Genomic DNA, 72,089 nt, shown 5'->3' on the forward strand with positions numbered 1-72,089 from the left:
AGGTTGTCAAACGTTGTTTCTCGTTGTATATCCTTTAATTCTAGAGTTAAATTGATAAATAACGTGTACGAATTTGTTTAACGCATTTGTTTTGGTTACTCGACGTCTCCGTTCTCGTGTAGCCTACATATTGCGTTTTTTTTTTTTAATTTGCTTACCGGGCTAAAGGTTAGCATGTTTAAAATACGTAAGTCGTTTTGTTCATCAAATTAAGTCAGTTGTTTGCATCAGAGCGATAATTTTTGAGATAGTTTTTAAAACTATTTAAAGGTTGTCAAACGTTGTTTCTCGTTGTATATCCTTTAATTCTAGAGTTAAGTTGATAAATAACGTGTACGAATTTGTTTAACGCATTTGTTTTGGTTACTCGACGTCTCCGTTCTCGTGTAGCCTACATATTGCGTTTTTTTTTTAATTTGCTTACCGGGCTAAAGGTTAGCTTGTTTAAAATACGTAAGTCGTTTTGTTCAACAAATTTGAGTAGATAACTCATTAGTTGTTTGTATCAGAGCGACAATTTTTGAGATAGTTATTAAAACTGTTTAAAGGTTGTCAAACGTTGTTTCTCGTTGTATATCCTTTAATTCTAGAGTTAAATTGATAAATAACGTGTACGAATTTGTTTAACGCATTTGTTTTGGTTACTCGACGTCTCCGTTCTCGTGTAGCCTACATATTGCGTTTTTTTTTAATTTGCTTACCGGGCTAAAGGTTAGCATGTTTAAAATACGTAAGTCGTTTTGTTCAACAAATTTGAGTAGATAACTCAGCAGTTGTTTCCATCAGAGCGACAATTTTTGAGATAGTTATTAAAACTGTTTAAAGGTTGTCAAACGTTGTTTCTCGTTGTATATCCTTTAATTCTAGAGTTAAATTGATAAATAACGTGTACGAGTTTGTTTAACGCATTTGTTTTGGTTACTCGACGTCTCCTTTCTCGTGTAGCCTACATATTGCGTTTTTTTTTTTAATTTGCTTACCGGGCTAAAGGTTAGCATGTTTAAAATACGTAAGTCGTGTTGTTCAACAAATTTGAGTAGATAACTCAGCAGTTGTTTCCATCAGAGCGACAATTTTTGAGATAGTTATTAAAACTGTTTAAAGGTTATCAAACGTTGTTTCTCGTTGTATATCCTTTAATTCTAGAGTTAAATTGATAAATAACGTGTACGAATTTGTTTAACGCATTTGTTTTGGTTACTCGACGTCTCCGTTCTCGCGTAGCCTACATATTGCGTTTTTTTTTAATTTGCTTACCGGGCTAAAGGTTAGCATGTTTAAATACGTAAGTCGTTTTGTTCAACAAATTTGAGTATATAACTCAGCAGTTGTTTCAATCAGAGCGACAATTTTTGAGATAGTTATTAAAACTGTTTAAAGGTTGTCAAACGTTGTTTCTCGTTGTATATCCTTTAATTCTAGAGTTAAATTGATAAATAACGTGTACGAATTTGTTTAACGCATTTGTTTTGGTTACTCGACGTCTCCGTTCTCGTGTAGCCTACATATTGCGTTTTTTTTAATTTGCTTACCGGGCTAAAGGTTAGCATGTTTAAAATACGTAAGTCGTTTTGTTCAACAAATTTGAGTAGATAACTCAGCAGTTGTTTCCATCAGAGCGACAATTTTTGAGATAGTTATTAAAACTGTTTAAAGGTTGTCAAACGTTGTTTCTCGTTGTATATCCTTTAATTCTAGAGTTAAATTGATAAATAACGTGTACGAATTTGTTTAACGCATTTGTTTTGGTTACTCGACGTCTCCGTTCTCGCGTAGCCTACATATTGCGTTTTTTTTAAATTTGCTTACCGGGCTAAAGGTTAGCATGTTTAAAATACGTAAGTCGTTTTGTTCAACAAATTTGAGTAGATAACTCAGCAGTTGTTTCCATCAGAGCGACAATTTTTGAGATAGTTATTAAAACTGTTTAAAGGTTGTCAAACGTTGTTTCTCGTTGTATATCCTTTAATTCTAGAGTTAAATTGATAAATAACGTGTACGAATTTGTTTAACGCATTTGTTTTGGTTACTCGACGTCTCCGTTCTCGTGTAGCCTACATATTGCGTTTTTTTTAAATTTGCTTACCGGGCTAAAGGTTAGCATGTTTAAAATACGTAAGTCGTTTTGTTCAACAAATTTGAGTAGATAACTAAGCAGTTGTTTCCATCAGAGCGACAATTTTTGAGATAGTTATTAAAACTGTTTAAAGGTTGTCAAACGTTGTTTCTCGTTGTATATCCGTTAATTCTAGAGTTAAAATGATAAATAACGTGTACGAATTTGTTTAACGCATTTGTTTTGGTTACTCGACGTCTCCGTTCTCGTGTAGCCTACATATTGCGTTTTTTTTTTAATTTGCTTACCGGGCTAAAGGTTAGCATGTTTCAAATACGTAAGTCGTTTTGTTCAACAAATCTGAGTAGATAACTCATCAGTTGTTTGCATCAGAGCGACAATTTTTGAGATAGTTATTAAAACTGTTTAAAGGTTGTCAAACGTTGTTTCTCGTTGTATATCCTTTAATTCTAGAGTTAAATTGATAAATAACGTGTACGAATTTGTTTAACGCATTTGTTTTGGTTACTCGACGTCTCCGTTCTCGTGTAGCCTACATATTGCCTTTTTTTTTTAATTTGCTTACCGGGCTAAAGGTTAGCATGTTTCAAATACGTAAGTCGTTTTGTTCAACAAATTTGAGTAGATAACTCAGCAGTTGTTTCAATCAGAGCGACAATTTTTGAGATAGTTATTAAAACTGTTTAAAGGTTGTCAAACGTTGTTTCTCGTTGTATATCCTTTAATTCTAGAGTTAAATTGATAAATAACGTGTACGAATTTGTTTAACGCATTTGTTTTGGTTACTCGACGTCTCCGTTCTCGTGTAGCCTACATATTGCGTTTTTTTTTAATTTGCTTACCGGGCTAAAGGTTAGCATGTTTAAAATACGTAAGTCGTTTTGTTCAACAAATTTGAGTAGATAACTCAGCAGTTGTTTCCATCAGAGCGACAATTTTTGAGATAGTTATTAAAACTGTTTAAAGGTTGTCAAACGTTGTTTCTCGTTGTATATCCTTTAATTCTAGAGTTAAATTGATAAATAACGTGTACGAATTTGTTTAACGCATTTGTTTTGGTTACTCGACGTCTCCGTTCTCGCGTAGCCTACATATTGCGTTTTTTTTTAATTTGCTTACCGGGCTAAAGGTTAGCATGTTTAAAATACGTAAGTCGTTTTGTTCAACAAATTTGAGTAGATAACTCAGCAGTTGTTTCCATCAGAGCGACAATTTTTGAGATAGTTATTAAAACTGTTTAAAGGTTGTCAAACGTTGTTTCTCGTTGTATATCCTTTAATTCTAGAGTTAAATTGATAAATAACGTGTACGAATTTGTTTAACGCATTTGTTTTGGTTACTCGACGTCTCCGTTCTCGTGTAGCCTACATATTGCGTTTTTTTTAATTTGCTTACCGGGCTAAAGGTTAGCATGTTTAAAATACGTAAGTCGTTTTGTTCAACAAATTTGAGTAGATAACTCAGCAGTTGTTTCCATCAGAGCGACAATTTTTGAGATAGTTATTAAAACTGTTTAAAGGTTGTCAAACGTTGTTTCTCGTTGTATATCCGTTAATTCTAGAGTTAAATTGATAAATAACGTGTACGAATTTGTTTAACGCATTTGTTTTGGTTACTCGACGTCTCCGTTCTCGTGTAGCCTACATATTGCGTTTTTTTTTTTAATTTGCTTACCGGGCTAAAGGTTAGCATGTTTCAAATACGTAAGTCGTTTTGTTCAACAAATCTGAGTAGATAACTCATCAGTTGTTTGCATCAGAGCGACAATTTTTGAGATAGTTATTAAAACTGTTTAAAGGTTGTCAAACGATGTTTCTCGTTGTATATCCTTTAATTCTAGAGTTAAATTGATAAATAACGTGTACGAATTTGTTTAACGCATTTGTTTTGGTTACTCGACGTCTCCGTTCTCGTGTAGCCTACATATTGCGTTTTTTTTTTAATTTGCTTACCGGGCTAAAGGTTAGCATGTTTCAAATACGTAAGTCGTTTTGTTCAACAAATTTGAGTAGATAACTCAGCAGTTGTTTCAATCAGAGCGACAATTTTTGAGATAGTTATTAAAACTGTTTAAAGGTTGTCAAACGTTGTTTCTCGTTGTATATCCTTTAATTCTAGAGTTAAATTGATAAATAACGTGTACGAATTTGTTTAACGCATTTGTTTTGGTTACTCGACGTCTCCGTTCTCGTGTAGCCTACATATTGCGTTTTTTTTAATTTGCTTACCGGGCTAAAGGTTAGCATGTTTAAAATACGTAAGTCGTTTTGTTCAACAAATTTGAGTAGATAACTCAGCAGTTGTTTCCATCAGAGCGACAATTTTTGAGATAGTTATTAAAACTGTTTAAAGGTTGTCAAACGTTGTTTCTCGTTGTATATCCTTTAATTCTAGAGTTAAATTGATAAATAACGTGTACGAATTTGTTTAACGCATTTGTTTTGGTTACTCGACGTCTCCGTTCTCGCGTAGCCTACATATTGCGTTTTTTTTTAATTTGCTTACCGGGCTAAAGGTTAGCATGTTTAAAATACGTAAGTCGTTTTGTTCAACAAATTTGAGTAGATAACTCAGCAGTTGTTTCCATCAGAGCGACAATTTTTGAGATAGTTATTAAAACTGTTTAAAGGTTGTCAAACGTTGTTTCTCGTTGTATATCCTTTAATTCTAGAGTTAAATTGATAAATAACGTGTACGAATTTGTTTAACGCATTTGTTTTGGTTACTCGACGTCTCCGTTCTCGTGTAGCCTACATATTGCGTTTTTTTTTAATTTGCTTACCGGGCTAAAGGTTAGCATGTTTAAAATACGTAAGTCGTTTTGTTCAACAAATTTGAGTAGATAACTCAGCAGTTGTTTCCATCAGAGCGACAATTTTTGAGATAATTATTAAAACTGTTTAAAGGTTGTCAAACGTTGTTTCTCGTTGTATATCCTTTAATTCTAGAGTTAAATTGATAAATAACGTGTACGAATTTGTTTAACGCATTTGTTTTGGTTACTCGACGTCTCCGTTCTCGTGTAGCCTACATATTGCGTTTTTTTTTTAATTTGCTCACCGGGCTAAAGGTTAGCATGTTTAAAATACGTAAGTCGTTTTGTTCATCAAATTTAAGTAGATAACTCATCAGTTGTTTGCATCAGGGCGACAATTTTTGAGATAGTTATTAAAACTGTTTAAAGGTTGTCAAACGTTGTTTCTCGTTGTATATCCTTTAATTCTAGAGTTAAATTTATAAATAACGTGTACGAATTTGTTTAACGCATTTGTTTTGGTTACTCGACGTCTCCGTTCTCGCGTAGCCTACATATTGCGTTTTTTTTTAATTTGCTTACCGGGCTAAAGGTTAGCATGTTTAAAATACGTAAGTCGTTTTGTTCAACAAATCTGAGTAGATAACTCATCAGTTGTTTGCATCAGAGCGACAATTTTTGAGATAGTTATTAAAACTGTTTAAAGGTTGTCAAACGTTGTTTCTCGTTGTATATCCTTTAATTCTAGAGTTAAATTGATAAATAACGTGTACGAATTTGTTTAACGCATTTGTTTTGGTTACTCGACGTCTCCGTTCTCGCGTAGCCTACATATTGCGTTTTTTTTTAATTTGCTTACCGGGCTAAAGGTTAGCATGTTTAAAATACGTAAGTCGTTTTGTTCAACAAATCTGAGTAGATAACTCATCAGTTGTTTGCATCAGAGCGACAATTTTTGAGATAGTTATTAAAACTGTTTAAAGGTTGTCAAACGTTGTTTCTCGTTGTATATCCTTTAATTCTAGAGTTAAATTGATAAATAACGTGTACGAATTTGTTTAACGCATTTGTTTTGGTTACTCGACGTCTCCGTTCTCGCGTAGCCTACATATTGCGTTTTTTTTTAATTTGCTTACCGGGCTAAAGGTTAGCATGTTTAAAATACGTAAGTCGTTTTGTTCAACAAATCTGAGTAGATAACTCATCAGTTGTTTGCATCAGAGCGACAATTTTTGAGATAGTTATTAAAACTGTTTAAAGGTTGTCAAACGTTGTTTCTCGTTGTATATCCTTTAATTCTAGAGTTAAATTGATAAATAACGTGTACGAATTTGTTTAACGCATTTGTTTTGGTTACTCGACGTCTCCGTTCTCGTGTAGCCTACATATTGCGTTTTTTTTTTAATTTGCTTACCGGGCTAAAGGTTAGCATGTTTAAAATACGTAAGTCGTTTTGTTCAACAAATCTGAGTAGATAACTCATCAGTTGTTTGCATCAGAGCGACAATTTTTGAGATAGTTATTAAAACTGTTTAAAGGTTGTCAAACGTTGTTTCTCGTTGTATATCCTTTAATTCTAGAGTTAAATTGATAAATAACGTGTACGAATTTGTTTAACGCATTTGTTTTGGTTACTCGACGTCTCTGTTCTCGTGTAGCCTACATATTGCGTTTTTTTTTTAAATTTGCTTACCGGACTAAAGGTTAGCATGTTTAAAATACGTAAGTCGTTTTGTTCATCAAATTTAAGTAGATAACTCATCAGTTGTTTGCATCAGGGCGACAATTTTTGAGATAGTTATTAAAACTGTTTAAAGGTTGTCAAACGTTGTTTCTCGTTGTATATCCTTTAATTCTAGAGTTAAATTTATAAATAACGTGTACGAATTTGTTTAACGCATTTGTTTTGGTTACTCGACGTCTCCGTTCTCGTGTAGCCTACATATTGCGTTTTTTTTTAATTTGCTTACCGGGCTAAAGGTTAGCATGTTTAAAATACGTAAGTCGTTTTGTTCATCAAATTTAAGTAGATAACTCATCAGTTGTTTGCATCAGAGCGACAATTTTTGAGATAGTTATTAAAACTATTTAAAGGTTGTCAAGCGTTGTTTCTCGTTGTATATCCTTTAATTCTAGAGTTAAATTGATAAATAACGTGTACGAATTTGTTTAACGCATTTGTTTTGGTTACTCGACGTCTCCTTTCTCGTGTAGCCTACATATTGCGTTTTTTTTTTTTTAATTTGCTTACCGGGCTAAAGGTTAGCATGTTTAAAATACGTAAGTCGTTTTGTTCATCAAATTTAAGTAGATAACTCATCAGTTGTTTGCATCAGAGCGATAATTTTTGAGATAGTTATTAAAACTGTTTAAAGGTTGTCAAACGTTGTTTCTCGTTGTATATCCTTTAATTCTAGAGTTAAATTGATAAATAACGTGTACGAATTTGTTTAACGCATTTGTTTTGGTTACTCGACGTCTCCGTTCTCGTGTAGCCTACATATTGCGTTTTTTTTTAATTTGCTTACCGGGCTAAAGGTTAGCATGTTTAAAATACGTAAGTCGTTTTGTTCAACAAATTTGAGTAGATAACTCATCAGTTGTTTGCATCAGAGCGAAAATTTTTGAGATAGTTATTAAAACTGTTTAAAGGTTGTCAAACGTTGTTTCTCGTTGTATATCCTTTAATTCTAGAGTTAAATTGATAAATAACGTGTACGAATTTGTTTAACGCATTTGTTTTGGTTACTCGACGTCTCCGTTCTCGTGTAGCCTACATATTGCGTTTTTTTTTAATTTGCTTACCGGGCTAAAGGTTAGCATGTTTAAAATACGTAAGTCGTTTTGTTCATCAAATTTAAGTAGATAACTCATCAGTTGTTTGCATCAGAGCGACAATTTTTGAGATAGTTATTAAAACTGTTTAAAGGTTGTCAAACGTTGTTTCTCGTTGTATATCCTTTAATTCTAGAGTTAAATTGATAAATAACGTGTACGAATTTGTTTAACGCATTTGTTTTGGTTACTCGACGTCTCCGTTCTCGTGTAGCCTACATATTGCGTTTTTTTTTAATTTGCTTACCGGGCTAAAGGTTAGCATGTTTAAAATACGTAAGTCGTTTTGTTCAACAAATTTGAGTAGATAACTCATCAGTTGTTTGCATCAGAGCGACAATTTTTGAGATAGTTATTAAAACTGTTTAAAGGTTGTCAAACGTTGTTTCTCGTTGTATATCCTTTAATTCTAGAGTTAAATTGATAAGTAACGTGTACGAATTTGTTTAACGCATTTGTTTTGGTTACTCGACGTCTCCGTTCTCGTGTAGCCTACATATTGCGTTTTTTTTTAATTTGCTTACCGGGCTAAAGGTTAGCATGTTTAAAATACGTAAGTCGTTTTGTTCAACAAATTTAAGTAGATAACTCATCAGTTGTTTGCATCAGAGCGACAATTTTTGAGATAGTTATTAAAACTGTTTAAGGGTTGTCAAACGTTGTTTCTCGTTGTATATCCTTTAATTCTAGAGTTAAATTGATAAATAACGTGTACGAATTTGTTTAACGCATTTGTTTTGGTTACTCGACGTCTCCGTTCTCGTGTAGCCTACATATTGCGTTTTTTTTTAATTTGCTTACCGGGCTAAAGGTTAGCATGTTTAAAATACGTAAGTCGTTTTGTTCAACAAATTTGAGTAGATAACTCAGCAGTTGTTTCCATCAGAGCGACAATTTTTGAGATATTTATTAAAACTGTTTAAAGGTTGTCAAACGTTGTTTCTCGTTGTATATCCTTTAATTCTAGAGTTAAATTGATAAATAACGTGTACGAATTTGTTTAACGCATTTGTTTTGGTTACTCGACGTCTCCTTGCTCGTGTAGCCTACATATTGCGTTTTTTTTTTTAATTTGCTTACCGGGCTAAAGGTTAGCATGTTTAAAATACGCAAGTCGTTTTGTTCAACAAATTTGAGTAGATAACTCAGCAGTTGTTTCCATCAGAGCGACAATTTTTGAGATAGTTATTAAAACTGTTTAAAGGTTGTCAAACGTTGTTTCTCGTTGTATATCCTTTAATTCTAGAGTTAAATTGATAAATAACGTGTACGAATTTGTTTAACGCATTTGTTTTGGTTACTCGACGTCTCCGTTCTCGTGTAGCCTACATATTGCGTTTTTTTTTTAATTTGCTTACCGGGCTAAAGGTTAGCATGTTTAAAATACGTAAGTCGTTTTGTTCAACAAATTTGAGTAGATAACTCATCAGTTGTTTGCATCAGAGCGACAATTTTTGAGATAGTTATTAAAACTGTTTAAAGGTTGTCAAACGTTGTTTCACGTTGTATATCCTTTAATTCTAGAGTTAAATTGATAAATAACGTGTACGAATTTGTTTAACGCATTTGTTTTGGTTACTCGACGTCTCTGTTCTCGTGTAGCCTACATGTTGCGTTTTTTTTTTTAATTTGCTTACCGGGCTAAAGGTTAGCATGTTTAAAATACGTAAGTCGTTTTGTTCATCAAATTTAAGTAGATAACTCATCAGTTGTTTGCATCAGAGCGACAATTTTTGAGATAGTTATTAAAACTGTTTAAAGGTTGTCAAACGTTGTTTCTCGTTGTATATCCTTTAATTCTAGAGTTAAATTGATAAATAACGTGTACGAATTTGTTTAACGCATTTGTTTTGGTTACTCGACGTCTCCGTTCTCGTGTAGCCTACATATTGCGTTTTTTTTTAATTTGCTTACCGGGCTAAAGGTTAGCATGTTTAAAATACGAAAGTCGTTTTGTTCATCAAATTTAAGTAGATAACTCATCAGTTGTTTGCATCAGAGCGACAATTTTTGAGATAGTTATTAAAACTGTTTAAAGGTTGTCAAACGTTGTTTCTCGTTGTATATCCTTTAATTCTAGAGTTAAATTGATAAATAACGTGTACGAATTTGTTTAACGCATTTGTTTTGGTTACTCGACGTCTCCGTTCTCGTGTAGCCTACATATTGCGTTTTTTTTTTTAATTTGCTTACCGGGCTAAAGGTTAGCATGTTTAAAATACGTAAGTCGTTTTGTTCATCAAATTTAAGTAGATAACTCATCAGTTGTTTGCATCAGAGCGATAATTTTTGAGATAGTTTTTAAAACTGTTTAAAGGTTGTCAAACGTTGTTTCTCGTTGTATATCCTTTAATTCTAGAGTTAAATTGATAAATAACGTGTACGAATTTGTTTAACGCATTTGTTTTGGTTACTCGACGTCTCCGTTCTCGTGTAGCCTACATATTGCGTTTTTTTTTTAATTTGCTTACCGGGCTAAAGGTTAGCATGTTTAAAATACGTAAGTCGTTTTGTTCAACAAATTTGAGTAGATAACTCATCAGTTGTTTGCATCAGAGCGACAATTTTTGAGATAGTTATTAAAACTGTTTAAAGGTTGTCAAACGTTGTTTCTCGTTGTATATCCTTTAATTCTAGAGTTAAATTGATAAATAACGTGTACGAATTTGTTTAACGCATTTGTTTTGGTTACTCGACGTCTCCGTTCTCGCGTACCCTACATATTGCGTTTTTTTTTAATTTGCTTACCGGGCTAAAGGTTAGCATGTTTAAAATACGTAAGTCGTTTTGTTCAACAAATTTGAGTAGATAACTCATCAGTTGTCTGCATCAGAGCGACAATTTTTGAGATAGTTATTAAAACTGTTTAAAGGTTGTCAAACGTTGTTTCTCGTTGTATATCCTTTAATTCTAGAGTTAAATTGATAAATAACGTGTACGAATTTGTTTAACGCATTTGTTTTGGTTACTCGACGTCTCCGTTCTCGTGTAGCCTACATATTGCGTTTTTTTTTTTAATTTGCTTACCGGGCTAAAGGTTAGCATGTTTAAAATACGTAAGTCGTTTTGTTCAACAAATTTGAGTAGATAACTCATCAGTTGTTTGCATCAGAGCGACAATTTTTGAGATAGTTATTAAAACTGTTTAAAGGTTGTCAAACGTTGTTTCTCGTTGTATATCCTTTAATTCTAGAGTTAAATTGATAAATAACGTGTACGAATTTGTTTAACGCATTTGTTTTGGTTACTCGACGTCTCCGTTCTCGTGTAGCCAACATATTGCGTTTTTTTTTTAATTTGCTTACCGGGCTAAAGGTTAGCATGTTTAAAATACGTAAGTCGTTTTGTTCAACAAATTTGAGTAGATAACTCATCAGTTGTTTGTATCAGAGCGACAATTTTTGGGATAGTTATTAAAACTGTTTAAAGGTTGTCAAACGTTGTTTCTCGTTGTATATCCTTTAATTCTAGAGTTAAATTGATAAATAACGTGTACGAATTTGTTTAACGCATTTGTTTTGGTTACTCGACGTCTCCGTTCTCGTGTAGCCTACATATTGCGTTTTTTTTTTAATTTGCTTACCGGGCTAAAGGTTAGCATGCTTAAAATACGTAAGTCGTTTTGTTCAACAAATTTAAGTAGATAACTCATCAGTTGTTTGCATCAGAGCGACAATTTTTGAGATAGTTATTAAAACTGTTTAAAGGTTGTCAAACGTTGTTTCTCGTTGTATATCCTTTAATTCTAGAGTGAAATTGATAAATAACGTGTACGAATTTGTTTAACGCATTTGTTTTGGTTACTCGACGTCTCCGTTCTCGTGTAGCCTACATATTGCGTTTTTTTTTTTAATTTGCTTACCGGGCTAAAGGTTAGCATGTTTAAAATACGTAAGTCGTTTTGTTCAACAAATTTGAGTAGATAACTCAGCAGTTGTTTGCATCAGAGCGACAATTTTTGAGATAGTTATTAAAACTGTTTAAATGTTGTCAAACGTTGTTTCTCGTTGTATATCCTTTAATTCTAGAGTTAAATTGATAAATAACGTGTACGAATTTGTTCAACGCATTTGTTTTGGTTACTCGACGTCTCCGTTCTCGTGTAGCCAACATATTGCGTTTTTTTTTTAATTTGCTTACCGGGCTAAAGGTTAGCATGTTTAAAATACGTAAGTCGTTTTGTTCAACAAATTTGAGTAGATAACTCATCAGTTGTTTGTATCAGAGCGACAATTTTTGGGATAGATATTAAAACTGTTTAAAGGTTGTCAAACGTTGTTTCTCGTTGTATATCCTTTAATTCTAGAGTTAAATTGATAAATAACGTGTACGAATTTGTTTAACGCATTTGTTTTGGTTACTCGACGTCTCCGTTCTCGTGTAGGCTACATATTGCGTTTTTTTTTTTAATTTGCTTACCGGGCTAAAGGTTAGCATGTTTAAAATACGTAAGTCGTTTTGTTCATCAAATTTAAGTAGATAACTCATCAGTTGTTTGCATCAGAGCGATAATTTTTGAGATAGTTATTAAAACTATTTAAAGGTTGTCAAACGTTGTTTCTCGTTGTATATCCTTTAATTCTAGAGTTAAATTGATAAATAACGAGTACGAATTTGTTTAACGCATTTGTTTTGGTTACTCGACGTCTCCGTTCTCGTGTAGCCTACATATTGCTTTTTTTTTTTAATTTGCTTACCGGGCTAAAGGTTAGCATGTTTAAAATACGTAAGTCGTTTTGTTCAACAAATTTGAGTAGATAACTCAGCAGTTGTTTGCATCAGAGCGACAATTTTTGAGATAGTTATTAAAACTGTTTAAAGGTTGTCAAAATTTGTTTCTCGTTGTATATCCTTTAATTCTAGAGTTAAATTGATAAATAACGTGTACGAATTTGTTTAACGCATTTGTTTTGGTTACTCGACGTCTCCGTTCTCGTGTAGCCTACATATTGCGTTTTTTTTTTAATTTGCTTACCGGGCTAAAGGTTAGCATGTTTAAAATACGTAAGTCGTTTTGTTCAACAAATTTGAGTAGATAACTCATCAGTTGTTTGCATCAGAGCGACAATTTTTGAGATAGTTATTAAAACTGTTTAAAGGTTGTCAAACGTTGTTTCTCGTTGTATATCCTTTAATTCTAGAGTTAAATTGATAAATAACGTGTACGAATTTGTTTAACGCATTTGTTTTGGTTACTCGACGTCTCCGTTCTCGTGTAGCCAACATATTGCGTTTTTTTTTTTAATTTGCTTACCGGGCTAAAGGTTAGCATGCTTAAAATACGTAAGTCGTTTTGTTCGACAAATTTAAGTAGATAACTCATCAGTTGTTTGCATCAGAGCGACAATTTTTGAGATAGTTATTAAAACTGTTTAAAGGTTGTCAAACGTTGTTTCTCGTTGTATATCCTTTAATTCTAGAGTGAAATGGATAAATAACGTGTACGAATTTGTTTAACGCATTTGTTTTGGTTACTCGACGTCTCCGTTCTCGTGTAGCCTACATATTGCGTTTTTTTTTAATTTGCTTACCGGGCTAAAGGTTAGCATGTTTAAAATACGTAAGTCGTTTTGTTCAACAAATTTAAGTAGATAACTCATCAGTTGTTTGCATCAGAGCGACAATTTTTGAGATAGTTATTAAAACTGTTTAAAGGTTGTCAAACGTTGTTTCTCGTTGTATATCCTTTAATTCTAGAGTTAAATTGATAAATAACATGTACGAATTTGTTTAACGCATTTGTTTTGGTTACTCGACGTCTCCGTTCTCGTGTAGCCTACATATTGCGTTTTTTTTTAATTTGCTTACCGGGCTAAAGGTTAGCATGTTTAAAATACGTAAGTCGTTTTGTTCAACAAATTTAAGTAGATAACTCATCAGTTGTTTGCATCAGAGCGACAATTTTTGAGATAGTTATTAAAACTGTTTAAAGGTTGTCAAACGTTGTTTCTCGTTGTATATCCTTTAAATCTAGAGTTAAATTGATAAATAACATGTACGAATTTGTTTAACGCATTTGTTTTGGTTACTCGACGTCTCCGTTCTCGTGTAGCCTACATATTGCGTTTTTTTTTAATTTGCTTACCGGGCTAAAGGTTAGCATGTTTAAAATACGTAAGTCGTTTTGTTCATCAAATTTAAGTAGATAACTCATCAGTTGTTTGCATCAGAGCGACAATTTTTGAGATAGTTATTAAAACTGTTTAAAGGTTGTCAAACGTTGTTTCTCGTTGTATATCCTTTAATTCTAGAGTTAGATTGATAAATAACGTGTACGAATTTGTTTAACGCATTTGTTTTGGTTACTCGACGTCTCCGTTCTCGTGTAGCCTACATATTGCGTTTTTTTTTTAATTTGCTTACCGGGCTAAAGATTAGCATGTTTAAAATACGTAAGTCGTTTTGTTCAACAAATTTAAGTAGATAACTCATCAGTTGTTTGCATCAGAGCGACAATTTTTGAGATAGTTATTAAAACTGTTTAAAGGTTGTCAAACGTTGTTTCTCGTTGTATATCCTTTAATTCTAGAGTTAAATTGATAAATAACGTGTACGAATTTGTTTAACGCATTTGTTTTGGTTACTCGACGTCTCCGTTCTCGTGTAGCCTACATATTGCGTTTTTTTTTTAATTTGCTTACCGGGCTAAAGGTTAGCATGTTTAAAATACGTAAGTCGTTTTGTTCAACAAATTTGAGTAGATAACTCAGCAGTTGTTTGCATCAGAGCGACAATTTTTGAGATAGTTTTAAAACTGTTTAAAGGTTGTCAAACGTTGTTTCTCGTTGTATATCCTTTAATTCTAGAGTTAAATTGATAAATAACGTGTACGAATTTGTTTAACGCATTTGTTTTGGTTACTCGACGTCTCCGTTCTCGTGTAGCCTACATATTGCGTTTTTTTTTTAATTTGCTTACCGGGCTAAAGGTTAGCATGTTTAAAATACGTAAGTCGATTTGTTCAACAAATTTAAGTAGATAACTCATCAGTTGTTTGCATCAGAGCGACAATTTTTGAGAAAGTTATTAAAACTGTTTAAAGGTTGTAAAACGTTGTTTCTCGTTGTATATCCTTTAATTCTAGAGTTAAATTGATAAATAACGTGTACGAATTTGTTTAACGCATTTGTTTTGGTTACTCGACGTCTCCGTTCTCGTGTAGCCTACATATTGCGTTTTTTTTTTAATTTGCTTACCGGGCTAAAGGTTAGCATGTTTATAATACGTAAGTCGTTTTGTTCATCAAATTTAAGTAGATAATTCATCAGTTGTTTGCATCAGAGCGACAATTTTTGAGATAGTTATTAAAACTGTTTAAAGGTTGTCAAACGTTGTTTCTCGTTGTATATCCTTTAATTCTAGAGTTAAATTGATAAATAACGTGTACGAATTTGTTTAACGCATTTGTTTTGGTTACTCGACGTCTCCGTTCTCGTGTAGCCTACATATTGCGTTTTTTTTTTAATTTGCTTACCGGGCAAAAGGTTAGCATGTTTGAAATACGTAAGTCGTTTTGTTCAACAAATTTAAGTAGATAACTCATCAGTTGTTTGCATCAGAGCGACAATTTTTGAGATAGTTATTAAAACTGTTTAAAGGTTGTCAAACGTTGTTTCTCGTTGTATATCCTTTAATTCTAGAGTTAAATTGATAAATAACGTGTACGAATTTGTTTAACGCATTTGTTTTGGTTACTCGACGTCTCCGTTCTCGTGTAGCCTACATATTGCGTTTTTTTTTAATTTGCTTACCGGGCTAAAGGTTAGCATGTTTAAAATACGTAAGTCGTTTTGTTCAACAAATTTGAGTAGATAACTCAGCAGTTGTTTGCATCAGAGCGACAATTTTTGAGATAGTTATTAAAACTGTTTAAAGGTTGTCAAACGTTGTTTCTCGTTGTATATCCTTTAATTCTAGAGTTAAATTGATAAATAACGTGTACGAATTTGTTTAAAGCATTTGTTTTTGGTTACTCGACGTCTCCGTTCTCGTGTAGCCTACATATTGCGTTTTTTTTTTAATTTGCTTACCGGGCTAAAGGTTAGCATGTTTAAAATACGTAAGTCGTTTTGTTCAACAAATTTAAGTAGATAACTCATCAGTTGTTTGCATCAGAGCGACAATTTTTGAGATAGTTATTAAAACTGTTTAAAGGTTGTCAAACGTTGTTTCTCGTTGTATATCCTTTAATTCTAGAGTTAAATTGATAAATAACGTGTACGAATTTGTTTAACGCATTTGTTTTGGTTACTCGACGTCTCCGTTCTCGTGTAGCCTACATATTGCGTTTTTTTTTTAATTTGCTTACCGGGCTAAAGGTTAGCATGTTTAAAATACGTAAGTCGTTTTGTTCATCAAATTTAAGTAGATAACCCATCAGTTGTTTGCATCAGAGCGACAATTTTTGAGATAGTTATTAAAACTGTTTAAAGGTTGTCAAACGTTGTTTCTCGTTGTATATCCTTTAATTCTAGAGTTAGATTGATAAATAACGTGTACGAATTTGTTTAACGCATTTGTTTTGGTTACCCGACGTCTCCGTTCTCGTGTGGCCTAAATATTGCGTTTTTTTTTAATTTGCTTACCGGGCTAAAGGTTAGCATGTTTAAAATACGTAAGTCGTTTTGTTCATCAAATTTAAGTAGATAACTCATCAGAGCGACAATTTTTGAGATAGTTATTAAAACTGTTTAAAGGTTGTCAAACGTTGTTTCTCGTTGTATATCCTTTAATTCTAGAGTTAAATTGATAAATAACGTGTACGAATTTGTTTAACGCATTTGTTTTGATTACTCGACGTCTCCGTTCTCGTGTAGCCTACATATTGCGTTTTTTTTTTAATTTGCTTACCGGGCTAAAGGTTAGCATGTTTAAAATACGTAAGTCGTTTTGTTCAACAAATTTAAGTAGATAACTCATCAGTTGTTTGCATCAGAGCGACAATTTTTGAGATAGTTATTAAAACTGTTTAAAGGTTGTCAAACGTTGTTTCTCGTTGTATATCCTTTAATTCTAGAGTTAAATTGATAAATAACGTGTACGAATTTGTTTAACGCATTTGTTTTGGATACTCGATGTCTCCGTTCTCGTGTAGCCTACATATTGCGTTTTTTTTTTTAATTTGCTTACCGGGCTAAAGGTTAGCATGTTTAAAATACGTAAGTCGTTTTGTTCATCAAATTTAAGTAGATAACTCGTCAGTTGTTTGCATCAGAGCGATAATTTTTGAGATAGTTATTAAAACTATTTAAAGGTTGTCAAACGTTGTTTCTCGTTGTATATCCTTTAATTCTAGAGTTAAATTGATATATAACGTGTACGAATTTGTTTAACGCATTTGTTTTGGTTACTCGACGTCTCCGTTCTCGTGTAGCCTACATATTGCGTTTTTTTTTTAATTTGCTTACCGGGCTAAAGGTTAGCATGTTTAAAATACGTAAGTCGTTTTGTTCAACAAATTTGAGTAGATAACTCAGCAGTTGTTTGCATCAGAGCGACAATTTTTGAGATAGTTATTAAAACTGTTTAAAGGTTGTCAAACGTTGTTTCTCGTTGTATATCCTTTAATTCTAGAGTTAAATTGATATATAACGTGTACGAATTTGTTTAACGCATTTGTTTTGGTTACTCGACGTCTCCGTTCTCGTGTAGCCTACATATAGCGTTTTTTTTTTAATTTGCTTACCGGGCTAAAGGTTAGCATGTTTAAAATACGTAAGTCATTTTGTTCAACAAGTTTAAGTAGATAACTCATCAGTTGTTTGCATCAGAGCGACAATTTTTGAGATAGTTATTAAAACTGTTTAAAGGTTGTCAAACGTTGTTTCTCGTTGTATATCCTTTAATTCTAGAGTTAAATTGATAAATAACGTGTACGAATTTGTTTAACGCATTTGTTTTGGTGTTATGATTTTAGTTGGCTTTAAAAGTCCGCGTCCTTGGAGTCACCCATTTTTTATACCTGCTCACTTAGACACCGTACAAGACACCGTGAAAGGTTGTGATATCCAATACTAATACTAGTAATGAATGTACAATGACAATTACATTTTCATAAGAGAGAAAAAAAAAAAAAAAACAAAAACAAAAACGGAGAGCTGGATGGTTGAGGTGAAGCATCAGAAAATTTTCTGCCTTCTTTCCGATTTGGATGCTACTGGTGTAAAGTTGTTCTCGTCATGAGAAAAAGGTTAAATCATTGTGCATAAAAATAATTGTTACACGTGGAAGACATAAGGTCCATATGTACCATTAGGATAAACCTTCAAAAGGATCTAGTTTTGGGTCTTCCCAACGAAAATTCTTTCCGGCTATCAGAAGGAAATCAGAAACATCCGAAATGTTCCCGATCTGAGCCATCCCTCCTAGAAGTGTTAAGCGGTGACCATTTTGGAAACGTGTTAATAATTATAAGAAATTAAATTATAATGGAACCATATCGATGGTATATAGGCATTGTATACCTAGTTATTAATAGGAAGTGACTTAATATTTAAATCTGTTGAAATTTAGAGAAAAAAAAACCATATCTCTGGTATACATACATATAGTCCTTAAAGGAAAGTGGCTAAATATTTAAACGTAATATTTAAATTTAAAGGCTGCTTTTGAACGAAGAAATCGTAATACTATGAATTTCCTTAAACGAAACTGAGAATTTGGCGAATATTAAAGATGTATAAAACAAAAAAAAAGTAACATAAAATAAAAAAAAAAAAAACAAAAAAGGAGTTTATTAAATACTTAAATATATAGGTGAAGAAAAGTATATACCTACATAAATAATTATATTTTGTAAAAGTAATAAATTTTTAAGTTCTGTTGCCATATACATACATATATAGCGTGTCATAAATTCATGCAGCGTACTTCGTGCATCTTATCGCCTGGCCAGCCGAGGGATACCACGTCAAAATCATGTAAGTGCAAAATTTCATATTTTCGTTTTCTACACCAAACTAGGTACTATAGTGTGTATATGCTAGATAGAATTTGCAAATTTAACTTAACCTATATATAAAGATATCAGTTTGAATTAGCTGTAAGAAGAGGAGAAATTATTTTTGAGAATTTTCATTTTAAACTGAATTACAATTAGAATGCATAAATATTCAGAAAATATACATATTAAGCGTTAATACTTAATTATATCATTTTCATAATTACATACTTTTCATGTCACATGATTATATCCTTGCAAAGCCGTAAATTCCAAAAGAAGTTAGAACATAAATTTTGATATCTATGGTGAGATAAGTGCCCCACTGTACCCATGTATAGAAGCAAATACGGTACCGTGCTCACGAAAAATTTTAACTCGCCTCACACTTACGTATCATAAGAGTTTACCGTAGTTTTGCATACCGTGCTCATTTAGTAATAGAGCAACTACATACAACTTCTCATTGAAAAAAAAAAATCTAGCGACATATAAGCGCAGCCCAACCAACCATTATGTTCATTATGCAAACACATTGTTACCAAATCTTCGGGTAAATATTAATTGTAATTCTAGGTATATATACATATATAATTTGAAGTAAATAAATTTATATTCGATGGTAATGTGAACTTAATTACGGGTTATTATTATGAAGTGTTAAACTAGTAAAGTAGGGTTTGAGTAACCGAACCTAGCATTAGGGTGTTTTCAATACATAGTTTTTGGTGCCGGAAACACAAGGTAGGGAGGGCATACCCGGAGTTTACCATCTCGTCCGGAGGAAAATCATACGTACGCGAGTATTCATAGTGTCCGATATCTACATTAGGGATGTAATAGTGGTTTTGAATTTTAGTTAGAATGTCTACAAAAGCACGTAGATTTTTGTTGTTGGCGATATTAATCCAAGTGATGTGACAAGGATTCCATCCCATTCCGACGAGCTAGATCCGAACCAGTACGTGCTGCAGTCTCCTCTCACTGTGGATAACATACCATCATTTTATAATTGCAACAATAAATGGCGTCCAAGTGTGGGGCCCCAAAACAACGTGTGACTACCGCAGCTGTTAAAGGTAAAGAAGGTACTCATTACTTCAGCAGCCTGTGAGAAAAAAAAACAGTCGAATTGTTTAAGCCCTCGATAAATTCGTAGAACTTTTATTGCTTTTAGGTGAACTATATTGGAATTGCTATTGCAATTGGTCAACCATATTGCATAGACCGATAGCTAGCTTAATTCGCAATTGAAGGCCTACAACTTCTTACCGGTTTTATTTAATGTCCTCTTGGATGGTTGCTAACAGAAGGTTGTGGAATTGAGTTTTATCTTTCGGAATTGCGAAGATTGGAAGTTGTTTTGATTTTCGACCAGGGAAAAGTTCAATCACCGGCAATACACCTTTCGTATCAAAATTTGAAATATTAGCATCTATCCAACCCACTTTTTACAACTTACGGATGCTATGATTTTCTTATTTAGAGTTTTTAGGTTCGGTATTGATACTCAGATTAGCCCGCTTTATACATATATCTATCTATTTAGTAGATTTCATTATTGTTTTCTTATTTTCAACATTTTTGGTAAAAAAGTCGTACCATGTCTGTAGTGCATAGCAATGAGAATTTGTTAGATACAGCTAGTATGGCAGGTGAAACTTGCGCTGTATGTGTTCAAGGGATGGATCGACAATCAGCAATAGTCCGAACACGATGCCAGCACGATTTTCATAGGGATTGTCTAGTCCAATGGTTATCTAACTCTAAAACGTGTCCTCAGTGCAGAAAAGCATGTACAAAGAACAGCTTACTTGATATAACGCATATGCCAGAGAAAAGCTTACCGACCCACACATCACAACAGTCATCAACGGGAACTGTCCCAAGAATTATTCCTTCCCGACGAGGAAGAGGCAATCTCAGCAGAGATCAACCCCATTTAGGACTCCCTCAGTTAGTTCCACATACGAATTCCCCAAATCTTAACTTATCTTTTCCGATGATGTCGCACGATACCGCCGTTAACCCTGTGCAAGGACATGGTAGTATCCTCGAAAAGCGTATATGCAACATTGAAGTAGATTTACAAAATAGGTTTGAAATGCTTACGCAGACAATTCGAAACTTGACCCGACAGGTTAGTCAGATAAATGTTAGGGTTATACCAGAACCTGAATCGCCTCAAAATGAACCGATAAATGATACCGCTTTTGCCGCGGAAGCGAATAGTAATAGCCAATCACGAATGGATGGACAAAACCACCTTATTAACAATCGAGAAAGAATTTCTATTGTTCCGCATAGTGTGAACAATAGTGGTAGAATCGCCCAGCTTATTCAAAGTTGGAATGTTACATTTAATGGTAGTGCAGAAAAAATGCCGGTTGATAAATTCATTTACATGATTACGTCACTGACAAACGATAGTTTAAACGGAGATTTTAGGATCATGTGTGAACATTCACATATTCTGTTCGTAGGAAAGGGACGGGATTGGTACTGGAGATATCGCCGATCTGTTTCTCACGTAGATTGGGTAGCATTGTGTGACGCGCTTCGTTCACATTTCCGGGATCATCTCACCGACAGTGATGTTCGTGAGCTAGTGCGAGAACGCAAGCAAAAAGAACATGAAAGTTTCGATGAATTTTATTCTTCAATTTTACATTTGTGTGACAGACTTCGCTATCCCATGCCAGATCAAGAACTCTTAGAAGTGTTGAGAAGGAATTTGCGCCCAAAAATAAGAAATGAACTTTTCTATAAAACTATAACTTCAGTAGCTCATTTACGTTACCTACTCCTTCGTAGAGAATCTCTTCTAGAAAATGGTGAAAGCGTACCAAGTCGACCTGTAAGACGACAAGTAAATGAACTCCAATCGAATACTAACGACCTAATAGAGAAAGATGTACTAGATATCGCGGAGATAGGGAATACCCAGCTACGTTGTTGGAATTGTAGAAAGGATGGCCATCGGTACGTAGACTGTTTAGAGGAGCGTACTATATTTTGTTACGGATGTGGAGAAGCCAATGTCATGAAACCCAAATGTGTAAAATGTAAGGGTTCGGGAAACGTGCAAAGGAGCGTGGAGAATTCTCGTCTACGCTCGCCTCAGAATTAGTTCAACCCTCGCAAGATATAGTTACTAAAACCAAAGACCAACCACTTCATTTGTTATTAAATTCTACACGTACCAATATTGGTACGACGACACCACGATTTCATCACATTTTGCCGTATCATAGAAGACTTTCAAACTATGAAACCATACGTGCACGATTGTTTACTGAAGCTCTTATCAAACCACCTAACAAAACCGCAAGAGTACCAATAAAACGGTCAACAATGCGATTAAAATCATTTTGGGCTAGAGTTAAAAGAAACCGGAAAAATTACGGGAAGTTTTTGTCTTCCATTACTTTGAGTCAAAACGATAACCGTCCCTATGTCAAGATTTCGTTCTTTAATATGGACATTTACGCACTTTTGGATTCAGGGGCAAACATTTCCTGTATAAGTGGAAAAGCCGCAAAAGATTTCCTAGATAAAAATTATCCATTCAAAGTTTTGCATGAACACATAGAAACAGCTGGAGGAAAGAAATATAGGATAATCGGTAGTGTCCTATCTAAAATAACCTTCAACGGAGCGAGTAAGGAATTAGAAATTTTTATAATACCCGACCTAAAGCAAGACATGTATTTAGGAGCAGATTTCTTTCACGAGTTTAATTTAATGAATAAAATCTTGGAGACATTTTCAAAGGAAGAAAATGAGATTCTGGAAAGTCCTGAAATGCATACCTTGAGTAGTACTGAACGCAGTCAGTTGTCAAAGGTTGTCTCTCTTTTTCCATCCTTCGAAAAGGAAGGATTGGGTAAAACCCCTTTGTTGAAACACACAATTGAGATTAATAAAGATGTTAAGCCAATAAAGCAACGGTATTTTTCAGTGTCACCTGCTGTAGAAAAGAAGCTACATGCGGAAGTTGACAAAATGTTAGAATTGGGTGTTATCGAGTTAGCTCCCCCAAATTGCTCCTGGAGTAGTCCCGTGGCTATTGTGCAGAAGGAAAACAAGACCAGACTATGCTTGGATGCACGAAAGTTGAACAGCGTCACGGTCAAAGATTCTTTTCCCTTGCCAAAAATCAATGGTATATTCAGCCGTTTGCCGAAAGCCAGGTATATGTCTTCTCTTGATCTCAAGCATGCCTTCTGGCAAATAGAATTAAGCCCTTGTTCCCGTGACTACACAGCATTCACCGTACCAAATAGACCCTTATACCGATTTTGTGTAATGCCATTCGGGCTTTGTAATGCACCTATGACCATGAGTCGCTTAATGGACATGATGATACCACCTCATTTAAAACATTGTGCATTCGTTTATTTGGACGACCTTCTTTTGTTCTCAGAAGACTTTGATTCTCATCTTTTACTACTAGCTGAAATAGCGCAACTGTTAAGGAAAGCCAATTTAACAGTGAATATCAAAAAATGTAAATTTTGTGTGAGTGAGGTACGATATCTTGGCTTTATAGTTGGAGATGGTGTCATTAAAACTGACCCAAAAAAGGTGTCTGCCATAAAGGATATCAACCCCCCGAAAAGTGTTCGAGAGATGCGACGATTTCTAGGCCTAGTCGGCTGGTACAGGCGTTTCATCGACAACTACGCTAGTCTGACAGCGCCTTTAACGGATTTGACATCCAAATCTCATTCTTTCAAGTGGACAGACGAGGCCCAAGCCGCCTTCCAAACCCTTAAGGAAAAGCTGTCATCAGCGCCTCTCCTGATAACTCCTGATTTTTCACTTCCTTTCATCATACAGTGCGACGCTTCCGGAACTGGTGTCGGAGGAGTGCTTGCTCAAGAAGTCGAAGGAGTCGAACGGCCCATAGCATATTTCTCTCACAAGTTAAATCGCGCGCAACGGAATTATTCCATCACCGAATTAGAGTGCTTGGCAGCGGTACTAAGTATCTACAAATTTCGGGAATACGTTGAAGGACATCCCTTTAAAGTTATAACAGACCACGCCAGTTTGCAGTGGTTAATGCGACAACCCGACTTGAATGGGCGATTAGCGCGATGGTCATTGAAGTTACAGGGATTTGATTTTGAAATACAACATCGAAAGGGTAGTCTTAATGTTGTACCGGATGCACTTTCGCGATTAGAGGAGATTTCGAGAGAAGTTACAGATGATGAAACCCATCCCGTTCCATTAGTTGACTTGAATTCTCCTTATTTTCTGACAGGCAGCTATGAAAAACTCCGAAACAGTATTCTAGAAAATCAGAATAAACTTCCGGATATACGAGTAATAGACCAATTTATCTATAAACGTACCGATTTTGCTAATGGCGATGCTGTAGTGGAAGCTTTACGCTGGAAATTGTGGATTCCCGAGGAATTGAGAACAGATGTTATAAATCGTGCACATTGCCCTAGTACGGCCGCGCATGGAGGCATTGCAAAAACTCTGGAGAGGTTAAAGAGAACGTTTTATTGGCCAAAAATGGCAGCAGATGTACGAAATATTGTTTCTAAATGTGATGTTTGCTTACAGTCGAAAGCCCCTAACTCAATCTTGAGACCCCCGATGGGTGATCAACCAAAATCTGCTAGACCGTTTCAAAGAATTTACCTTGATTTCTTAGGTCCTTATCCTCGGTCAAAAGGAGGAAATATAGGGATGTTCATTGTGTTAGATCACTTATCGAAATTTCCGTTATTAAAGACCCTGAAGAAATTTTCTACCGGTACTATATGCAAATTCCTAGAAGACAACGTATTTATGGTTTTTGGAGTACCCGAAGTGGCAGTAACCGACAACGGTTCTCAGTTCAAATCAAATCAATTTAACAACTTTCTATCTAAATATGGAATCGTTCACACATATACTGCCATATATTCTCCTCAATCCAACGCCTCCGAGAGAGTAAACAGATCCGTAATATCCGCTGTACGTTCATATATAGGCAAAGATCAACGAAGTTGGGATTTACATTTACCAAAAATTGCAGCGGCACTTAGATGTTCGGTTCACAGCACTATAGGTTATTCACCATATTATGTGCTATTTGGTCAACATATGATTACTCATGCGGAGACATATGCGCTGTTAACTAAGCTATCCTCCATCGAAGCTGGTGAAGATATAGCTAGAGACGACATGTTACAAATGGTTAGATTAGAAGTGCAAGAAAATATGCGCAGGTCCTACGAGTCCAGCAAGATTAGATACAACTTGCGATCCGCACCTATACACCTACTTCCAGGTCAAGAAGTATATCGCCGAAATTTCGCGCAAAGTAATAAAGGAGCCAATTTCAGCTCAAAGTTAGCTCCGAAATTTATAAAGGCTAAAGTGGTGAGGAAAGTAGGAAATTGTTATTTTGAGTTAGAAGATGTCAATGGGAAGAGTAGAGGAATTTTTCATGGGAAAGACATCCTAAGAACACGTTAAAATCCACCAAGCAAAAAAAAAAAAAAAAAAAACAAATCGAAATATCATTCTCCAGTAAATTTGGAATTGGCAGGCCCTTCCAGAATTCCCTGTTTTGTTATGATTTTAGTTGGCTTTAAAAGTCCGCGTCCGTGGAGTCACCCATTTTTTATACCTGCTCACTTAGACACCGTACAAGACACCGTGAAAGGTTGTGATATCCAATACTAATACTAGTAATGAATGTACAATGACAATTACATTTTCATAAGAGAGAAAAAAAAAAAAAAAAACAAAAACAAAAACGGAGAGCTGGATGGTTGAGGTGAAGCATCAGAAAATTTTCTGCCTTCTTTCCGATTTGGATGCTACTGGTGTAAAGTTGTTCTCGTCATGAGAAAAAGGTTAAATCATTGTGCATAAAAATAATTGTTACACGTGGAAGACATAAGGTCCATATGTACCATTAGGATAAACCTTCAAAAGGATCTAGTTTTGGGTCTTCCCAACGAAAATTCTTTCCGGCTATCAGAAGGAAATCAGAAACATCCGAAATGTTCCCGATCTGAGCCATCCCTCCTAGAAGTGTTAAGCGGTGACCATTTTGGAAACGTGTTAATAATTATAAGAAATTAAATTATAATGGAACCATATCGATGGTATATAGGCATTGTATACCTAGTTATTAATAGGAAGTGACTTAAAATTTAAATCTGTTGAAATTTAGAGAAAAAAAAACCATATCTCTGGTATACATACATATAGTCCTTAAAGGAAAGTGGCTAAATATTTAAACGTAATATTTAAATTTAAAGGCTGCTTTTGAACGAAGAAATCGTAATACTATGAATTTCCTTAAACGAAACTGAGAATTTGGCGAATATTAAAGATGTATAAAACAAAAAAAAAGTAACATAAAATAAAAAAAAAAAAAACAAAAAAGGAGTTTATTAAATACTTAAATATATAGGTGAAGAAAAGTATATACCTACATAAATAATTATATTTTGTAAAAGTATAAATTTTTAAGTTCTGTTGCCATATACATACATATATAGCGTGTCATAAATTCATGCAGCGTACTTCTTGCATCTTATCGCCTGGCCAGCCGAGGGATACCACGTCAAAATCATGTAAGTGCAAAATTTCATATTTTCGTTTTCTACACCAAACTAGGTACTATAGTGTGTATATGCTAGATAGAATTTGCAAATTTAACTTAACCTATATATAAAAATATCAGTTTGAATTAGCTGTAAGAAGAGGAGAAATTATTTTTGAGAATTTTCATTTTAAACTGAATTACAATTAGAATGCATAAATATTCAGAAAATATACATATTAAGCGTTAATACTTAATTATATCATTTTCATAATTACATACTTTTCATGTCACATGATTATATCCTTGCAAAGTCGTAAATTCCAAAAGAAGTTAGAACATAAATTTTGATATCTATGGTGAGATAAGTGCCCCACTGTACCCATGTATAGAAGCAAATACGGTACCGTGCTCACGAAAAATTTTAACTCGCCTCACACTTACGTATCATAAGAGTTTACCGTAGTTTTGCATACCGTGCTCATTTAGTAATAGAGCATCTACATACAACTTCTCATTGAAAAAAAAAAATCAAGCGACATATAAGCGCAGCCCAACCAACCATTATGTTCATTATGCAAACACATTGTTACCAAATCTTCGGGTAAATATTAATTGTAATTCTAGGTATATATACATATATAATTTGAAGTAAATAAATTTATATTCGATGGTAATGTGAACTTAATTACGGGTTATTATTATGAAGTGTTAAACTAGTAAAGTAGGGTTTGAGTAACCGAACCTAGCATTAGGGTGTTTTCAATACATAGTTTTTGGTGCCGGAAACACAAGGTAGGGAGGGCATACCCGGAGTTTACCATCTCGTCCGGAGGAAAATCATACGTACGCGAGTATTCATAGTGTCCGATATCTACATTAGGGATGTAATAGTGGTTTTGAATTTTAGTTAGAATGTCTACAAAAGCACGTAGATTTTTGTTGTTGGCGATATTAATCCAAGTGATGTGACAAGGATTCCATCCCATTCCGACGAGCTAGATCCGAACCAGTACGTGCTGCAGTCTCCTCTCACTGTGGATAACATACCATCATTTTATAATTGCAACATTGGTTACTCGACGTCTCCGTTCTCGTGTAGCCTAAATATTGGGTTTTTTTTTTAATTTGCTTACCGGGCTAAAGGTTAGCATGTTTAAAATACGTAAGTCGTTTTGTTCATCAAATTTAAGTAGATAACTCATCAGTTGTTTGCATCAGAGCCACAATTTTTGAGATAGTTATTAAAACTGTTTAAAGGTTGTCAAACGTTGTTTCTCGTTGTATATCCTTTAATTCTAGAGTTAAATTGATAAATAACGTGTACGAATTTGTTTAACGCATTTGTTTTGGTTACTCGACGTCTCCGTTCTCGTGTAGCCTACATATTGCGTTTTTTTTTTTAATTTGCTTACCGGGCTAAAGGTTAGCATGTTTAAAATACGTAAGTCGTTTTGTTCATCAAATTTAAGTAGATAACTCATCAGTTGTTTGCATCAGAGCGACAATTTTTGAGATAGTTATTAAAACTGTTTAAAGGTTGTCAAACGTTGTTTCTCGTTGTATATCCTTTAATTCTAGAGTTAAATTGATAAATAACGTGTACGAATTTGTTTAACGCATTTGTTTTGGTTACTCGACGTCTCCGTTCTCGTGTAGCCTACATATTGCGTTTTTTTTTTTTTAATTTGCTTACCGGGCTAAAGGTTAGCATGTTTAAAATACGTAAGTCGTTTTGTTCAACAAATTTGAGTAGATAACTCAGCAGTTGTTTGCATCAAAGCGACAATTTTTGAGATAGTTATTAAAACTGTTTAAAGGTTGTCAAACGTTGTTTCTCGTTGTATATCCTTTAATTCTAGAGTTAAATTGATAAATAACATGTACGAATTTGTTTAACGCATTTGTTTTGGTTACTCGACGTCTCCGTTCTCGTGTAGCCTACATATTGCGTTTTTTTTTAAATTTGCTTACCGGGCTAAAGGTTAGCATGTTTAAAATACGTAAGTCGTTTTGTTCATCAAATTTAAGTAGATAACTCATCAGTTGTTTGCATCAGAGCGACAATTTTTGAGATAGTTATTAAAACTGTTTAAAGGTTGTCAAACGTTGTTTCTCGTTGTATATCCTTTAATTCTAGAGTTAAATTGATAAATAACGTGTACGAATTTGCTTAACGCATTTGTTTTGGTTACTCGACGTCTCCGTTCTCGTGTAGCCTACATATTCCGTTTTTTTTTTAATTTGCTTACCGGGCTAAAGGTTAGCATGTTTAAAATACGTAAGTCGTTTTGTTCATCAAATTTAAGTAGATAACTCATCAGTTGTTTGCATCAGAGCGACAATTTTTGAGATAGTTATTAAAACTGTTTAAAGGTTGTCAAACGTTGTTTCTCGTTGTATATCCTTTAATTCTAGAGTTAAATTGATAAATAACGTGTACGAATTTGTTTAACGCATTTGTTTTGGTTACTCGACGTCTCCGTTCTCGTGTAGCCTACATATTGCGTTTTTTTTTAATTTGCTTACCGGGCTAAAGGTTAGCATGTTTAAAATACGTAAGTCGTTTTATTCATCAAATTTAAGTAGATAACTCATCAGTTGTTTGCATCAGAGCGACAATTTTTGAGATAGTTATTAAAACTGTTTAAAGGTTGTCAAACGTTGTTTCTCGTTGTATATCCTTTAATTCTAGAGTTAAATTGATAAATAACGTGTACGAATTTGTTTAACGCATTTGTTTTGGTTACTCGACGTCTCCGTTCTCGTGTAGCCTACATATTGCGTTTTTTTTTTAATTTGCTTACCGGGCTAAAGGTTAGCATGCTTAAAATACGTAAGTCGTTTTGTTCAACAAATTTAAGTAGATAACTCATCAGTTGTTTGCATCAGAGCGATAATTTTTGAGATAGTTATTAAAACTATTTAAAGGTTGTCAAACGTTGTTTCTCGTTGTATATCCTTTAATTCTAGAGTTAAATTGATAAATAACGTGTACGAATTTGTTTAACGCATTTGTTTTGGTTACTCGACGTCTCCGTTCTCGTGTAGCCTACATATTGCGTTTTTTTTTTAATTTGCTTACCGGGCTAAAGGTTAGCATGTTTAAAATACGTAAGTCGTTTTGTTCAACAAATTTGAGTAGATAACTCATCAGTTGTTTGCATCAGAGCGACAATTTTTGAGATAGTAATTAAAACTGTTTAAAGGTTGTCAAACGTTGTTTCTCGTTGTATATCCTTTAATTCTAGAGTTAAATTGATAAATAACGTGTACGAATTTGTTTAACGCATTTGTTTTGGTTACTCGACGTCTCCGTTCTCGTGTAGCCTACATATTGCGTTTTTTTTTTTAATTTGCTTACCGGGCTAAAGGTTAGCATGCTTAAAATACGTAAGTCGTTTTGTTCAACCAATTTAAGTAGATAACTCATCAGTTGTTTGCATCAGAGCGACAATTTTTGAGATAGTTATTAAAACTGTTTAAAGGTTGTCAAACGTTGTTTCTCGTTGTATATCCTTTAATTCTAGAGTTAAATTGATAAATAACGTGTACGAATTTGTTTAACCCATTTGTTTTGGTTACTCGACGTCTCCGTTCTCGTGTAGCCTACATATTGCGTTTTTTTTTTTAATTTGCTTACCGGGCTAAAGGTTAGCATGCTTAAAATACGTAAGTAGTTTTGTTCAACAAATTTAAGTAGAAAACTCATCAGTTGTTTGCATCAGAGCGACAATTTTTGAGATAGTTATTAAAACCGTTTAAAGGTTGTCAAACGTTGTTTCTCGTTCTATATCCTTTAATTCTAGAGTTAAATTGATAAATAACGTGTACGAATTTGTATAACGCATTTGTTTTGGTTACTCGACGTTTCCGTTATCGTGTAGCCTACATATTGCGTTTTTTTTTAATTTGCTTACCGGGCTAAAGGTTAGCATGTTTAAAATACGTAAGTCGTTTTGTTCAACAAATTTAAGTAGATAACTCATCAGTTGTTTGCATCAGAGCGATAATTTTTGAGATAGTTATTAAAACTGTTTAAAGGTTGTCAAGCGTTGTTTCTCGTTGTATATCCTTTAATTCTAGAGTTAAATTGATAAATAACGTGTACGAATTTGTTTAACGCATTTGTTTTGGTTACTCGACGTCTCCGTTCTCGTGTAGCCTACATATTGCGTTTATTTTTTAATTTGCTTACCGGGCTAAAGGTTAGCATGCTTAAGATACGTAAGTCGTTTTGTACAACAAATTTGAGTAGATAACTCATCAGTTGTTTGCATCAGAGCGACAATTTTTGAGATAGTTATTAAAACTGTTTAAAGGTTGTCAAAAGTTGTTTCTCGTTGTATATCCTTTAATTCTAGAGTTAAATTGATAAATAACGTGTACGAATTTGTTTAACGCATTTGTTTTGGTTACTCAACGTCTCCGTTCTCGTGTAGCCTACATATTGCGTTTTTTTTTTTTTTTAATTTGCTTACCGGGCTAAAGGTTAGCATGTTTAAAATACGAAAGTCGTTTTGTTCAACAAATTTGAGTAAATAACTCATCAGTTGTTTGCATCAGAGCGACAATTTTTGAGATAGTTATTAAAACTGTTTAAAGGTTTTCAAACGTTGTTTCTCGTTGTATATCCTTTAATTCTAGAGTTAAATTGATAAATAACGTGTACGAATTTGTTTAACGCATTTGTTTTGGTTACTCGACGTCTCCGTTCTCGTGTAGTCTACATATTGCGTTTTTTTTTTAATTTGCCTACCGGGCTAAAGGTTAGCTTGTTTAAAATACGTAAGTCGTTTTTTTCATCAAATTTAAGTAGATAACTCATCAGTTGTTTGCATCAGAGCGACAATTTTTGAGATAGTTATTAAAACTCTTTAAAGGTTGTCAAACGTTGTTTCTCGTTGTATATCCTTTAATTCTAGAGTTAAATTGATAAATATCGTGTACGAATTTGTTTAACGCATTTGTTTTGGTTACTCGACGTCTCCGTTCTCGTGTAGCCTACATATTGCGTTTTTTTTTTTTAATTTGCTTACCGGGCTAAAGGTTAGCATGTTTAAAATACGTAAGTCGTTTTGTTCAACAAATTTAAGTAGATAACTCATCAGTTGTTTGCATCAGAGCGACAATTTTTGAGATAGTTATTAAAACTGTTTAAAGGTTGTCAAACGTTGTTTCTCGTTGTATATCCTTTAATTCTAGAGTTAAATTGATAAATAACGTGTACGAATTTGTTTAACCCATTTGTTTTGGTTACTCGACGTCTCCGTTCTCGTGTAGCCTACATATTGCGTTTTTTTTTAATTTGCTTACCGGGCTAAAGGTTAGCATGCTTAAAATACGTAAGTCGTTTTGTTCAACAAATTTAAGTAGATAACTCATCAGTTGTTTCCATCAGAGCGACAATTTTTGAGATAGTTATTAAAACTGTTTAAAGGTTGTCAAACGTTGTTTCTCGTTGTATATCTTTTAATTCTAGAGTTAAATTGATAAATAACGTGTACGAATTTGTTTAACGCATTTGTTTGGTTACTCGACGTCTCCGTTCTCGTGTAGCCTACATATTGCGTTTTTTTTTTAATTTGCTTACCGGGCTAAAGGTTAGCATGCTTAAGATACGTAAGTCGTTTTGTTCAACAAATTTGAGTAGATAACTCATCAGTTGTTTGCATCAGAGCGACAATTTTTGAGATAGTTATTAAAACTGTTTAAAGGTTGTCAAACGTTGTTTCTCGTTGTATATCCTTTAATTCTAGAGTTAAATTGATAAATAACGTGTACGAATTTGTTTAACGCATTTGTTTTGGTTACTCGACGTCTCCGTTCTCGTGTAGCCTACATATTGCGTTTTTTTTTTAATTTGCTTACCGGGCTAAAGGTTAGCATGTTTAAAATACGTAAGTCGTTTTGTTCATCAAATTTAAGTAGATAACTCATCAGTTGTTTGCATCAGAGCGACAATTTTTGAGATAGTTATTAAAACTGTTTAAAGGTTGTCAAACGTTGTTTCTCGTTGTATATCCTTTAATTCTAGAGTTAAATTGATAAATAACGTGTACGAATTTGTTTAACGCATTTGTTTTGGTTACTCGACGTCTCCGTTCTCGTGTAGCCTACATATTGCGTTTTTTTTTTTAATTGCTTACCGGGCTAAAGGTTAGCATGTTTAAAATACGTAAGTCGTTTTGTTCATCAAATTTAAGTAGATAACTCATCAGTTCTTTGCATCAGAGCGACAATTTTTGAGATAGTTATTAAAACTGTTTAAAGGTTGTCAAACGTTGTTTCTCGTTGTATATCCTTTAATTCTAGAGTTAAATTGATAAATAACGTGTACGAATTTGTTTAACGCATTTGTTTTGGTTACTCGACGTCTCCGTTCTCGTGTAGCCTACATATTGCGTTTTTTTTTTTATTTGCTTACCGGGCTAAAGGTTAGGATGTTTAAAATACGTAAGTCGTTTTGTTCAACAAATTTGGGTAGATAACTCATCAGTTGTTTGCATCAGAGCGACAATTTTTGAGATAGTTATTAAAACTGTTTAAAGGTTGTCAAACGTTGTTTCTCGTTGTATATCCTTTAATTCTAGAGTTAAATTGATAAATAACGTGTACGAATTTGTTTAACGCATTTGTTTTGGTTACTCGACGTCTCCGTTCTCGTGTAGCCTACATATTGCGTTTTTTTTTTTAATTGCTTACCGGGCTAAAGGTTAGCATGTTTAAAATACGTAAGTCGTTTTGTTCATCAAATTTAAGTAGATAACTCATCAGTTCTTTGCATCAGAGCGACACTTTTTGAGATAGTTATTAAAACTGTTTAAAGGTTGTCAAACGTTGTTTCTCGTTGTATATCCTTTAATTCTAGAGTTAAATTGATAAATAACGTGTACGAATTTGTTTAACGCATTTGTTTTGGTTACTCGACGTCTCCGTTCTCGTGTAGCCTACATATTGCGTTTTTTTTTAAATTTGCTTACCTGGCTAAAGGTTAGCATGTTTAAAATACGTAAGTCGTTTTGTTCATCAAATTTAAGTAGATAACTCATCAGTTGTTTGCATCAGAGCGACAATTTTTGAGATAGTTATTAAAACTGTTTAAAGGTTGTCAAACGTTGTTTCTCGTTGTATATCCTTTAATTCTAGAGTTAAATTGATAAATAACGTGTACGAATTTGTTTAACGCATTTGTTTTGGTTACTCGACGTCTCCGTTCTCGTGTAGCCTACATATTGCGTTTTTTTTTTTAATTTGCTTACCGGGCTAAAGGTTAGCATGTTTAAAATACGTAAGTCGTTTTGTTCATCAAATTTAAGTAGATAACTCATCAGTTGTTTGCATCAGAGCGACAATTTTTGAGATAGTTATTAAAACTGTTTAAAGGTTGTCAAACGTTGTTTCTAGTTGTATATCCTTTAATTCTAGAGTTAAATTGATAAATAACGTGTACGAATTTGTTTAACGCATTTGTTTTGGTTACTCGACGTCTCCGTTCTCGTGTAGCCTACATATTGCGTTTTTTTTTTAATTTGCTTACTGGGCTAAAGGTTAGCATGTTTAAAATACGTAAGTCGTTTTATTCATCAAATTTAAGTAGATAACTCATCAGTTGTTTGCATCAGAGCGACAATTTTTGAGATAGTTATTAAAACTGTTTAAAGGTTGTCAAACGTTGTTTCTCGTTGTATATCCTTTAATTCTAGAGTTAAATTGATAAATAACGTGTACGAATTTGTTTAACGCATTTGTTTTGGTTACTCGACGTCTCCGTTCTCGTGTAGCATACATATTGCGTTTTTTTTTAAATTTGCTTACCGGGCTAAAGGTTGGCATGCTTAAAATACGTAAGTCGTTTTGTTCAACAAATTTAAGTAGATAACTCATCAGTTGTTTGCATCAGAGCGATAATTTTTGAGATAGTTATTAAAACTATTTAAAGGTTGTCAAACGTTGTTTCTCGTTGTATATCCTTTAATTCTAGAGTTAAATTGATAAATAACGTGTACGAATTTGTTTAACGCATTTGTTTTGGTTACTCGACGTCTCCGTTCTCGTGTAGCCTACATATTGCGTTTTTTTTTAATTTGCTTACCGGGCTAAAGGTTAGCATGTTTAAAATACGTAAGTCGTTTTGTTCAACAAATTTGAGTAGATAACTCATCAGATGTTTGCATCATAGCTACAATTTTTGAGATAGTAATTAAAACTGTTTAAAGGTTGTCAAACGTTGTTTCTCGTTGTATATCCTTTAATTCTAGAGTTAAATTGATAAATAACGTGTACGAATTTGTTTAACGCATTTGTTTTGGTTACTCGACGTCTCCGTTCTCGTGTAGCCTACATATTGCGTTTTTTTTTTAATTTGCTTACCGCGCTAAAGGTTAGCATGCTTAAAATACGTAAGTCGTTTTGTTCAACAAATTTAAGTAGATAACTCATCAGTTGTTTGCATCAGAGCGACAATTTTTGAGATAGTTATTAAAACTGTTTAAAGGTTGTCAAACGTTGTTTCTCGTTGTATATCCTTTAATTCTAGAGTTAAATTGATAAATAACGTGTACGAATTTGTTTAACCCATTTGTTTTGGTTACTCGACGTCTCCGTTCTCGTGTAGCCTACATATTGCGTTTTTTTTTTAATTTGCTTACCGGGCTAAAGGTTAGCATGTTTAAAATGCGTAAGTCGTTTTGTTCAACAAATTTAACTAGATAACTCATCAGTTATTTGCATCAGAGCGACAATTTTTGAGATAGTTATTAAAACTGTTTAAAGGTTGTCAAACGTTGTTTCTCGTTGTATATCCTTTAATTCTAGAGTTAAATTGATAAATAACGTGTACGAATTTGTTTAACGCATTTGTTTTGGTTACTCGACGTTTCCGTTATCGTGTAGCCTACATATTGCGTTTTTTTTTTAATTTGCTTACCGGGCTAAAGGTTAGCATGTTTAAAATACGTAAGTCGTTTTGTTCAACAAATTTAAGTAGATAACTCATCAGTTGTTTGCATCAGAGCGATAATTTTTGAGATAGTTATTAAAACTGTTTAAAGGTTGTCAAACGTTGTTTCTCGTTGTATATCCTTTAATTCTAGAGTTAAATTGATAAATAACGTGTACGAATTTGTTTAACGCATTTGTTTTGGTTACTCGATGTCTCCGTTCTCGTGTAGCCTACATATTGCGTTTTTTTTTTTAATTTGCTTACCGGGCTAAAGGTTAGCATGCTTAAGATACGTAAGTCGTTTTGCTCAACAAATTTGAGTAGATAACTCATCAGTTGTTTGCATCAGAGCGACAATTTTTGAGATAGTTATTAAAACTGTTTAAAGGTTGTCAAAAGTTGTTTCTCGTTGTATATCCTTTAATTCTAGAGTTAAATTGATAAATAACGTGTACCAATTTGTTTAACGCATTTGTTTTGGTTACTCGACGTCTCCGTTCTCGTGTAGCCTACATATTGCGTTTTTTTTTTTTTAATTTGCTTACCGGCCTAAAGGTTAGCATGTTTAAAATACGTAAGTCGTTTTGTTCAACAAATTTGAGTAGATAACTCATCAGTTGTTTGCATCAGAGCGACAATTTTTGAGATAGTTATTAAAACTGTTTAAAGGTTGTCAAACGTTGTTTCTCGTTGTATATCCTTTAATTCTAGAGTTAAATTGATAAATAACGTGTACGAATTTGTTTAACGCATTTGTTTTGGTTACTCGACGTCTCCGTTCTCGTGTACCCTACATATTGCGTTTTTTTTTTTAATTTGCTTACCGGGCTAAAGGTTAGCATGCTTAAAATACGTAAGTCGTTTCGTTCATCAAATTTAAGTAGATAACTCATCAGTTGTTTGCATCAGAGCGACAATTTTTGAGATAGTTATTAAAACTGTTTAAAGGTTGTCAAACGTTGTTTCTCGTTGTATATCCTTTAATTCTAGAGTTAAATTGATAAATAACGTGTACGAATTTGTTTAACGCATTTGTTTTGGTTACTCGACGTCTCCGTTCTCGTGTAGCCTACATATTGCGTTTTTTTTTAAGTTGCTTACCGGGCTAAAGGTTAGCATGTTTAAAATACGTAAGTCGTTTTGTTCATCAAATTTAAGTAGATAACTCATCAGTTGTTTGCATCAGAGCGACAATTTTTGAGATAGTTATTAAAACTGTTTAAAGGTTGTCAAACGTTGTTTCTCGTTGTATATCCTTTAATTCTAGAGTTAAATTGATAAATAACGTGTACGAATTTGTTTAACGCATTTGTTTTGGTTACTCGACGTCTCCGTTCTCGTGTAGCCTACATATTGCGTTTTTTTTTTAATTTGCTTACCGGGCTAAAGGTTAGCATGTTTAAAATACGTAAGTCGTTTTGTTCATCAAATTTAAGTAGATAACTCATCAGTTGTTTGCATCAGAGCGACAATTTTTGAGATAGTTATTAAAACTGTTTAAAGGTTGTCAAACGTTGTTTCTCGTTGTATATCCTTTAATTCTAGAGTTAAATTGATAAATAACGTGTACGAATTTGTTTAACGCATTTGTTTTGGTTACTCGACGTCTCCGTTCTCGTGTAGCCTACATATTGCGTTTTTTTTTTTATTTGCTTACCGGGCTGAAGGTTAGCATGTTTAAAATACGTAAGTCGTTTTGTTCAACAAATTTGAGTAGATAACTCATCAGTTGTTTGCATCAGAGCGACAATTTTTGAGATAGTTATTAAAACTGTTTAAAGGTTGTCAAACGTTGTTTCTCGTTGTATATCCTTTAATTCTAGAGTTAAATTGATAAATAACGTGTACGAATTTGTTTAACGCATTTGTTTTCGTTACTCAACGTCTCCGTTCTCGTGTAGCCTACATATTGCGTTTTTTTTTTAATTTGCTTACCGGGCTAAAGGTTAGCATGTTTAAAATACGTAAGTCGTTTTGTTCATCAAATTTAAGTAGATAACTCATCAGTTGTTTGCATCAGAGCGACAATTTTTGAGATAGTTATTAAAACTGTTTAAAGGTTGTCAAACGTTGTTTCTCGTTGTATATCCTTTAATTCTAGAGTTAAATTGATAAACAACGTGTACGAATTTGTTTAACGTATTTGTTTTGGTTACTCGACGTCTCCGTTCTCGTGTAGCCTACATATTGCGTTTTTTTTTTAATTTGCTTACCGGGCTAAAGGTTAGCATGTTTAAAATACGTAAGTCGTTTTGTTCAACAAATTTAAGTAAATAACTCATCAGTTGTTTGCATCAGAGCGACAATTTTTGAGATAGTTATTAAAACTGTTTAAAGGTTGTCAAACGTTGTTTCTCGTTGTATATCCTTTAATTCTAGAGTTAAATTGATAAATAACGTGTACGAATTTGTTTAACGCATTTGTTTTGGTTACTCGACGTCTCCGTTCTCGTGTAGCCTACATATTGCGTTTTTTTTTTTAATTTGCTTACCGGGCTAAAGGTTAGCATGTTTAAAATACCTAAGTCGTTTTGTTCATCAAATTTAAGTAGATAACTCATCAGTTGTTTGCATCAGAGCGACAATTTTTGAGATAGTTATTAAAACTGTTTAAAGGTTGTCAAACGTTGTTTCTCGTTGTATATCCTTTAATTCTAGAGTTAAATTGATAAATAACGTGTACGAATTTGTTTAACGCATTTGTTTTGGTTACTCGACGTCTCCGTTCTCGTGTAGCCTACATATTGCGTTTTTTTTTTTTATTTGCTTACCGGGCTGAAGGTTAGCATGTTTAAAATACGTAAGTCGTTTTGTTCAACAAATTTGAGTAGATAACTCATCAGTTGTTTGCATCAGAGCGACAATTTTTGAGATAGTTATTAAAACTGTTTAAAGGTTGTCAAACGTTGTTTCTCGTTGTATATCCTTTAATTCTAGAGTTAAATTGATAAATAACGTGTACGAATTTGTTTAACGCATTTGTTTTGGTTACTCGACGTCTCCGTTCTCGTGTAGCCTACATATTGCGTTTTTTTTTAATTTGCTTACCGGGCTAAAGGTTAGCATGTTTAAAATACGTAAGTCGCTTTGTTCATCAAATTTAAGTAGATAACTCATCAGTTGTTTGCATCAGAGCGACAATTTTTGAGATAGTTATTAAAACTGTTTAAAGGTTGTCAAACGTTGTTTCTCGTTGTATATCCTTTAATTCTAGAGTTAAATTGATAAACAACGTGTACGAATTTGTTTAACTTATTTGTTTTGGTTACTCGACGTCTCCGTTCTCGTGTAGCCTACATATTGCGTTTTTTTTTTTAATTTGCTTACCGGGCTAAAGGTTAGCCTGCTTAAAATACGTAAGTCGTTTTGTTCAACAAATTTAAGTAGATAACTCATCAGTTGTTTGCATCAGAGCGACAATTTTTGAGATAGTTATTAAAACTGTTTAAAGGTTGTCAAACGTTGTTTCTCGTTGTATATCCTTTAATTCTAGAGCTAAATTGATAAATAACGTGTACGAATTTGTTTAACGCATTTGTTTTGGTTACTCGACGTCTCCGTTCTCGTGTAGCCTACATATTGCGTTTTTTTTTTAATTTGCTTACCGGGCTAAAGGTTAGCATGTTTAAAATACCTAAGTCGTTTTGTTCATCAAATTTAAGTAGATAACTCATCAGTTGTTTGCATCAGAGCGACAATTTTTGAGATAGTTATTAAAACTGTTTAAAGGTTGTCAAACGTTGTTTCTCGTTGTATATCCTTTAATTCTAGAGTTAAATTGATAAATAACGTGTACGAATTTGTTTAACGCATTTGTTTTGGTTACTCGACGTCTCCGTTCTCGTGTAGCCTACATATTGCGTTTTTTTTTTAATTTGCTTACCGGGCTAAAGGTTAGCATGTTTAAAATACGTAAGTTGTTTTGTTCAACAAATTTGAGTAGATAACTCATCAGTTGTTTGCATCAGAGCGACAATTTTTGAGATAGTTATTAAAACTGTTTAAAGTTGTCAAACGTTGTTTCTCGTTGTATATCCTTTAATTCTAGAGTTAAATTGATAAATAACGTGTACGAATTTGTTTAACGCATTTGTTTTGGTTACTCGACGTCTCCGTTCTCGTGTAGCCTACATATTGCGTTTTTTTTTAATTTGCTTAACGGGCTAAAGGTTAGCATGTTTAAAATACGTAATTCGTTTTGTTCAACAAATTTGAGTAGATAACTCATCAGTTGTTTGCATCAGAGCGACAATTTTTGAGATAGTTATTAAAACTGTTTAAAGGTTGTCAAACGTTGTTACTCGTTGTATATCCTTTAACTCTAGAGTTAAATTGATAAATAACGTGTACGAATTTGTTTAACGTATTTGTTTTGGTTACTCGACGTCTCCGTTCTCGTGTAACCTACATATTGCGTTTTTTTTTTAATTTGCTTACCGGGCTAAAGGTTAGCATGTTTAAAATACGTAAGTCGTTTTGTTCATCAATTTTAAGTAGATAACTCATCAGTTGTTTGTCTCAGAGCGACAATTTTTGAGATAGTTATTAAAACTGTTTAAAGGTTGTCAAACGTTGTTTCTCGTTGTATATCCTTTAATTCTAGAGTTAAATTGATAAATAACGTGTACGAATTTGTTTAACGCATTTGTTTTGGTTACTCGACGTCTCCGTTCTCGTGTAGCCTACATATTGCGTTTTTTTTTTTTAATTTGCTTACCGGGCTAAAGGTTAGCATGTTTAAAATACGTAAGTCATTTTGTTCAACAAGTTTAAGTAGATAACTCATCAGTTGTTTGCATCAGAGCGACAATTTTTGAGATAGTTATTAAAACTGTTTAAAGGTTGTCAAACGTTGTTTCTCGTTGTATATCCTTTAATTCTAGAGTTAAATTGATAAATAACGTGTACGAATTTGTTTAACGCATTTGTTTTGGTTACTCGACGTCTCCGTTCTCGTGTAGCCTACATATTGGGTTTTTTTTTTAATTTGCTTACCGGGCTAAAGGTTAGCATGTTTAAAATACGTAAGTCGTTTTGTTCATCAAATTTAAGTAGATAACTCATCAGTTGTTTGCATCAGAGCGACAATTTTTGAGATAGTTATTAAAACTGTTTAAAGGTTGTCAAACGTTGTTTCTCGTTGTATATCCTTTAATTCAAGAGTTAAATTGATAAATAACGTGTACGAATTTGTTTAACGCATTTGTTTTGGTTACTCGACGTCTCCGTTCTCGTGTAGCCTACATATTGCGTTTTTTTTTTAATTTGCTTACCGGGCTAAAGGTTAGCATGTTTAAAATACGTAAGTCGTTTTGTTCATCAAATTTAAGTAGATAACTCATCAGTTGTTTTCATCAGAGCGACAATTTTTGAGATAGTTATTAAAACTGTTTAAAGGTTGTCAAACGTTGTTTCTCGTTGTATATCCTTTAATTCAAGAGTTAAATTGATAAATAACGTGTACGAATTTGTTTAACGCATTTGTTTTGGTTACTCGACGTCTCTGTTCTCGTGTAGCCTACATATTGCGTTTTTTTTTTAATTTGCTTACCGGGCTAAAGGTTAGCATGTTTAAAATACGTAAGTCGTTTTGTTCATCAAATTTAAGTAGATAACTCATCAGTTGTTTGCATCAGAGCGACAATTTTTGAGATAGTTATTAAAACTGTTTAAAGGTTGTCAAACGTTGTTTCTCGTTGTATATCCTTTAATTCTAGAGTTAAATTGATAAATAACGTGTACGAATTTGTTTAACGCATTTGTTTTGGTTACTCGACGTCTCCGTTCTCGTGTAGCCTACATATTGCGTTTTTTTTTTAAGTTGCTTACCGGGCTAAAGGTTAGCATGTTTAAAATACGTAAGTCGTTTTGTTCATCAAATTTAAGTAGATAACTCATCAGTTGTTTGCATCAGAGCGACAATTTTTGAGATAGTTATTAAAACTGTTTAAAGGTTGTCAAACGTTGTTTCTCGTTGTATATCCTTTAATTCTAGAGTTAAATTGATAAATAACGTGTACGAATTTGTTTAACGCATTTGTTTTGGTTACTCGACGTCTCCGTTCTCGTGTAGCCTACATATTGCGTTTTTTTTTTAATTTGCTTATCGGGCTAAAGGTTAGCATGTTTAAAATACGTAAGTCGTTTTGTTCAACAAATTTAAGTAGATAACTCATCAGTTGTTTGCATCAGAGCGACAATTTTTGAGATAGTTATTAAAACTGGTTAAAGGTTGTCAAACGTTGTTTCTCGTTGTATATCCTTTAATTCTAGAGTTAAATTGATAAATAACGTGTACGAATTTGTTTAACGCATTTGTTTTGGTTACTCGACGTCTCCGTTCTCGTGTAGCCTACATATTGCGTTTTTTTTTTTATTTGCTTACCGGCCTGAAGGTTAGCATGTTTAAAATACGTAAGTCGTTTTGTTCAACAAATTTGAGTAGATAACTCATCAGTTGTTTGCATCAGAGCGACAATTTTTGAGATAGTTATTAAAACTGTTTAAAGGTTGTCAAACGTTGTTTCTCGTTGTATATCCTTTAATTCTAGAGTTAAATTGATAAATAACGTGTACGAATTTGTTTAACGCATTTGTTTTGGTTACTCGACGTCTCCGTTCTCGTGTAGCCTACATATTGCGTTTTTTTTTTAATTTGCTTACCGGGCTAAAGGTTAGCATGTTTAAAATACGTAAGTCGTTTTGTTCATCAAATTTAAGTAGATAACTCATCAGTTGTTTGCATCAGAGCGACAATTTTTGAGATAGTTATTAAAACTGTTTAAAGGTTGTCAAACGTTGTTTCTCGTTGTATATCCTTTAATTCTAGAGTTAAATTGATAAACAACGTGTACGAATTTGTTTAACGTATTTGTTTTGGTTACTCGACGTCTCCGTTCTCGTGTAGCCTACATATTGCGTTTTTTTTTTAATTTGCTTACCGGGCTAAAGGTTAGCATGCTTAAAATACGTAAGTCGTTTTGTTCAACAAATTTAAGTAGATAACTCATCAGTTGTTTGCATCAGAGCGACAATTTTTGAGATAGTTATTAAAACTGTTTAAAGGTTGTCAAACGTTGTTTCTCGTTGTATATCCTTTAATTCTAGAGTTAAATTGATAAATAACGTGTACGAATTTGTTTAACGCATTTGTTTTGGTTACTCGACGTCTCCGTTCTCGTGTAGCCTACATATTGCGTTTTGTTTTTAATTTGCTTACCGGGCTAAAGGTTAGCATGTTTAAAATACGTAAGTCGTTTTGTTCAACAAATTTGAGTAGATAACTCATCAGTTGTTTGCATCAGAGCGACAATTTTTGAGATAGTTATTAAAACTGTTTAAAGTTGTCAAACGTTGTTTCTCGTTGTATATCCTTTAATTCTAGAGTTAAATTGATAAATAACGTGTACGAATTTGTTTTGGTTACTCGACGTCTCCGTTCTCGTGTAGCCTACATATTGCGCTTTTTTTAATTTGCTTAACGGGCTAAAGGTTAGCATGTTTAAAATACGTAAGTCGTTTTGTTCAACAAATTTGAGTAGATAACTCATCAGTTGTTTGCATCAGAGCGACAATTTTTGAGATAGTTATTAAAACTGTTTAAAGGTTGTCAAACGTTGTTTCTCGTTGTATATCCTTTAATTCTAGAGTTAAATTGATAAATAACGTGTACGAATTTGTTTAACGTATTTGTTTTGGTTACTCGACGTCTCCGTTCTCGTGTAACCTACATATTGCGTTTTTTTTTTTAATTTGCTTACCGGGCTAAAGGTTAGCATGTTTAAAATACGTAAGTCGTTTTGTTCATCAAATTTAAGTAGATAACTCATCAGTTGTTTGTCTCAGAGCGACAATTTTTGAGATAGTTATTAAAACTGTTTAAAGGTTGTCAAACGTTGTTTCTCGTTGTATATCCTTTAATTCTAGAGTTAAATTGATAAATAACGTGTACGAATTTGTTTAACGCATTTGTTTTGGTTACTCGACGTCTCCGTTCTCGTGTAGCCTACATATTGCGTTTTTTTTTTTAATTTGCTTACCGGGCTAAAGGTTAGCATGTTTAAAATACGTAAGTCATTTTGTTCAACAAGTTTAAGTAGATAACTCATCAGTTGTTTGCATCAGAGCGACAATTTTTGAGATAGTTATTAAAACTGTTTAAAGGTTGTCAAACGTTGTTTCTCGTTGTATATCCTTTAATTCTAGAGTTAAATTCATAAATAACGTGTACGAATTTGTTTAACGCATTTGTTTTGGTTACTCGACGTCTCCGTTCTCGTGTAGCCAACATATTGGGTTTTTTTTTTTAATTTGCTTACCGGGCTAAAGGTTGGCATGTTTAAAATACGTAAGTCGTTTTGTTCATCAAATTTAAGTAGATAACTCATCAGTTGTTTGCATCAGAGCGACAATTTTTGAGATAGTTATTAAAACTGTTTAAAGGTTGTCAAACGTTGTTTCTCGTTGTATATCCTTTAATTCTAGAGTTAAATTGATAAATAACGTGTACGAATTTGTTTAACGCATTTGTTTTGGTTACTCGACGTCTCCGTTCTCGTGTAGCCTACATATTGCGTTTTTTTTTTTAATTTGCTTACCGGGCTAAAGGTTAGCATGTTTAAAATACGTAAGTCGTTTTGTTCATCAAATTTAAGTAGATAACTCATCAGTTGTTTGCATCAGAGCGACAATTTTTGAGATAGTTATTAAAACTGTTTAAAGGTTGTCAAACGTTGTTTCTCGTTGTATATCCTTTAATTCTAGAGTTAAATTGATAAATAACGTGTACGAATTTGTTTAACGCATTTGTTTTGGTTACTCGACGTCTCCGTTCTCGTGTAGCCTACATATTGCGTTTTTTTTTTTAATTTGCTTACCGGGCTAAAGGTTAGCATGTTTAAAATACGTAAGTCGTTTTGTTCATCAAATTTAAGTAGATAACTCATCAGTTGTTTGCATCAGAGCGACAATTTTTGAGATAGTTATTAAAACTGTTTAAAGGTTGTCAAACGTTGTTTCTCGTTGTATATCCTTTAATTCAAGAGTTAAATTGATAAATAACGTGTACGAATTTGTTTAACGCATTTGTTTTGGTTACTCGACGTCTCTGTTCTCGTGTAGCCTACATATTGCGTTTTTTTTTTAATTTGCTTACCGGGCTAAAGGTTAGCATGTTTAAAATACGTAAGTCGTTTTGTTCATCAAATTTAAGTAGATAACTCATCAGTTGTTTGCATCAGAGCGACAATTTTTGAGATAGTTATTAAAACTGTTTAAAGGTTGTCAAACGTTGTTTCTCGTTGTATATCCTTTAATTCTAGAGTTAAATTGATAAATAACGTGTACGAATTTGTTTAACGCATTTGGTTTGGTTACTCGACGTCTCCGTTCTCGTGTAGCCTACATATTGCGTTTTTTTTTTAATTTGCTTACCGGGCTAAAGGTTAGCATGTTTAAAATACGTAAGTCGTTTTATTCAACAAATTTAAGTAGATAACTCATCAGTTGTTTGCATCAGAGCGACAATTTTTGAGATAGTTATTAAAACTGTTTAAAGGTTGTCAAACGTTGTTTCTCGTTGTATATCCTTTAATTCTAGAGTTAAATTGATAAATAGCGTGTACGAATTTGTTTAACGCATTTGTTTTGGTTACTCGACGTCTCCGTTCTCGTGTAGCCTACATATTGCGTTTTTTTTTTAATTTGCTTACCGGGCTAAAGGTTAGCATGTTTAAAATACGTAAGTCGTTTTGTTCAACAAATTTGAGTTGCTGAGTTATCTCAGCAGTTGTTTGCATCAGAGTGACAATTTTTGAGATAGTTATTAAAACTGTTTAAAGGTTGTCAAACGTTATTTCTCGTTGTATATCCTTTAATTCTAGAGTTAAATTGATAAATAACGTGTACGAATTTGTTTAACGCATTTGTTTTGGTTACTCGACGTCTCCGTTCTCGTGTAGCCTACATATTGCGTTTTTTTTTTAATTTGCTTACCGGGCTAAAGGTTAGCATGTTTAAAATACGTAAGTCGTTTTGTTCATCAAATTTAAGTAGATAACTCATCAGTTGTTTGCATCAGAGCGATTATTTTTATTTTTTTTAGTTATTAAAACTGTTTAAAGGTTGTCAAACGTTGTTTCTCGTTGTATATCCTTTAATTCTAGAGTTAAATTGATAAATAACGTGTACGAAGTTGTTTAACGCATTTGTTTAGGTTACTCGACATCTCCGTTCTCGTGTAGCCTACATATTGCGTTTTTTTTTTTAATTTGCTTACCGGCCTAAAGGTTAGCATGTTTAAAATACGTAAGTCGTTTTGTTCATCAAATTTAAGTAGATAACTCATCAGTTGTTTGCATCAGAGCGACAATTTTTGAGATAGTTATTAAAACTGTTTAAAGGTTGTCAAACGTTGTTTCTCGTTGTATATCCTTTAATTCTAGAGTTAAATTGATAAATAACGTGTACGAATTTGTTTAACGCATTTGTTTTGGTTACTCGACGTCTCCGTTCTCGTGTAGCCTACATATTGCGTTTTTTTTTTAATTTGCTTACCGGGCTAAAGGTTAGCATGTTTAAAATACGTAAGTCGTTTTATTCATCAAATTTAAGTAGATAACTCATCAGTTGTTTGCATCAGAGCGACAATTTTTGAGATAGTTATTAAAACTGTTTAAAGGTTGTCAAACGTTGTTTCTCGTTGTATATCCTTTAATTCTAGAGTTAAATTGATAAATAACGTGTACGAATTTGTTTAACGCATTTGTTTTGGTTACTCGACGTCTCCGTTCTCGTGTAGCCTACATATTGCGTTTTTTTTTTAATTTGTTTACCGGGCTAAAGGTTAGCATGTTTAAAATACGTAAGTCGTTTTGTTCAACAAATTTGAGTAGATAACTCATCAGTTGTTTGCATCAGAGCGACAATTTTTGAGATAGTAATTAAAACTGTTTAAAGGTTGTCAAACGTTGTTTCTCGTTGTATATCCTTTAATTCTAGAGTTAAATTGATAAATAACGTGTACGAATTTGTTTAACGCATTTGTTTTGGTTACTCGACGTCTCCGTTCTCGTGTAGCCTACATATTGCGTTTTTTTTTTAATTTGCTTACCGGGCTAAAGGTTAGCATGCTTAAAATACGTAAGTCGTTTTGTTCAACAAATTTAAGTAGATAACTCATCAGTTGTTTGCATCAGAGCGACAATTTTTGAGATAGTTATTAAAACTGTTTAAAGGTTGTCAAACGTTGTTTCTCGTTGTAAATCCTTTAATTCTAGAGTTAAATTGATAAATAACGTGTACGAATTTGTTTAACCCATTTGTTTTGGTTACTCGACGTCTCCGTTCTCGTGTAGCCTACATATTGCGTTTTTTTTTTTTAATTTGCTTACCGGGCTAAAGGTTAGCATGCTTAAAATACGTAAGTCGTTTTGTTCAACAAATTTAAGTAGATAACTCATCAGTTGTTTGCATCAGAGCGATAATTTTTGAGATAGTTATTAAAACTGTTTAAAGGTTGTCAAACATTGTTTCTCGTTGTATATCCTTTAATTCTAGAGTTAAATTGATAAATAACGTGTACGAATTTTTTTAACGCATTTGTTTTGGTTACTCGACGTTTCCGTTATCGTGTAGCCTACATATTGCGTTTTTTTTTAATTTGCTTACCGGGTTAAAGGTTAGCATGTTTAAAATACGTAAGTCGTTTTGTTCAACAAATTTAAGTAGATAACTCATCAGTTGATTGCATCAGAGCGATAATTTTTGAGATAGTTATTAAAACTTTTTAAAGGTTGTCAAACGTTGTTTCTCGTTGTATATCCTTTAATTCTAGAGTTAAATTGGTAAATAACGTGTACGAATTTGTTTAACGCATTTGTTTTGGTTACTCGACGTCTCCGTTCTCGTGTAGCCTACATATTGCGTTTTTTTTTTTAATTTGCTTACCGGGCTAAAGGTTAGCATGCTTAAGATACGTAAGTCGTTTTGTTCAACAAATTTGAGTAGATAACTCATCAGTTGTTTGCATCAGAGCGACAATTTTTGAGATAGTTATTAAAACTGTTTAAAGGTTGTCAAAAGTTGTTTCTCGTTGTATATCCTTTAATTCTAGAGTTAAATTGATAAATAACGTGTACGAATTTGTTTAACGCATTTGTTTTGGTTACTCGACGTCTCCGTTCTCGTGTAGCCTACATATTGCGTTTTTTTTTTTTAATTTGCTTACCGGGCTAAAGGTTAGCATGTTTAAAATACGTAAGTCGTTTTGTTCAACAAATTTGAGTAGATAACTCATCAGTTGTTTGCATCAGAGCGACAATTTTTGAGATAGTTATTAAAACTGTTTAAAGGTTGTCAAACGTTGTTTCTCGTTGTATATCCTTTAATTCTAGAGTTAAATTGATAAATAACGTGTACGAATTTGTTTAACCCATTTGTTTTGGTTACTCGACGTCTCCGTTCTCGTGTAGCCTACATATTGCGTTTTTTTTTTTAATTTGCTTACCGGGCTAAAGGTTAGCATGCTTAAAATACGTAAGTCGTTTTGTTCAACAAATTTAAGTAGATAACTCATCAGTTGTTTGCATCAGAGCGACAATTTTTGAGATAGTTATTAAAACTGTTTAAAGGTTGTCAAAAGTTGTTTCTCGTTGTATATCCTTTAATTCTAGAGTTAAATTGATAAATAACGTGTACGAATTTGTTTAACGCATTTGTTTTGGTTACTCGACGTCTCCGTTCTCGTGTAGCCTACATATTGCGTTTTTTTTTTAATTTGCTTACCGGGCTAAAGGTTAGCATGTTTAAAATACGTAAGTCGTTTTGTTCAACAAATTTAAGTAGATAACTCATCAGTTGTTTGCATCAGAGCGACAATTTTTGAGATAGTTATTAAAACTGTTTAAAGGTTGTCAAACGTTGTTTCTCGTTGTATATCCTTTAATTCTAGAGTTAAATTGATAAATAACGTGTACGAATTTGTTTAACCCATTTGTTTTGGTTACTCGACGTCTCCGTTCTCGTGTAGCCTACATATTGCGTTTTTTTTTTAATTTGCTTACCGGGCTAAAGGTTAGCATGTTTAAAATACGTAAGTCGTTTTGTTCATCAAATTTAAGTAGATAACTCATCAGTTGTTTGCATCAGAGCGACAATTTTTGAGATAGTTATTAAAACTGTTTAAAGGTTGTCAAACGTTGTTTCTCGTTGTATATCCTTTAATTCTAGAGTTAAATTGATAAATAACGTGTACGAATTTGTTTAACGCATTTGTTTTGGTTACTCGACGTCTCCGTTCTCGTGTAGCCTACATATTGCGTTTTTTTTTTAATTTGCTTACCGGGCTAAAGGTTAGCATGTTTAAAATACGTAAGTCGTTTTATTCATCAAATTTAAGTAGATAACTCATCAGTTGTTTGCATCAGAGCGACAATTTTTGAGATAGTTATTAAAACTGTTTAAAGGTTGTCAAACGTTGTTTCTCGTTGTATATCCTTTAATTCTAGAGTTAAATTGATAAATAACGTGTACGAATTTGTTTAACGCTTTTGTTTTGGTTACTCGACGTCTCCGTTCTCGTGTAGCCTACATATTGCGTTTTTTTTTTAATTTGCTTACCGGGCTAAAGGTTAGCATGTTTAAAATACGTAAGTCGTTTTGTTCAACAAATTTGAGTAGATAACTCATCAGTTGTTTGCATCAGAGCGACAATTTTTGAGATAGTAATTAAAACTGTTTAAAGGTTGTCAAACGTTGTTTCTCGTTGTATATCCTTTAATTCTAGAGTTAAATTGATAAATAACGTGTACGAATTTGTTTAACGCATTTGTTTTGGTTACTCGACGTCTCCGTTCTCGTGTAGCCTACATATTGCGTTTTTTTTTTTTTAATTTGCTTACCGGGCTAAAGGTTAGCATGCTTAAAATACGTAAGTCGTTTTGTTCAACAAATTTAACTAGATAACTCATCAGTTGTTTGCATCAGAGCGACAATTTTTGAGATAGTTATTAAAACTGTTTAAAGGTTGTCAAACGTTGTTTCTCGTTGTATATCCTTTAATTCTAGAGTTAAATTGATAAATAACGTGTACGAATTTGTTTAACCCATTTGTTTTGGTTACTCGACGTCTCCGTTCTCGTGTAGCCTACATATTGCGTTTTTTTTTTAATTTGCTTACCGGGCTAAAGGTTAGCATGCTTAAAATACGTAAGTCGTTTTGTTCAACAAATTTAAGTAGATAACTCATCAGTTGTTTGCATCAGAGCAACAATTTTTGAGATAGTTATTAAAACTGTTTAAAGGTTGTCAAACATTGTTTCTCGTTGTATATCCTTTAATTCTAGAGTTAAATTGATAAATAACGTGTACGAATTTGTTTAACGCATTTGTTTTGGTTACTCGACGTTTCCGTTATCGTGTAGCCTACATATTGCGTTTTTTTTTAATTTGCTTACCGGGTTAAAGGTTAGCATGTTTAAAATACGTAAGTCGTTTTGTTCAACAAATTTAAGTAGATAACTCATCAGTTGATTGCATCAGAACGATAATTTTTGAGATAGTTATTAAAACTTTTTAAAGGTTGTCAAACGTTGTTTCTCGTTGTATATCCTTTAATTCTAGAGTTAAATTGATAAATAACGTGTACGAATTTGTTTAACGCATTTGTTTTGGTTACTCGACGTCTCCGTTCTCGTGTAGCCTACATATTGCGTTTTTTTTTTAATTTGCTTACCGGGCTAAAGGTTAGCATGCTTAAGATACGTAAGTCGTTTTGTTCAACAAATTTGAGTAGATAACTCATCAGTTGTTTGCATCAGAGCGACAATTTTTGAGATAGTTATTAAAACTGTTTAAAGGTTGTCAAAAGTTGTTTCTCGTTGTATATCCTTTAATTCTAGAGTTAAATTGATAAATAACGTGTACGAATCTGTTTAACGCATTTGTTTTGGTTACTCGACGTCTCCGTTCTCGTGTAGCCTACATATTGCGTTTTTTTTTTTAATTTGCTTACCGGGCTAAAGGTTAGCATGTTTAAAATACGTAAGTCGTTTTGTTCAACAAATTTGAGTAGATAACTCATCAGTTGTTTGCATCAGAGCGACAATTTTTGAGATAGTTATTAAAACTGTTTAAAGGTTGTCAAACGTTGTTTTTCGTTGTATATCCTTTAATTCTAGAGTTAAATTGATAAATAACGTGTACGAATTTGTTTAACCCATTTATTTTGGTTACTCGACGTCTCCGTTCTCGTGTAGCCTACATATTGCGTTTTTTTTTTTAATTTGCTTACCGGGCTAAAGGTTAGCATGCTTAAAATACGTAAGTCGTTTTGTTCAACAAATTTAAGTAGATAACTCATCAGTTGTTTGCATCAGAGCGACAATTTTTGAGATAGTTATTAAAACTGTTTAAAGGTTGTCAAAAGTTCTTTCTCGTTGTATATCCTTTAATTCTAGAGTTAAATTGATAAATAACGTGTACGAATTTGTTTAACGCATTTGTTTTGGTTACTCGACGTCTCCGTTCTCGTGTAGCCTACATATTGCGTTTTTTTTTTAATTTGCTTACCGGGCTAAAGGTTAGCATGTTTAAAATACGTAAGTCGTTTTGTTCAACAAATTTAAGTAGATAACTCATCAGTTGTTTGCATCAGAGCGACAATTTTTGAGATAGTTATTAAAACTGTTTAAAGGTTGTCAAACGTTGTTTCTCGTTGTATATCCTTTAATTCTAGAGTTAAATTGATAAATAACGTGTACGAATTTGTTTAACGCATTTGTTTTGGTTACTCGACGTCTCCGTTCTCGTGTAGCCTACATATTGCGTTTTTTTTTTTAATTTGCTTACCGGGCTAAAGGTTAGAATGCTTAAGATACGTAAGTCGTTTTGTTCAACAAATTTAAGTAGATAACTCATCAGTTGTTTGCATCAGAGCGACAATTTTTGAGATAGTTATTAAAACTGTTTAAAGGTTGTCAAAAGTTGTTTCTCGTTGTATATCCTTTAATTCTAGAGTTAAATTGATAAATAACGTGTACGAATTTGTTTAACGCATTTGTTTTGATTACTCGACGTCTCCGTTCTCGTGTAGCATACATATTGCGTTTTTTTTTTTAATTTGCTTACCGGGCTAAAGGTTAGTATGTTTAAAATACGTAAGTCGTTTTGTTCAACAAATTTGAGTAGATAACTCATCAGATGTTTGCATCAGAGCGACAATTTTTGAGATAGTTATTAAAACTGTTTAAAGGTTGTCAAACGTTGTTTCTCGTTGTATATCCTTTAATTCTAGAGTTAAATTGATAAATAACGTGTACGAATTTGTTTAACGCATTTGTTTTGGTTACTCGACGTCTCCGTTCTCGTGTACCCTACATATTGCGTTTTTTTTTTTTAATTTGCTTACCGGGCTAAAGGTTAGCATGTTTAAAATACGTAAGTCGTTTTGTTCATCAAATTTAAGTAGATAACTCATCAGTTGTTTGTATCAGAGCGACAATTTTTGAGATAGTTACTAAAACTGTTTAAAGGTTGTCAAACGTTGTTTCTCGTTGTATATCCTTTAATTCTAGAGTTAAATTGATAAATAACGTGTACGAATTTGTTTAACGCATTTGTTTTGGTTACTCGACGTCTCCGTTCTCGTGTAGCTTACATATAGCGTTTTTTTTTTTAATTTGCTTACCGGGCTAAAGGTTAGCATGTTTAAAATACGTAAGTCGTTTTGTTCATCAAATTTAAGTAGATAACTCATCAGTTGTTTGCATCAGAGCGACAATTTTTGAGATAGTTATTAAAACTGTTTAAAGGTTGTCAAACGTTGTTTCTCGTTGTATATCCTTTAATTCTAGAGTTAAATTGATAAATAACGTGTACGAATTTGTTTAACGCATTTGTTTTGGTTACTCGACGTCTCCGTTCTCGTGTAGCCTACATATTGCGTTTTTTTTTTTTTATTTGCTTACCGGGCTAAAGGTTAGCATGTTTAAAATACGTAAGTCGTTTTGTTCAACAAATTTGAGTAGATAACTTATCAGTTGTTTGCATCAGAGCGACAATTTTTGAGATAGTTATTAAAACTGTTTAAAGGTTGTCAAACGTTGTTTCTAATTGTATATCCTTTAATTCTAGAGTTAAATTGATAAATAACGTGTACGAATTTGTTTAACGCATTTGTTTTGGTTACTCGACGTCTCCGTTCTCGTGTAGCCTACATATTGCGTTTTTTTTTTAATTTGCTTACCGGGCTAAATGTTAGCATGTTTAAAATACGTAAGTCGTTTTGTTCAACAAATTTAAGTAGATAACTCATCAGTTGTTTGCATCAGAGCGACAATTTTTGAGATAGTTATTAAAACTGTTTAAAGGTTGTCAAACGTTGTTTCTCGTTGTATATCCTTTAATTCTAGAGTTAAATTGATAAATAACGTGTACGAATTTGTTTAACGCATTTGTTTTGGTTACTCGACGTCTCCGTTCTCGTGTAGCCTACATATTGCGTTTTTTTTTAAATTTGCTTACCGGGCTAAAGGTTAGCATGTTTAAAATACGTAAGTCGTTTTGTTCATCAAATTTAAGTAGATAACTCATCAGTTGTTTGCATCAGAGCGACAATTTTTGAGATAGTTATTAAAACTGTTTAAAGGTTGTCAAACGTTGTTTCTCGTTGTATATCCTTTAATTCTAGAGTTAAATTGATAAATAACGTGTACGAATTTGTTTAACGCATTTGTTTTGGTTACTCGACGTCTCCGTTCTCGTGTAGCCTACATATTGCGTTTTTTTTTTAATTTGCTTACCGGGCTAAAGGTTAGCATGTTTAAAATACGTAAGTCGTTTTGTTCATCAAATTTAAGTAGATAACTCATCAGTTGTTTGCATCAGAGCGACAATTTTTGAGATAGTTATTAAAACTGTTTAAAGGTTGTCAAACGTTGTTTCTCGTTGTATATCCTTTAATTCTAGAGTTAAATAGATAAATAACGTGTACGAATTTGTTTATCGCATTTGTTTTGGTTACTCGACGTCTCCGTTCTCGTGTAGCCTACATATTGCGTTTTTTTTTTTAATTTGCTTACCGGGCTAAAGGTTAGAATGTTTAAAATACGTAAGTCGTTTTATTCATCAAATTTAAGTAGATAACTCATCAGTTGTTTGCATCAGAGCGACAATTTTTGAGATAGTTATTAAAACTGTTTAAAGGTTGTCAAACGTTGTGTCTCGTTGTATATCCTTTAATTCTAGAGTTAAATTGATAAATAACGTGTACGAATTTGTTTAACGCATTTGTTTTGGTTACTCGACGTCTCCGTTCTCTTTTAGCCTACATATTGCGTTTTTTTTTAATTTGCTTACCGGGCTAAAGGTTAGCATGCTTAAAATACGTAAGTTGTTTTGTTCAACAAATTTAAGTAGATAACTCATCAGTTGTTTGCATCAGAGCGATAATTTTTGAGATAGTTATTAAAACTATTTAAAGGTTGTCAAACGTTGTTTCTCGTTGTATATCCTTTAATTCTAGAGTTAAATTGATAAATAACGTGTACGAATTTGTTTAACGCATTTGTTTTGGTTACTCGACGTCTCCGTTCTCGTGTAGCCTACATATTGCGTTTTTTTTTTAATTTGCTTACCGGGCTAAAGGTTAGCATGTTTAAAATACGTAAGTCGTTTTGTTCAACAAATTTGAGTAGATAACTCATCAGTTGTTTGCATCAGAGCGACAATTTTTGAGATAGTAATTAAAACTGTTTAAAGGTTGTCAAACGTTGTTTCTCGTTGTATATCCTTTAATTCTAGAGTTAAATTGATAAATAACGTGTACGAATTTGTTTAACGCATTTGTTTTGGTTACTTGACGTCTCCGTTCTCGTGTAGCCTACATATTGCGTTTTTTTTTAAGTTGCTTACCGGGCTAAAGGTTAGCATGCTTAAAACACGTAAGTCGTTTTGTTCAACAAATTTAAGTAGATAACTCATCAGTTGTTTGCATCAGAGCGACAATTTTTGAGATAGTTATTAAAACTGTTTAAAGGTTGTCAAACGTTGTTTCTCGTTGTATATCCTTTAATTCTAGAGTTAAACTGATAAATAACGTCTACGAATTTGTTTAACCCATTTGTTTTGGTTACTCGACGTCTCCGTTCTCGTGTAGCCTACATATTGCGTTTTTTTTTTAATTTGCTTACCGGGCTAAAGGTTAGCATGCTTAAAATACGTAAGTCGTTTTGTTCAACAAATTTAAGTAGATAACTCATCAGTTGTTTGCATCAGAGCGACAATTTTTGAGATAGTTATTAAAACTGTTTAAAGGTTGTCAAACGTTGTTTCTCGTTGTATATCCTTTAATTCTAGAGTTAAATTGATAAATAACGTGTACGAATTTGTTTAACGCATTTGTTTTGGTTACTCGACGTCTTCGTTCTCGTGTACCCTACATATTGCGTTTTTTTTTTTAATTTGCTTACCGGGCTAAAGGTTAGCATGTTTAAAATACGTAAGTCGTTTTGTTCATCAAATTTAAGTAGATAACTCATCAGTTGTTTGCATCAGAGCGACAATTTTTGAGATAGTTATTAAAACTGTTTAAAGGTTGTGAAACGTTGTTTCTCGTTGTATATCCTTTAATTCTAGAGTTAAATTGATAAATAACGTGTACGAATTTGTTTAACGCATTTGTTTTGGTTACTCGACGTCTCCGTTCTCGTGTAGCCTACATATTGCGTTTTTTTTTTAATTTGCTTACCGGGCTAAAGGTTAGCATGTTTAAAATACGTAAGTCGTTTTGTTCATCAAATTTAAGTAGATAACTCATCAGTTGTTTGCATCAGAGCAACAATTTTTGAGATAGTTATTAAAACTGTTTAAAGGTTGTCAAACGTTGTTTCTCGTTGTATATCCTTTAATTCTAGAGTTAAATTGATAAATAACGTGTACGAATTTGTTTAACGCATTTGTTTTGGTTACTCGACGTCTTCGTTCTCGTGTACCCTACATATTGCGTTTTTTTTTTTAATTTGCTTACCGGGCTAAAGGTTAGCATGTTTAAAATACGTAAGTCGTTTTGTTCATCAAATTTAAGTAGATAACTCATCAGTTGTTTGCATCAGAGCGACAATTTTTGAGATAGTTATTAAAACTGTTTAAAGGTTGTCAAACGTTGTTTCTCGTTGTATATCCTTTAATTCTAGAGTTAAATTGATAAATAACGTGTACGAATTTGTTTAACGCATTTGTTTTGGTTACTCGACGTCTTCGTTCTCGTGTACCCTACATATTGCGTTTTTTTTTTTAATTTGCTTACCGGGCTAAAGGTTAGCATGTTTAAAATACGTAAGTCGTTTTGTTCATCAAATTTAAGTAGATAACTCATCAGTTGTTTGCATCAGAGCGACAATTTTTGAGATAGTTATTAAAACTGTTTAAAGGTTGTCAAACGTTGTTTCTCGTTGTATATCCTTTAATTCTAGAGTTAAGTTGATAAATAACGTGTACGAATTTGTTTAACGCATTTGTTTTGGTTACTCGACGTCTTCGTTCTCGTGTACCCTACATATTGCGTTTTTTTTTTAATTTGCTTACCGGGCTAAAGGTTAGCATGTTTAAAATACGTAAGTCGTTTTGTTCATCAAATTTAAGTAGATAACTCATCAGTTGTTTGCATCAGAGCGACAATTTTTGAGATAGTTATTAAAACTGTTTAAAGGTTGTCAAACGTTGTTTCTCGTTGTATATCCTTTAATTCTAGAGTTAAATTGATAAATAACGTGTACGAATTTGTTTAACGCATTTGTTTTGGTTACTCGACGTCTTCGTTCTCGTGTACCCTACATATTACGTTTTTTTTAAATTTGCTTACCGGGCTAAAGGTTAGCATGTTTAAAATACGTAAGTCGTTTTGTTCAACAAATTTAAGTAGATAACTCATCAGTTGTTTGCATGAGAGCGACAATTTTTGAGATAGTTATTAAAACTGGTTTAAGGGTTGTCAAACGTTGTTTCTCGTTGTATATCCTTTAATTCTAGAGTTAAATTGATAAATAACGTGTACGAATTTGTTTAACGCATTTGTTTTGGTTACTCGAAGTCTCCGTTCTCGTGTAGCCTACATATTGCGTTTTTTTTTTTATTTGCTTACCGGGCTAAAGGTTAGCATGTTTAAAATACGTAAGTCGTTTTGTTCAACAAATTTGAGTAGATAACTCATCAGTTGTTTGCATCAGAGCGACAATTTTTGAGATAGTTATTAAAACTGTTTAAAGGTTGTCAAACGTTGTTTCTCGTTGTATATCCTTTAATTCTAGAGTTAAATTGATAAATAACGTGTACGAATTTGTTTAACGCATTTGTTTTGGTTACTCGACGTCTCCGTTCTCGTGTAGCCTACATATTGCGCTTTTTTTTAATTTGCTTACCGGGCTAAAGGTTAGCATGTTTAAAATACGTAAGTCGTTTTGTTCATCAAATTTAAGTAGATAACTCATCAGTTGTTTGCATCAGAGCGACAATTTTTGAGATAGTTATTAAAACTGTTTAAAGGTTGTCAAACGTTGTTTCTCGTTGTATATCCTTTAATTCTAGAGTTAAATTGATAAATAACGTGTACGAATTTGTTTAACGCATTTGTTTTGGTTACTCGACGTCTCCGTTCTCGTGTAGCCTACATATTGCGTTTTTTTTTTAATTTGCTTACCGGGCTAAAGGTTAGCATGCTTAAAATACGTAAATCGTTTTGTTCAACAAATTTAAGTAGATAACTCATCAGTTGTTTGCATCAGAGCGACAATTTTTGAGATAGTTATTAAAACTGTTTAAAGGTTGTCCAACGTTGTTTCTCGTTGTATATCCTTTAATTCTAGAGTTAAATTGATAAATAACGTGTACGAATTTGTTTAACGCATTTGTTTTGGTTACTCGACGTCTCCGTTCTCGTGTAGCCTACATATTGCGTTTTTTTTTTAATTTGCTTACCGGGCTAAAGGTTAGCACTTTTAAAATACGTAAGTCGTTTTGTTCAACAAATTTGAGTAGATAACTCATCAGTTGTTTGCATCAGAGCGACAATTTTTGAGATAGTTATTAAAACTGTTTAAAGTTGTCAAACGTTGTTTCTCGTTGTATATCCTTTAATTCTAGAGTTAAATTGATAAATAACGTGTACGAATTTGTTTAACGCATTTGTTTTGGTTACTCGACGTCTCCGTTCTCGTGTAGCCTACATATTGCGTTTTTTTTTAATTTGCTTACCGGGCTAAAGGTTAGCATGTTTAAAATACGTAAGTCGTTTTGTTCAACAAATTTGAGTAGATAACTCATCAGTTGTTTGCATCAGAGCGACAATTTTTGAGATAGTTATTAAAACTGTTTAAAGGTTGTCAATCGTTGTTTCTCGTTGTATATCCTTTAATTCTAGAGTTAAATTGATAAATAACGTGTACAAATTTGTTTAACGTATTTGTTTTGGTTACTCGACGTCTCCGTTCTCGTGTAGCCTACATATTGCGTTTTTTTTTTAATTTGCTTACCGGGCTAAAGGTTAGCATGCTTAAAATACGTAAGTCGTTTTGTTCAACAAATTTAAGTAGATAACTCATCAGTTGTTTGCATCAGAGCGATAATTTTTGAGATAGTTATTAAAACTGTTTAAAGGTTGTCAAACGTTGTTTCTCGTTGTATATCCTTTAATTCTAGAGTTAAATTGATAAATAACGTGTACGAATTTGTTTAACGCATTTGTTTTGGTTACTCGACGTCTCCGTTCTCGTGTAGCCTACATATTGCGTTTTTTTTTTAATTTGCTTACCGGGCTAAAGGTTAGCATGCTTAAAATACGTAAGTCGTTTTGTTCAACAAATTTAAGTAGATAACTCATCAGTTGTTTGCATCAGAGCGACAATTTTTGAGATAGTTATTAAAACTGTTTAAAGGTTGTCAAACGTTGTTTCTCGTTGTATATCCTTTAATTCTAGAGTTAAATTGATAAATAACGTGTACGAATTTGTTTAACGCATTTGTTTTGGTTACTTGACGTCTCCGTTCTCGTGTAGCCTACATATTGCGTTTTTTTTTTAATTTGCTTACCGGGCTAAAGGTTAGCATGTTTAAAATACGTAGGTCGTTTTGTTCATCAAATTTAAATAGATAACTTTTCAGTTGTTTGCATCAGAGCGACAATTTTTGAGATAGTTATTAAAACTGTTTAAAGGTTGTCAAACGTTGTTTCTCGTTGTATATCCTTTAATTCTAGAGTTAAATTGATAAATAACGTGTACGAATTTGTTTAACGCATTTGTTTTGGTTACTCGACGTCTCCGTTCTCGTGTAGCCTACATATTGCGTTTTTTTTTTAATTTGCTTACCGGGCTAAAGGTTAGCATGTTTAAAATACGTAAGTCGTTTTGTTCATCAAATTTAAGTAGATAACTCATCAGTTGTTTGCATCACAGCGACAATTTTTGAGATAGTTATTAAAACTGTTTAAGGGTTGTCAAACGTTGTTTCTCGTTGTATATCCTTTAATTCTAGAGTTAAATTGATAAATAACGTGTACGAATTTGTTTAACGCATTTGTTTTGGTTACTCGACGTCTCCGTTCTCGTGTAGCCTACATATTGCGTTTTTTTTTTAATTTGCTTACCGGGCTAAAGGTTAGCATGTTTAAAATACGTAAGTCGTTTTGTTCTACAAATTTAAGTAGATAACTCATCAGTTGTTTGCATCAGAGCGACAATTTTTGAGATAGTTATTAAAACTGTTTAAAGGTTGTCAAACGTTGTTTCTCGTTGTATATCCTTTAATTCTAGAGTTAAATTGATAAATAACGTGTACGAATTTGTTTAACGCATTTGTTTTGGTTACTCGGCGTCTCCGTTCTCGTGTAGCCTACATATTGCGTTTTTTTTTTTAATTTGCTTACCGGGCTAAAGGTTAGCATGTTTAAAGACGTAAGTCGTTTTGTTCAACAAATTTAAGTAGATAACTCATCAGTTGTTTGCATCAGAGCGACAATTTTTGAGATAGTTATTAAAACTGTTTAAAGGTTGTCAAACGTTGTTTCTCGTTGTATACCCTTTAATTCTAGAGTTAAATTGATAAATAACGTGTACGAATTTGTTTAACGCATTTCTTTTGGTTACTCGACGTCTCCGTTCTCGTGTACCCTACATATTGCGTTTTTTTTTTAATTTGCTTACCGGGCTAAAGGTTAGCATGTTTAAAATACGTAAGTCGTTTTGTTCAACAAATTTAAGTAGATAACTCATCAGTTGTTTGCATCAGAGCGATAATTTTTGAGATAGTTATTAAAACTGTTTAAAGGTTGTCAAACGTTGTTTCTCGTTGTATATCCTTTAATTCTAGAGTTAAATTGATAAATAACGTGTACGAATTTGTTTAACGCATTTGTTTTGGTTACTCGACGTCTCCGTTCTCGTGTAGCCTACATATTGCGTTTTTTTTTTTAATTTGCTTACCGGGCTAAAGGTTAGCATGTTTAAAAAACATAAGTCGTTTTGTTCATCAAATTTAAGTAGATAACTCATCAGTTGTTTGCATCAGAGCGATAATTTTTGAGATAGTTATTAAAACTGTTTAAAGGTTGTCAAACGTTGTTTCTCGTTTAATATCCTTTAATTCTAGAGTTAAATTGATAAATAACGTGTACGAATTTGTTTAACGCATTTCTTTTGGTTACTCGACGTCTCCGTTCTCGTGTAGCCTACATATTGGGTTTTTTTTTAATTTGCTTACCGGGCTAATCGTTAGCATGTTTAAAATACGTAAGTCGTTTTGTTCATCAAATTTAAGTAGATAACTCATCAGTTGTTTGCATCAGAGCAATAATTTTTGAGATAGTTATTAAAACTGTTTAAAGGTTGTCAAACGTTGTTTCTCGTTGTATATCCTTTAATTCTAGAGTTAAATTGATAAATAACGTGTACGAATTTGTTTAACGCATTTGTTTTGGTTACTCGACGTCTCCGTTCTCGTGTAGCCTACATATTGCGTTTTTTTTTTAATTTGCTTACCGGGCTAAAGGTTAGCATGTTTAAAATACGTAAGTCGTTTTGTTCTACAAATTTAAGTAGATAACTCATCAGTTGTTTGCATCAGAGCGACAATTTTTGAGATAGTTATTAAAACTGTTTAAAGGTTGTCAAACGTTGTTTCTCGTTGTATATCCTTTAATTCTAGAGTTAAATTGATAAATAACGTGTACGAATTTGTTTAACGCATTTGTTTTGGTTACTCGACGTCTCCGTTCTCGTGTAGCCTACATATTGCGTTTTTTTTTAAATTTGCTTACCGGGCTAAAGGTTAGCATGTTTAAAATACGTAAGTTGTTTTGTTCAACAAATTTAAGTAGATAACTCATCAGTTGTTTGCATCAGAGCGACAATTTTTGAGATAGTTATTAAAACTGTTTAAAGGTTGTCAAACGTTGTATCTCGTTGTATATCCTTTAATTCTAGAGTTAAATTGATAAATAACGTGTACGAATTTGTTTAACGCATTTGTTTTGGTTACTCGACGTCTCCGTTCTCGTGTACCCTACATATTGCGTTTTTTTTTTAATTTGCTTACCGGGCTAAAGGTTAGCATGTTTAAAATACGTAAGTCGTTTTGTTCAACAAATTTAAGTAGATAACTCATCAGTTGTTTGCATCAGAGCGATAATTTTTGAGATAGTTATTAAAACTGTTTAAAGGTTGTCAAACGTTGTTTCTCGTTGTATATCCTTTAATTCTAGAGTTAAATTGATAAATAACGTGTACGAATTTGTTTAACGCATTTGTTTTGGTTACTCGACGTCTCCGTTCTCGTGTAGCCTACATATTGCGTTTTTTTTTTAAATTTGCTTACCGGGCTAAAGGTTAGCATGTTTAAAAAACATAAGTCGTTTTGTTCATCAAATTTAAGTAGATAACTCATCAGTTGTTTGCATCAGAGCGATAATTTTTGAGATAGTTATTAAAACTGTTTAAAGGTTGTCAAACGTTGTTTCTCGTTGTATATCCTTTAATTCTAGAGTTAAATTGATAAATAACGTGTACGAATTTGTTTAACGCATTTGTTTTGGTTACTCGACGTCTCCGTTCTCGTGTAGCCTACATATTGGGTTTTTTTTTAATTTGCTTACCGGGCTAAAGGTTAGCATGTTTAAAATACGCAAGTCGTTTTGTTCATCAAATTTAAGTAGATAACTCATCAGTTGTTTGCATCAGAGCGATAATTTTTGAGATAGTTATTAAAACTGTTTAAAGGTTGTCAAACGTTGTTTCTCGTTGTATATCCTTTAATTCTAGAGTTAAATTGATAAATAACGTGTACGAATTTGTTTAACGCATTTGTTTTGGTTACTCGACGTCTCCGTTCTCGTGTAGCCTACATATTGCGTTTTTTTTTTAATTTGCTTACCGGGCTAAAGGTTAGCATGTTTAAAATACGTAAGTCGTTTTGTTCAACAAATTTAAGTAGATAACTCATCAGTTGTTTGCATCAGAGCGATAATTTTTGAGATAGTTATTAAAACTGTTTAAAGGTTGTCAAACGTTGTTTCTCGTTGTATATCCTTTAATTCTAGAGTTAAATTGATAAATAACGTGTACGAATTTGTTTAACGTATTTGTTTTGGTTACTAGACGTCTCCGTTCTCGTGTAGCCTACATATTGCGTTTTTTTTTTTAATTTGCTTACCGGGCTAAAGGTTAGCATGTTTAAAATACGTAAGTCGTTTTTTTCAACAAATTTGAGTAGATAACTCATCAATTGTTTGCATCAGAGCGATAATTTTTGAGATAGTTATTAAAACTGTTTAAAGGTTGTCAAACGTTGTTTCTCGTTGTATATCCTTTAATTCTAGAGTTAAATTGATAAATAACGTGTACGAATTTGTTTAGCGTATTTGTTTTGGTTACTCGACGTCTCCGTTCTCGTGTAGCCTACATATTGCGTTTTTTTTTAATTTGCTTACCGGGCTAAAGGTTAGCATGTTTAAAATACGTAAGTCGTTTTGTTCAACAAATTTAAGTAGATAACTCATCAGTTGTTTGCATCAGAGCGATAATTTTTGAGATAGTTATTAAAACTGTTTAAAGGTTGTCAAACGTTGTTTCTCGTTGTATATCCTTTAATTCTAGAGTTAAATTGATAAATAACGTGTACGAATTTGTTTAACGCATTTGTTTTGGTTACTCGACGTCTCCGTTCTTGTGTAGCCTACATATTGCGTTTTTTTTTTTTAATTTGATAATTTGATTTTTTTTAAATTGATAAATAACGTGTACGAATTTGTTTAACGCATTTGTTTTGGTTACTCGACGTCTCCGTTCTCGTGTAGCCTACATATTGCGTTTTTTTTTTAATTTGCTTACCGGGCTAAAGGTTAGCATGTTTAAAATACGTAAGTCGTTTTGTTCAACAAATTTGAGTAGATAACTCATCAGTTGTTTGCATCAGAGCGATAATTTTTGAGATAGTTATTAAAACTGTTTAAAGGTTGTCAAACGTTGTTTCTCGTTGTATATCCTTTAATTCTAGAGTTAAATTGATAAATAACGTGTACGAATTTGTGTAACGCATTTGTTTTGGTTACACGACGTCTCCGTTCTCGTGTAGCCTACATATTGCGTTTTTTTTTAATTTGCTTACCGGGCTAAAGGTTAGCATGTTTAAAATACCTAAGTCGTTTTGTTCAACAAATTTAAGTAGATAACTCATCAGTTGTTTGCATCAGAGCGACAATTTTTGAGATAGTTATTAAAACTGTTTAAAGGTTGTCAAACGTTGTTTCTCGTTGTATATCCTTTAACTCTAGAGTTAAATTGATAAATAACGTGTACGAATTTGTTAACGCATTTGGTTTGGTTACTCGACGTCTCCGTTCTCGTGTAGCCTACATATTGCGTTTTTTTTTTAATTTGCTTACCGGGCTAAAGGTTAGCATGTTTAAAATACGTAAGTCGTTTTGTTCAACAAATTTGAGTAGATAACTCATCAGTTGTTTGCATCAGAGCGACAATTTTTGAGATAGTTATTAAAACTGTTTAAAGGTTGTCAAACGTTGTTTCTCGTTGTATATCCTTTAATTCTAGAGTTAAATTGATAAATAACGTGTACGAATTTGTTTAACGCATTTGTTTTGGTTACTCGACGTCTCCGTTCTCGTGTAGCATATATATTGCGTTTTTTTTTTTAATTTGCTTACCGGGCTAAAGGTTAGCATGTTTAAAATACGTAAGTCGTTTTGTTCATCAAATTTAAGTAGATAACTCATCAGTTGTTTGCATCAGAGGGATAATTTTTGAGATAGTTATTAAAACTGTTTAAAGGTTGTCAAACGTTGTTTCTCGTTGTATATCCTTTAATTCTAGAGTTAAGTTGATAAATAACGTGTACGAATTTGTTTAACGCATTTGTTTTGGTTACTCGACGTCTCCGTTCTCGTGTAGCCTACATATTGCGTTTTTTTTTTAATTGCTTACCGGGCTAAAGGTTAGCATGCTTAAAATACGTAAGTCGTTTTGTTCAACAAATTTAAGTAGATAACTCATCAGTTGTTTGCATCAGAGCGACAATTTTTGAGATAGTTATTAAAACTGTTTAAAGGTTGTCAAACGTTGTTTCTCGTTGTATATCCTTTAATTCTAGAGTTAAATTGATAAATAACGTGTACGAATTTGTTTAACGCATTTGTTTTGGTTACTCGACGTCTCCGTTCTCGTGTAGCCTACATATTGCGTTTTTTTTTTAATTTGCTTACCGGGCTAAAGGTTAGCATGTTTAAAATACGTAAGTCCTTTTGTTCAAAAAATTTAAGTAGATAACTCATCAGTTGTTTGCATCAGAGCGACTATTTTTGAGATAGTTATTAAAACTGTTTAAAGGTTGTCAAACGTTGTTTCTCGTTGTATATCCTCTAATTCTAGAGTTAAATTGATAAATAACGTGTACGAATTTGTTTAACGCATTTGTGATGGTTACTCGACGTCTCCGTTCTCGTGTAGCCTACATATTGCGTTTTGTTTTTAATTTGCTTACCGGGCTAAAGGTTAGCATGTTTAAAATACGTAAGTCGTTTTGTTCATCAAATTTAAGTAGATAACTCATCAGTTGTTTGCATCGGAACGACAATTTTTGAGATAGTTATTAAAACTGTTTAAAGGTTGTCAAACGTTGTTTCTCGTTGTATATCCTTTAATTCTAGAGCTAAATTGATAAATAACGTGTACGAATTTGTTTAACGCATTTCTTTTGGTTACTCGACGTCTCTGTTCTCGTGTAGCCTACATATTGCGTTTCTTTTTTTAATTTGCTTACCGGGCTAAAGGTTAGCATGTTTAAAATACGTAAGTCGTTTTGTTCAACAAATTTAAGTAGATAACTCATCAGTTGTTTGCATCAGAGCGATAATTTTTGAGATAGTTATTAAAACTGTTTAAAGGTTGTCAAACGTTGTTTCTCGTTGTATGTCCTTTAATTCTAGAGTTAAATTGATAAATAACGTTTACGAATTTGTTTAACGCATTTGTTTTGGTTACTCGACGTCTCCGTTCTCGTGTAGCCTCCATATTGCGTTTTTTTTTTTAATTTGCTTACCGGGTTAGCATGCTTAAAATACGTAAGTCGTTTATTTCAACAAATTTAAGTAGATAACTCATCAGTTGTTTGCATCAGAGCGACAATTTTTGAGATAGTTATTAAAACTGTTTAAAGGTTGTCAAACGTTGTTTCTCGTTGTATATCCTTTAATTCTAGAGTTAAATTTATAAATAACGTGTACGAATTTGTTTAACGCATTTGTTTTGGTTACTTGACGTCTCCGTTCTCGTGTAGCCTACATATTGCGTTTGTTTTTTAATTTGCTTACCGGGCTAAAGGTTAGCATGTTTAAAATACGTAAGTCGTTTTGTTCATTAAATTTAAGTAGATAACTCATCAGTTGTTTGCATCAGAGCGACAATTTTTGAGATAGTTATTAAAACTGTTTAAAGGTTGTCAAACGTTGTTTCTCGTTGTATATCCTTTAATTCTAGAGTTAAATTGATAAATAACGTGAACGAATTTGTTTAACGCATTTGTTTTGGTTACTCGACGTCTCCGTTCTCGTGTAGCCTACATATTGCGTTTTTTTTTTTAATTGGCTTACCGGGCTAAAGGTTAGCATGCTTAAAATACGTAGTTCGTTTTGTTCAACAAATTTGACTAGATAACTCATCAGTTGTTTGCATCAGAGCGACAATTTTTGAGATAGTTATTAAAACTGTTTAAAGGTTGTCAAACGTTGTTTCTCGTTGTATATCCTTTAATTCTAGAGTTAAATTGATAAATAACGTGTACGAATTTGTTTAACGCATTTGTTTTGGTTACTCGACGTATCCGTTCTCGTGTAGCCTACATATTGCGTTTTTTTTTTAATTTGCTTACCGGGCTAAAGGTTAGCATGTTTAAAATACGTAAGTCGTTTTGTTCAACAAATTTAAGTAGATAACTCATCAGTTGTTTGCATCAGAGCGATAATTTTTGAGATAGTTATTAAAACTGTTTAAAGGTTGTCAAACGTTGTTTCTCGTTGTATATCCTTTAATTCTAGAGTTAAATTGATAAATAACGTGTACGAATTTGTTTAACGCATTTGTTTTGGTTACCCGACGTCTCCGTTCTCGTGTAGCCTACATATTGCGTTTTTTTTTTAATTTGTTTACCGGGCTAAAGGTTAGCATGTTTAAAATACGTAAGTCGTTTTGTTCATCAAATTTAAGTAGATAACTCATCAGTTGTTTGCATCAGAGCGACAATTTTTGAAATAGTTATTAAAACTGTTTAAAGGTTGTCAAACGTTGTTTCTCGTTGTATATCCTTTAATTCTAGAGTTAAATTGATAAATAACGTGTACGAATTTGTTTAAGGCATTTGTTTTGGTTACTCGACGTCTCCGTTCTCGTGTAGCCTACATATTGCGTTTTTTTTTAATTTGCTTACCGGGCTAAAGGTTAGCATGTTTAAAATACGTAAGTCGTTTTGTTCAACAAATTTAAGTAGATAACTCATCAGTTGTTTGCATCAGAGCGACAATTTTTGAGATAGTTATTAAAACTGTTTAAAGGTTGTCAAACGTTGTTTCTCGTTGTATATCCTTTAATTCTAGAGTTAAATTGATAAATAACGTGTACGGATTTGTTTAACGCATTTGTTTTGGTTACTCGACGTCTCCGTTCTCGTGTAGCCTACATATTGCGTTTTTTTTTTAATTTGCTTACCGGGCTAAAGGTTAGCATGTTTGAAATACGTAAGTCGTTTTGTTCAACAAATTTGAGTAGATAACTCATCAGTTGTTTGCATCAGAGCGACAATTTTTGAGATAGTTATTAAAACTGTTTAAAGGTTGTCAAACGTTGTTTCTCGTTGTATATCCTTTAATTCTAGAGTTAAATTGATAAATAACGTGTACGAATTTGTTTAACGCATTTGTCCTGGTTACTCGACGTCTCCGTTCTCGTGTAGCCTACATATTGCGTTTTTTTTTTTAATTTGCTTACCGGGCTAAAGGTTAGCATGTTTAAAATACGTAAGTCGTTTTGTTCATCAAATTTAAGTAGATAACTCATCAGTTGTTTGCATCAGAGAGACAATTTTTGAGATAGTTATTAAAACTGTTTAAAGGTTGTCAAACGTTGTTTCTCGTTGTATATCCTTTAATTCTAGAGTTAAATTGATAAATAACGTGTACGAATTTGTTTAACGCATTTGTTTTGGTTACTCGACGTCTCCGTTCTCGTGTAGCCTACATATTGCGTTTTTTTTTTAATTTGCTTACCGGCTAAAGGTTAGCATGTTTAAAATACGTAAGTCGTTTTGTTCAACAAATTTGAGTAGATAACTCATCAGTTGTTTGCATCAGAGCGACAATTTTTGAGATAGTTATTAAAACTGTTTAAAGGTTGTCAAACGTTGTTTCTCGTTGTATATCCTTTAATTCTAGAGTTAAATTGATAAATAACGTGTACAAATTTGTTTAACGCATTTGTTTTGGTTACTCGACGTCTCCGTTCTCGTGTAGCCTACATATTGCGTTTTTTTTTTTTAATATGCTTACCGGGCTAAAGGTTAGCATGTTTAAAATGCGTAAGTCGTTTTGTTCAACAAATTTGAGTAGATAACTCAGCAGTTGTTTGCATCAGAGCGACAATTTTTGAGATAGTTATCAAAACTGTTTAAAGGTTGTCAAACGTTGTTTCTCGTTGTATATCCTTTAATTCTAGAGTTAAATTGATAAATAACGTATACGAATTTGTTTAACGCATTTGTTTTGGTTACTCGACGTCTCCGTTCTCGTGTAGCCTACATTTTGCGTTTTTTTTTTAATTTGCTTACCGGGCTAAAGATTAGCATGCTTTAAATACGTAAGTCGTTTTGTTCAACAAATTTAAGTAGATAACTCATCAGTTGTTTGCATCAGAGCGACAATTTTTGAGATAGTTATTAAAACTGTTTAAAGGTTGTCAAACGTTGTTTCTCGTTGTATATCCTTTAATTCTAGAGTTAAATTGATAAATAATGTGTACGAATTTGTTTAACGCATTTGTTTTGGTTACTCGACGTCTCCGTTCTCGTGTAGCCTACATATTGGGTTTTTTTTTTTAATTTGCTTACCGGGCTAAAGGTTAGCATGCTTGAAATACGTAAGTCGTTTTGTTCAACAAATTTGAGTAGATAACTCATCAGTTGTTTGCATCAGAGCGACAATTTTTGAGATAGTTATTAAAACTGTTTAAAGGTTGTCAAACGTTGTTTCTCGTTGTATATCCTTTAATTCTAGAGTTAAATTGATAAATAACGTGTACGAATTTGTTTAACGCATTTGTTTTGGTTACTCGACGTCTCCGTTCTCGTGTAGCCTACATATTGCGTTTTTTTTTTAATTTGCTTACCGGGCTAAAGGTTAGCATGCTTATAATACGTAAGTCGTTTTGTTCAACAAATTTAAGTAGATAACTCATCAGTTGTTTGCATCAGAGCGACAATTTTTGAGATAGTTATTAAAAATGTTTAAAGGTTGTCAAACGTTGTTTCTCGTTGTATATCCTTTAATTCTAGAGTTAAATTGATAAATAACGTGTACGAATTTGTTCAACGCATTTGTTTTGGTTACTCGACGTCTCCGTTCTCGTGTAGCCTACATATTGCGTTTTTTTTTTAATTTGCTTACCGGGCTAAAGGTTAGCATGTTTAAAATACGTAAGTCGTTTTGTTCAACAAATTTGAGTAGATAACTCAGCAGTTGTTTGCATCAGAGCGACAATTTTTGAGATAGTTATTAAAACTGTTTAAAGGTTGTCAAACGTTGTTTCTCGTTGTATATCCTTTAATTCTAGAGTTAAATTGATAAATAACGTGTACGAATTTGTTTAACGCATTTGTTTTGGTTACTCGACGTCTCCGTTCTCGTGTAGCCTACATATTGCGTTTTTTTTTAATTTGCTTACCGGGCTAAAGGTTAGCATGTTTAAAATACGTAAGTCGTTTTGTTCAACAAATTTGAGTAGATAACTCAGCACTTGTTTGCATCAGAGCGACAATTTTTGAGATAGTTATTAAAACTGTTTAAAGGTTGTCAAACGTTGTTTCTCGTTGTATATCCTTTAATTCTAGAGTTAAATTGATAAATAACGTGTACGAATTTGTTTAACGCATTTGTTTTGGTTACTCGACGTCTCCGTTCTCGTGTAGCCTACATTTTGCGTTTTTTTTTTTAATTTGCTTACCGGGCTAAAGGTTAGCATGCTTTAAATACGTAAGTCGTTTTGTTCAACAAATTTAAGTAGATAACTCATCAGTTGTTTGCATCAGAGCGACAATTTTTGAGATAGTTATTAAAACTGTTTAAAGGTTGTCAAACGTTGTTTCTCGTTGTATATCCTTTAATTCTAGAGTTAAATTGATAAATAACGTTTACGAATTTGTTTAACGCATTTGTTTTGGTTACTCGACGTCTCCGTTCTCGTGTAGCCTACATATTGGGTTTTTTTTTTTTAATTTTCTTACCGGGCTAAAGGTTAGCATGCTTAAAATACGTAAGTCGTTTTGTTCAACAAATTTGAGTAGATAACTCATCAGTTGTTTGCATCAGAGCGACAATTTTTGAGATAGTTATTAAAACTGTTTAAAGGTTGTCAAACGTTGTTTCTCGTTGTATATCCTTTAATTCTAGAGTTAAATTGATAAATAACGTGTACGAATTTGTTTAACGCATTTGTTTTGGTTACTCGACGTCTCCGTTCTCGTGTAGCCTACATATTGCGTTTTTTTTTTAATTTGCTTACCGGGCTAAAGGTTAGCATGTTTAAAATACGTAAGTCGTTTTGTTCAACAAATTTAAGTAGATAACTCATCAGTTGTTTGCATCAGAGCGACAATTTTTGAGATAGTTATTAAAACTGTTTAAAGGTTATCAAACGTTGTTTCTCGTTGTATATCCTTTAATTCTAGAGTTAAATTGATAAATAACGTGTACGAATTTGTTTAACGCATTTGTTTTGGTTACTCGACGTCTCCGTTCTCGTGTAGCCTACATATTGCGTTTTTTTTTTAATTTGCTTACCGGGCTAAAGGTTAGCATGTTTAAAATACGTAAGTCGTTTTGTTCAACAAATTTGAGTAGATAACTCATCAGTTGTTTGCATCAGAGCGACAATTTTTGAGATAGTTATTAAAACTGTTTAAAGGTTGTCAAACGTTGTTTCTCGTTGTATATCCTTTAATTCTAGAGTTAAATTGATAAATAACGTGTACGAATTTGTTTAACGCATTTGTTTTGGTTACTCGACGTCTCCGTTCTCGTGTAGCCTACATATTGCGTTTTTTTTTTTAATTTGCTTACCGGGCTAAAGGATAGCATGTTTAAAATACGTAGGTCGTTTTGTTCATCAAATTTAAGTAGATAACTCATCAGTGTTTTGCATCAGAGCGACAATTTTTGAGATAGTTATTAAAACTGTTTAAAGGTTGTCAAACGTTGTTTCTCGTTGTATATCCTTTAATTCTAGAGTTAAATTAATAAATAACGTGTACGAATTTGTTTAACGCATTTGCTTTGGTTACTCGACGTCTCCGTTCTCGTGTAGCCTACATATTGCGTTTTTTTTTTTAATTTGCTTACAGTGCTAAATGTTAGCATGCTTATAATACGTAAGTCGTTTTGTTCAACAAATTTAAGTAGATAACTCATCAGTTGTTTGCATCAGAGCGACAATTTTTGAGATAGTTATTAAAACTGTTTAAAGATTGTCAAACGTTGTTTCTCGTTGTATATCCTTTAATTCTAGAGTTAAATTGATAAATAACGTGTACGAATTTGTTCAACGCATTTGTTTTGGTTACTCGACGTCTCCGTTCTCGTGTAGCCTACATATTGCGTTTTTTTTAATTTGCTTACCGGGCTAAAGGTTAGCATGTTTAAAATACGTAAGTCGTTTTGTTCAACAAATTTAAGTACATAACTCATCAGTTGTTTGCATCAGAGCGACAATTTTTGAGATAGTTATTAAAACTGTTTAAAGGTTGTCAAATGTTGTTTCTCGTTGTATATCCTTTAATTCTAGAGTTAAATTGATAAATAACGTGTACGAATTTGTTTAACGCATTTGTTTTGGTTACTCGACGTCTCCGTTCTCGTGTAGCCTACATATTGCGTTTTTTTTTTAATTTTGCTTACCGGGCTAAAGGTTAGCATGTTTAAAATACGTAAGTCGTTTTGTTCAACATATTTGAATAGATAACTCATCAGTTGTTTGCATCAGAGCGACAATTTTTGAGATAGTTATTAAAACTGTTTAAAGGTTGTCAAACGTTGTTTCTCGTTGTATATCCTTTAATTCTAGAGTTAAATTGATAAATAACGTGTACGAATTTGTTTAACGCATTTGTTTTGGTTACTCGACGTCTCCGTTCTCGTGTAGCCTACATATTGGGTTTTTTTTTTTAATTTGCTTACCGGGCTAAAGGTTAGCATGTTTAAAATACGTAAGTCGTTTTGTTCAACAAATTTGAGTAGATAACTCAGCAGTTGTTTGCATCAGAGCGACAATTTTTGAGATAGTTATTAAAACTGTTTAAAGGTTGTCAAACGTTGTTTCTCGTTGTATATCCTTTAATTCTAGAGTTAAATTGATAAATAACGTGTACGAATTTGTTTAACGCATTTGTTTTGGCTACTCGACGTCTCCGTTCTCGTGTAGCCTACATTTTGCGTTTTTTTTTTTTTAATTTGCTTACCGGGCTAAAGGTTAGCATGCTTTAAATACGTAAGTCGTTTTGTTCAACAAATTTAAGTAGATAACTCATCAGTTATTTGCATCAGAGCGACAATTTTTTAGATAGTTATTAAAACTGTTTAAAGGTTGTCAAACGTTGTTTCTCGTTGTATATCCTTTAATTCTAGAGTTAAATTAATATATAACGTGTACGAATTTGTTTAACGCATTTGTTTTGGTTACTCGACGTCTCCGTTCTCGTGTAGCCTACATATTGGGTTTTTTTTTTTAATTTGCTTACCGGGCTAAAGGTTAGCATGCTTAAAATACGTAAGTCGTTTATTTCAACAAATTTAAGTAGATAACTCATCAGTTGTTTGCATCAGAGCGACAATTTTTGAGATAGTTATTAAAACTGTTTAAAGGTTGTCAAACGTTGTTTCTCGTTGTATATCCTTTAATTCTAGAGTTAAATTGATAAATAACGTGTACGAATTTGTTTAACGCATTTGTTTTGGTTACTCGACGTCTCCGTTCTCGTGTAGCCTACATATTGCGTTTTTTTTTTAATTTGCTTACCGGGCTAAAGGTTAGCATGTTTAAAATACGTAAGTCGTTTTGTTCAACAAATTTAAGTAGATAACTCATCAGTTGTTTGCATCAGAGCGATAATTTTTGAGATAGTTATTAAAACTGTTTAAAGGTTGTCAAACGTTGTTTCTCGTTG

The sequence above is a fragment of the Eurosta solidaginis genome, unplaced genomic scaffold, assembly GCF_040869045.1.
Source record: "Eurosta solidaginis isolate ZX-2024a unplaced genomic scaffold, ASM4086904v1 ctg00001081.1, whole genome shotgun sequence".
NCBI lineage: Eukaryota > Metazoa > Arthropoda > Insecta > Diptera > Tephritidae > Eurosta > Eurosta solidaginis.